We start from the raw sequence: 72089 nt of genomic DNA on the forward strand, positions 1-72089 counted from the left end.
AACAATGACAGAAGAGTCTGTTTTCTTTTATTCCCCAGAAATCTTTCTCTCAAATTCCTCCCTCCTCAATATTCTGTTAATAATCTGTAGATTATGGAACTATATGGCAAGTATGTCAAGTCTGACATTCAAAACAAAGGATAAAATTTAGGCTTTTAGTTTACAGCTTTGTATAATAAGAGGACTGTCTATCAAAAAGCCAACCTTCTAAAAATCAGCTGAAACTGTTTTTTCCACGTGCATGTGAGTTCACATTTCAGCAATTCAGCTTTACTTAACAGCTCCCCAATGAATTAAAATTAATTCCACTATACACATCTCTTACTGATGACTTTCCCTGATTTTCAGGGAAATACTAAATTTGAAATGTGAACATGGTCTTAAAAACTGAGCTCACTGCTTTAAATAAAAAAGTCAAAGTTTTTTTTTAAAAAAATGTTATTTGTTTCACATTTTCTCTGTTCCAAACATTAGTAATTTTTTATGTAACTATTAATATAGAGGATACTTTTGCTGAAAATCTTTAAAAAATCTCTATCAGTATTTTGTGTATTAAAAGTTTTTGGTGTTCTTTTTTCTTAAGCACTTCAGATAGTGTTTTTCTTACTCATACATGAATAAGAAATCATGTCCTTGGTAGTTCAAGGCAGATGACAATATTCTAGAAAGAAGGACGTTAACTGGTAATGTATTCATAAAATCACTGAAGATGCATTTGATTTCCTAATAATGAATCACGTAATCAAACTTCATTTTAAGGTTATAACTTAGTAGACAAAATATCCATATTTTACTTCTCTCATTTCCTGGAAGTTAAAGTAATGAGATACTCAATTTGACATTAATAAGAACCAGGTTGTAGCTATTATTATAATAGAAATTTTCTGAATGAAATTAAAAGAGCAAGATGGTTAAATTAAAATAAAAATCCGTATTACAATGTAGACTAGTGTACACTTTCTTAAGTCTTAATGAATTCATTATTTATTAAAACAACTAAGTATTGTGTAAAATAGAGTATCAAATATTGGAAAAAGATTTAGTACAGGCATTAAAACTGAAAAGAAGATACACTTTTCACATCATCAAATTCTTTACCTGGATTAATAGCAAGATACTGGCTTTTGCTCACTCTATTATACAGCCAACATTCTTCAGCTTGGTTGTAGGCACAAAGAGCAGATGTTTGATTTAAAACAAGGATGTAATGCCACGCCATAGCAAAAACAAGGTGGCTTAAGAAAATGACAGCACTAATGTTCTGCTATCTTATACTAATGAGAGCTGGCAACATAACAGTGTATGTCATTATAAGCTGTCATCATGAAAAATTGTAAGACACCAACCTGCCAGAGCTGCTACATTTGTTGAGGCCCTTACTATTTAAGTTATTATTTTACTTTCAGAAGGGAACAAAATAAAACCAGAGTTATTGTAACAGACATTTAAAAGGAAGATTTTTTTCCTGTATTTTTTCTGTTTCTTATACATTACTGCATGCTGGACACCTTATACAAACAAAACCATTAGACTTTCTGGCATACAATGGACAAGATGAGTATGTAAGTTTTCACATAAGACAATTTCATATTAAAAAATGTAAAATTTAATGGAACTTACGGTGTCCTCAACAGTATACAAGGGAGCATTATTCACAAATGCATATTAGGTCTAGATTTGTTAATTGTAGAACTGGAAGAAAACCAGAAATACCAAAACACAAATCCATCTGAGCTAACTAATCCTTTTGAAACAGGCTCCTGAGACAAAGCTATTTTCTCTGCCGCAGTGTTACGCTGTGTAGACATACCTGCTCACTTGGTGATAAAGTGGATATTTCTAGAGCAGTGTTATAAATTTGTCCCCTGTCTAAGATACTCAGAAGAAACAGAGAGAAATTCAAAGTAAGAATTCCAAAATGTGTTCTACTTCCAAATCACCATGGTCCCTCGGGAGTCCATATTGGGCCTGGTACTGTTCAGTATCTTTTCTAATAACAGAGTGGGATTGAGTGCACCCTTGGCAAGTTTGACACTAAGCTGAGTTCTACAGTTGATTCACTTAAAGGAAGCGCTGCCATATAGAGGGACCTTGATAGACTTGAGGAGTGGGCCCAGATGAGCCTCATGAAGTTCAACAAGGCCAAGAGCAAGGTCCTGCAGCTGGGTCAGGGCAATCCCCAGTATCAATACAGACTAGGGGATAAACAGATTGAAAGCAGCCCAGCAGAGAAGGACTTGGGGACAGTGGTGGAAGAAAAATTGGACACGAGCTTGGAGCCCAGAAAGCCAACTGTATCCTGGGCTTCATCAAAAATGGCATGACCATCTGGTTGAGGGAGGCAATTCTGCCCCTCTACTCCACTCTCAGGAAACCCCACCTGAAGTACTGCTTCCAGCTCTGGGGTCCCAAGTACAAGGAAGACATGGACATGTTAGAGACGATCCAGAGGAGGGCTATGGAAATGACCAGAGGGCTGAAACACGTCTCAAGGCTAAGAGTTGTGGCTGTTCAGCCTGGAGAGGAGAAGACTCTAGGGAGGCCTAATTGTGGCCTTTCAATTCTTAAAGTGGGCTTATAAGAAAGACAGAGAAAGACTTTTTAATAAAGCCTTGTAGTGACAGGCCAAGGGGCAATAATTTTAAACTGAAAGAGGGTAGACTTAGATTCGATATAAGGAATAAAATTTTTACTATGTGGGTGGTGAGACACTGGAACATGTCCAGAGAAGCTGTGGATGCCCTTTCATTGTAATTGTTCAAGATCAGTTTAGATGGGACTTTGAACAATGTGATCTAGTAGATGTCCTTGTCCATGGCAGGGGGCTTGGAACCAATTGGAATTTAAAGGTTCATCCCAACCCAAACCATTCTATCATTCTATGAACACTGTAGCTTTATCTAAAGTACTGTGATAGTGATGCTGTGTAACTGTATTTCTACAAGAGGAAATTCTGATGTAGCAGCAAAACATGGCTTTAGGCTCCATGTTTTATAGTATCAAGTCTTGTACTGTTCCATACTTATTTCTTGTGTCAACTACTGAACTAAAGTACACAGAAAAGAAGAATGATTCTATGTCGTGATATGTCCCATTAAGTCTTCATATTTTTAAGTCTGCAACACATGTCAGAAGAAAAAGGACTCTGAGGTCTTAATGCTGTATTTATTTTAGTGCTGTACACTTCTTAATGTGTACTTCCCCAGCTGGAAAAATAAAGCTTGGTTATTACTGTAAGGAAAAAAAAAAAAACAACGCAAAAAAAAAAAAAATTACACAGTGCTGGAGAAATGAAGGTCATTTCTCTCAGATTTAAAAAATGTTCCAGGTGAAACATATTTGGAATGATAGCCAGGGTTTAGTGCAGTTTATGAATACCTGTGCCTCAGTGACAGGCATTTCAAAGGATATCTTTTCCATGCTTATTATGAACTGTAAAGAGATAACCAAGGCTTACTACAGCATGCATAATACAATCCTTACATATGACTGTGGAAAATAACTACCAGAAATGTTAAAAAAAAAAAAAAAGTGCCTAAACTAAAAATATGACAAGATATAATGTGATGTGAAGGACTTACCTGTAAAGTAGTATTCAGTGTACTGCCACTTACAAAATTACACAGCCACCTTCCCCTTGATATTTTATATAGCAACTAGAAAAAGGTCAAAACTCTGCAACAAACAGTACTCATAAAAATAGTATATTTAATTGACCACTTCTTAACTTTATTAATCTCAGACCCATGTTGCTGATTATTTTCAGAAGATTATTATGCAAAGGTGATAGTAATTAATCATTTTCATCTCTGTCTGGTTTATGGATGAGCCTACACAACATTTTAGTCTTTAAAAAAGAAATAAATTAGAAACTACAATTGTCGATTCTATTAACATCTAAGCTTGATGCTGTACATTTTCCGTGTCTTATAAAAATTTGAGGTGGAATTAGTTTTGCCTAACTTTAGATGATCACTGCATAGATGTGTCTATGTCTGAGACAGAAAACTACTCTTTTCAGTCAGAGGAGAAAAATAAGAGATTTGTCTGAGCTCCTTTAAATGTTAGCTAGAAATTACTTTTGTACTCTGCAAGTGACTGATTCATTCTTTTGATTATAAGGTGAGTGAAGACTCCCAGCTCATAATGGAGAATGAGTAAAGAAAACACTTGAAGAGAAGTATAAAAATTGGTCTTGATTACTGAATAGAGTGTTTAAGTATTTACTTATTACATGTATTTACTTTTTGTAAGATGTCTGGTGCGGAAAACATTCTCCAAAAGCACAGGAGTTAAAAAGGAAGGTATGTCCAATGCTCTAAACCCTTACAAGTGTGCTTATCATTACAAACCGGAGTCCCACTGAAACCTTAAACATCTTAGATAGCTGTGTGCAAAAATATTGATAAAACAAAGTTGTTGTGTCCCCCCATCCCATGAAACCCAGCAATTTTACAGCATTCAAATCCCCTATCATGCTAGTGAAGAAAACGGAATACTGTCTTTCTGTAAAAAAAAACATAGTGTATCATTAAATTAAGCTATTATAAGTAAGGATTTGGAGAAGACCAGCATTATATCTTTCTAATAAACTTCCTAATAAGTTTGAATAAATGAGTGAGAAACAGAAGAAGAATGTTCTTTTTCATATAGGTAACACTGAAAATGAATTATATAATATGCTTATCTATTAATACATTTTTTAATGTTATCTCAATGAAGAAACTGTGTGTGTGTGTGTGCACATGCATATACATATATTTAAGTCACATAAATCAATGAATGTCCTGCCTGTAAGTAAAGGAATACATTGAGAAATATTTATGTTGATGGGTTTTTTTGGTAAAATTCATGTTTAATTGAAGAAAATAGTGTTCTATGTCAATGGCATAATATAAACAAAAACTTATTTTCTAAATGAAACAGAACAAACTGTTTGATGCTTCAACTAACAGTAATGAAAAGTGGTAGATTTGTTTAAGAGTACAGAGACTTTGTAGTCTGAAATATTGACATATGAGAAAGAGAAAACAAAAAGCAGCAAAGTTAGAGATAGGCTCATATTAAAATAACTTTCTTTTTTTTTCACATAAATGAGATAAACAGTCCTTGTGAAATTTATCTTAGTTTTAATGTATCATATAAAGGTCATTGGGGTTTTTTTTTCTTTTTTTTTTTCTTTCTCCATTTGATTGCCCCTTTAACTTCCGTCTCAACAGAAAGATACACCACTCGATCATACTAACAGGATCAGCTAGCTGAGTTTCCTCCAGTGAAAAAGAAATGTAACATCTGGACACCAAACAGCTGACTAAAACCGCCAAGCACTTCTGAGTCTTCAACATGACTCAGAAGCATATCAAGACAGGACAGATGGAAAGGAGTAATGGCTACAGGCACTGCTCTTCTGCTAGTGCCCTATAGACTGAGCAAAACATATTTTGGCCTTCTGTAGCCCAAGACATAAGCCATAACTTATCTCTTTGTGACAAAAGACAGTTTCATAAAAAGCAGAGCTCAGATAACCAAAGGGGATTATTGAATACACTTACCTAAAAAAAAGGAAACAAGCAACACTGTTGCCCTCTGAGACTAAATAGTATAGTTCTCAAACCAAAACAAAACACCATGCAAAATGTTAGATTAGTTAAGTGCAGGGAAAAAAATCCCCTTTTGCTGGGCTTGGAAGAGCTGAGCTCCACATGATTCCTGACCTACTGCATAATCATAGCTCATGAACAACCATCAGTCTGGAAAATATGAAATAGGAGCTGGAAGTAAGTTAACTGGTAGCCTCTGGACTTTCAAAACTCTTACCGGAAGATGGGAAAGCACTTAGTGAGAGTAGGACTGTTTCAGTTAGCTTCTGCAAATTTTCTGTTTACACCAGCATCTCAAAATTTGGAGGACTTTGATTAGACACACATTTCCCTGTGTTATTTATTATAAAAAAAGTTTCTATCGACACTTCATTTAATATTTTTAATTGACTTTTTTTCTACAGTGATTAGTGATGGTGATCACTTTCTTACCGAGACCATTACATCTAAAATTCTCAGAGACACATTGCTTTTCTAGGCTATGTATTAGAGGCAGAAGAGTCTTCTTGGTCATGAACTCTCAGCTTTGTTCTGAGTGTGTTGAGAAACTCCTGAGAACCTAGAAAATATTTTCAAACTTTTCCTTACTTGTGTTGGATCCATGAACCTTCAGGTGTAGAATCTTTTGCTGTGGTGCTATTACAAATAGTTTCATTATGCATGTTGATATCTATTCTAAATATAGTTTATAGATGCCTACAATGAGGATAAACTTATTCTAAGCAATGTATTTTACCAATTCACTCTCCTTCATTTACTGTTATTATTACAATGCTACTATAAAAGCTCCTGACAAAGATGTGCTTGTGCACCTGTGTAAAATGGTAAAAAAAAAAATCATTAAATAAGATTCCTATTTTTATTCAGAATTTCTGATGTGATGATGTTCACTACTCCCATGGGAATTTCTGTGGAGCTTCCTCCTTTTCCACAGTTTTTACTTTCTTTTTCATGGTTCTTGCCCTATTCCTAGACTGGAAATGGGTCCTTGTCTTATGCTGTGCTATATATCAGAAATATTATACCTACACTAACAGACAAAACAGGCCAGAGACCATTTGATAGCCCTTCAGGTCAGTAGAACGGTCAATGACTCATGTCTGAACTGCTACATTGTATGGCAGCATCCAAGTTGTCTACCACAAATTAAATCATTTGCTAATTTGTCATGGACCATAATGATACTGATGTCCATGTTAATAGTTTAACAAGAAAAACAACCATGTGCCAGTGCGTCAACTGTATTCTGGACTTTTTGATTCACAGATGTATCAACGTACTACCATATGTGCTTGTTTTGTGAAACCAGTGTATCTTGCTGTCTTAATACTTTTGATGCTTTAGAGCGTTATAGTGGCTAATGCACAATTTTCATGGCAGTCAAGCTAACCTTCATCCAGAAAGATTTTCTCAAGGACTAATTTTCGAAGTGGCTATTATTTAGTTCCAAGTATATTTAAGATCCCTTCAATTTTGACTTGTTTTTTTTTTTTCCTAAGCCTTAACACTTTTTGATTTATTCTTTTTTTCGCAGATTAATATCCTCTCTTGTTTTGTATTCCTCATGTATTATGGATTCATAGTTAAAGTCCTCTGCCAGAATTAGCTGAAACTATTAAAAACATTATTTTCTTTTGCCATGAATGGATGCTTGTCAGAAATTGCTACCTTCCAGCTGTCTTCTTTCCTACTGGTACCCACTCTTTACTTAGTGAAGTGCTTTTTCATATCTTTTGGATTATCCTTGATTATCTAAAAGTTTGAAATTTGTTAAGTTTTTTAACTACTCCCTCAAACTCCTTTGAGTCTCATGTTTATCTGTTGGGGATTTTGCTTGCTTGTTTGTTTGTGTCTTGATTTTTTTTTTTTTTTCTGGTTCATTTTAGTTCTGGTGTTTGATATTTTTCAGTTACCACTAAGATTTCTGAAAGCTGCCAAGTCTGCCTTCATTCAGTGTCTGAGATCCAACTAACAGCAAGGACTGGTACAGGGTTCAAATAAAGACTGAAAGTGAAAGAAGGTTTAAAACATGTGTGAGAAGATACTTGAATGCCACGTGAAAGAAAACAATACTATTTTATACATAAAAATGTAAAGAGGAAATTGAGTCAGGACGAAAAAACCCCACTGCATACAAAATAGTTGCTGGCTCAAGATGAAGACATTTGCAAGAAATGAGAACAAGAGTCATAGTGCCTTGATGGTTAATGTCACGATGAAATTTGCTGTGAAACAGAAGGTGCCAGTCTTATGTTATTTCTCTCTGGGAAGTAGAGAAGGAAGAGGAATTATTGGTTTTATTTTGAGATGATAATATGTCTCTTATTGTCTATGAAGTGATATCCCAGAAACTGGACTGATGTACACCACCTACATACAGATGGCACCCCTGATTCTTATACATGTGTTGTGGTATACCAGTATATCTCATATACACTTCTGGCAGCTGTAACTGCCCATTAGCTTAGCTGGATAGGATTTTTCTTATAGTCAAATCCCTCAACAAGGTCACAAGTTTTGTTTGTAGAACAGTGACCATATTGTCAAGGGAACTTTCATTCTGTGCCAAAAAGCAATCCCTAAACTGTAGTCTTCCCATGAACCTGTTGCAAACTTAGAATAAGCAAATTTAATATCTAGTTTTTGTTATAGCTATCCTTCCCTTATTTGCTGGTTTGTTTGTTTTCTTAAGGTAGAAGTTTTATACCTTTTGGTTCTGTAGAGCCATAATGAAGCACTTTGTTGTACTAGGAAGATTGTCCCCTTGAGACTTGAACTCACTTTTAGCCTGCAGAGCTATGAGATACTGGACTGTAAAACTGTGAAATTTGTATGAATAGAAATAATATTTTAGGTCATTTAAAGACATCTCTCTGGGCACTATACAGTCAAACTAAGATTCAAAAATAGATCTAATTAAATTTTTTAAAAATGAAACATTTGCAATTTCATTGCTTATATTAAGGTTATCCAATGTCAGCCTGTGAATACATGTGTGAAATGGGCATCTCAGCTGAACCAAATAAAAGAGAAATAAAGAAAATAATTTAAAAAAAAGTTATTTACTCCAAAATCTATCCCAAATGTCAGGTTACAAATAGTTCTTAAATGCTTTTCTATTAGAGTAAATATATATAAATGTTTTCTTCTTCCTTTACAGTACAGATATAAGACCCCCCCAATCTGTTTCCCAAGGTAAAAAAATCTGATTGAGAACAGACGCAGAAAGATACTCCAAAGGAGGCTATTCTTTAAATACCAGTGTGGTGGGTTGACCCTGCCTGGATTCCAGATGCCCACCAAAGCTGCTCTATCACTCCCCCTCCTCAGCTGGACAGGGAACAAAAAATATAATGAAAGGCTCGTGGGTCAAGATAAGGACAGGGAGAGATCACTCAGCAATTATAATCATGGGCAAAACAGGATCAACTTGGGGAAAAATTAATTTAATTTGTTACTAATCAAATCAGAGTAGGGTAATGAGAAATAAAACCAAATCTTAAAAAACACCTGCCCCAAACCTTTTTCTTCCTGGGCTGAACTTTACTCTACCTCCTCCCCCACAGCAGTACAGGGGGATGGGGCATGCGAGTTGCAGTCAGTTCATCAAACGCTGTCTTTGCCGCTCCTTCCTTCTCAGGAAGGACTCTTCATGCTCTTCCCATGCTTCAGCATAGGGTCCCTCCCATGGCAGACAGTCCTCCACCAACTTCTCCAAAGTGAGTCCTTCCCATGGGCTACAATTCTTCATGAACTGCTCCAGCATGTGTCCCTTCCATGGGGTGCACTTGTTCAGGAACAGACTGCTCCAGTGTGGGTCCCCCAATGGGTCACAAGTCATGCCAACAAACCTGCTCCAGTGTGGGCTCCTCTCTCTATGGGCCCATAGGTCTTGCCAGGAGCCTGCTCCAATGAGGGCTTCCCACAGGGTCACAGCTTCCTTCGGGCGCATCCACCTGCTGTGGCATGGAGTCCTCCACAAGCTGCAGGCAGATATCTGCTACCCCATTAACCTCCATGGGCTGCAGGGGGACAGCCTGCCTCACCATGGTCTTCATAATGGGCTGCAGGGGAATCTCTGCTCTGGTGCCTGGAGCACCTCCTCCCCCTCCTTCTTCACTGACCTTGGTGTCTGCAGAGTTGCTTCTCTCACATATTCTTACTCCTCCCTCCAGCTGCAATTGCTCTTGTGCAGTAGTGTTTTCCCTTCTAAAATACATTATACCGGAGGTGCTACCACTGTCACTGGTTGGCTCGGCCTTGGCCAGTGGTGGGTCTGTTTTGGAGCCAACTGGCATCGGTTTTATTGGACATGGGGGAAATTTTTAGCAGCTTCTTACAGAAGCGACCACTGTAGCCCCCCCTGTCACCAAAACCTTGCCGCGCAAAATCAATAGGAGCCCAACTATTATCCAGTGAGGATTAGTTGCAAAAGACTATTTAAGCATCATAAAGAAAAACTTTAGAGTACATTCACATCTGTACTACAAAACAAATAAACAAGCAAGAACCTAATTCTGTAAAACTCATTGTTTTTCCCTACTGTTTGGTCTAAACGTGAGTAATGTAGCTATAACATCCACCTAGTTCTGTGCTAAGAATAGTATCAGCTAATTCAGTTACGTGCTTTGATAATGCAATGGTCCACATATGCAAGGTCCAAAATCCAGTTGCTTTCATCTGTGCAAAACTAATGAAAGAGAGCAAGCTCTTTATATATAAAATATGATAGGAGTGAATACCTTCTCCATTTTCCTACAGAAGGCTGGCAGTTGTAGCTTTTGCTGAGAAAGTGGAAAATGAAATTTCATGACTTCAAAGATTTAAAAAGAAATAATATTTGTTTCCCATATAGTGCACTCACATATGAGAGGAGAGAGACATAATCACTAGGTTTTGAGCATTTCCAGTTAGGAACTACTTTTCAAGACTTCTGTTGAATCTCATCCTTGGAACCACAGATGAAATCAAAGAGGAGTGTACTGAAATGGCTGGAGCATTCAGCCATTCAGAAGCCAGGGCTCCAGTCCCTCTTTTCAGTGCCTTTTATGTATTTCTTCTGCAATAAAAATGATTGGATAAAATATATCTCTAAATAAGCCAAATCCACCCCTCTCTCCCCCAAAACAAGCAGGATACAGGTAATCCTGAAGCTGGCACTTGAAACTTCCTATATTAATGCCCCAGACACTAAAACATAGATTCTTCCAAAATTTTGGTTTTGGTTTACAAATCTTGCCATTTCTGCTGTACCGTGCATCATATTACTTTTCTGGATTAAAGGCTGCCCTGACTATCCAAAAGATCCTTGTACATGGGTAATGGAAATTGTAGATCTGAAATTGTTCATCTGGAAGAGGATCTAGAATCAAGGTATCTGTTTCCTATGTATATACTCCTGCCCACTGGATTATTTGTAAGATGAATGGTAGTTCTACCACAATCTTTAAAAAATGGATCCACATGTGACTTCCAAATTCATGTATCAGTCCTTTGAGGAAGATTCCAGTTCATGTTTCATGAGTGGATTAAAAGGTCAATGCGACATTCCTATGCAATCCTTAGCATTTTCTTTGCATCTTTGCATCATTAAATCACTTTCATTTTTTCTCTTCTCTTCTCTTCTCTTCTCTTCTCTTCTCTTCTCTTCTCTTCTCTTCTCTTCTCTTCTCTTCTCTTCTCTTCTCTTCTCTTCTCTTCTCTTCTCTTCTCTTCTCTTCTCTTCTCTTCTCGTGGAGAGGGAAATGGCCTAGAGGAAGTATATGACCTGCACATAATGGCTACATGCTTAACTCTTGCTTCTATTTAATTTTATGAAAGGAATCTAGTACCAACCAGTTTCTGTACCAACTTTGAGTGTTTCCACCTTACACTTGTTCCTCATATCTTTGTATTCCTGCTTTATATTGCAGCTCCAGTCAGCTTGCCTGTGATCCCGTTTTCTGTTAAAGTAATAAATTTAATTTGCTTTTGCTCAAACTTTTTTTAGTCTAGTTTCTAACAGCTGGGTTTTAATAGTCCTTATCTGGAGTTATTAGCAAGAATTCATTATTGTATCTATGGGTAAAAAAATTTCAAAGCAAAGCCAATGAAATAATCTTGAAAAACTGTCACTCACATTTACTAGTACAGGTACAAAGGCTCCACTCGCCCTGGCTTTTAATGATGGACACGATTATGACAGCATATGTTGACTGGTAACCTAAAATATATGTGATAATTTTTTACTCATGATGAACTGCCAATGTTATCTGTATTAAATGTATGCAATTATAAAACTACATATCATGTAAGAGGTTGTGAGATTTGAGCTGATAACCCTAACAACTATGCTAGAATTGGTTTTGCAGCTATAACAGTGCCACACAGCTGAAACTGGATCACAGAATCGCAGAATGGCAGGGGTTGGAAGGGACCTCTGGAGATCTTCTAGTCCAACCCCCCTGCTCTAAAGCAGGTTCGCCTACAGCAGGTCGCATAGGACTGTATCCAGGCGTGTTTCGAATATCTCCAGGGAAGGAGACTCAACAGCAGCCTGTTCCAGTGCTCTGACACGCTCAATGTAAAGAAGTTTTTCCTCATGTTCAAGCAGAGTTTCCTGTGCCACCATTTATGCCCGTTGCCTCTTGTCTTGTCACTGGGCATCACTGAAAAAAGCTCAGCACCATCCTCTTGACTGCCACACTTTGGGTATTTCTAAGTATTGATAAGATCCCCTCTCAGTCTTCTCCAGGCTAAACAGACCCAGGTCTTTCAGCCTTTCCTCGTAGGAGAGATGCTCCAATCCCCTAATCATCTTCATAGCCCTCTGCTGGACTCTCTGTAGGAGTTCCCTGTCTCCCTTGAACTGGGATAGCCTCCCTCGACCTGCTGGCCACACCCTTCTTAGTGCACCCCAGGATACCATTGGTCTTCATGGCCACAAGGGCACATTGGTGGCTCGTGGTCAACTTGCTGTTCACCACAACTCCCAGGTCCTTCTCTGCAGAGCTGCTTTCAAGCAGGTTGACCCCCAGCCTGTACTGGTGCATGGGGTTATTCCTCCCCAGGTGCAGGACCCCACACTTGCCATTATTGAACCTCATTATGGTCCTCTCCGCCCAGCTCTCTAGACTGTCCAGATCTCACTGCACAGCAGCACAGCCTTCTGGTGTGTCATCCACCCCTCCCAGTTTTGTATCATCAGAAAACTTACTGAGGGTGCACTCCATCCTTTCATCTAGGTCATCGATGAATATATTGAATAAGACTAGACCCAGTACTAACCCCTGGGGAACACTGCTAGTTACAGGCCTCCAACTAGACTCAGCACCACTGATCACAATGCTCTGAGCTCTGTCCTTCAGCCAGTTCTCAATCCACCTCACTTTCCACTCACCTATCCCACACATCCTAAGCTTACCTATGAGGATATGATGGGAGACAGCATCAAAAGCCTTGCTGAAGTCAAGGTAGACAGCATCCACTGCTTTCCCCACATCCACCCAGCCAGGCATGCAATCACAGAAGGCTATCAGATGGGTCAAGTTTGATTTCCACTTAGTGAATCCATGCTACTGCTCCTGATAATCTTCTTTTCCTCCACATGTTTAGAGATAACAGCCAGAATGAGCTGTTCCATCACCTTTCCAGTGATGAAGGTGAGGCTGACTGGCCTGTAGTTTCCCAGGTCCTCCTTCTTGGCCTTTTTTGAAGATCAGAGTGACACTGGCTTTGTTCTAGTCCTCAGGCACCTCTCCTGTCCTCTATAACCTTTCAAAGATGATGGATAGTAGTTTAGCAATAACATCTGCCAGCTCCCTGAGCACTCAAGGGCGCATTCCATCAGGGCCCATGGATTTGTGAGTGTCCAGTTTGCCTAAAAGAACCCTAACCCAGTCCTCCTGGACCAAGGGGCAGTCTTCCTTTCTCCAGACTTCCTCTCATACCTCCCAAGTCTGGGATTGTTGAAGACCAGCCTTAGAAGTACAGACTGAGGCAAAGAAGGCATTCAGTAACTCTGCTTTCTCTGTATCCTCTGTCACCAGGGCACCCGAAGAAACAAATGAAGAAAGAAAAATCTTTTGATTATCATTTGCTATAGAATGCACTAGATGCAAACCAATGATATAAATTCTTCTTTTTTTTTTTTTAAACATATCTCTTAGTGCTTCTAACAGGTATTCAGTAATAGATAGTACACATGTAAAAATCCCATTACAGTGCATTGTATTTCAAATAATTGTTCTATTTTGTTATCCTTGTACGGTCCATAAAAGGGTTATTTTGCAATTCTGTTTCCCTCAGAGGAAGAGCAATGAAAACCAATAAATAAAAAAATCTTAAAATTGTTAGCTACTTTTAGAAAATAAACTAGTAAGTTACTATATCCATTTTTAGATGCATAAAATCTAAACCTGAATTTCTTTCACTTCGTGCGGAATTATGTTCTTTCCCTCTAGGCTTCAAAACCCATCGAGATCAATGGGAAACTCGATAAGGTTTAGCTCAGGTCCTTTTTATGAACGTTATGGCAATAAGATTTTATGCTGTTTGTGCAAAAGCTAATAAAAATATGTTTTGAATTTATTTTCCCAAATGATCCACAAACCCGTCATCTGATCAACGAGAAAGTAATGGTTAAATCAGCAGACAAGAATCTTACAGTCTGCTTTTTAGCCCAGGCCACATCTGTGTACACAATGAGCCAGACATGTGGGTTTTGCAAATAATTGTAGATCAAACAAATTCAGGGTAGCTAAGTCAATTATGCTAGTTGAGGATCTGGCTCAATAACTTGCACTAGTATTTAAGTGCAAGAGGGGCTGTACATTTATTCACTTAAAATAATTTTATGATTCTGCCTGAGATGTTGTTACTCTATATAGTTGATGTAAACTCATTTTTAGTGATTTTGTTGATTAGTAAAGAAAGATGTTGTTGTTTACAATAAATGTGGGTCTGAAGAGGGCATTTGGCTTGATAATTTGCTTACTATTTGATACACTAGCTTACTAGTACCTGACATCATTGGGAACTGCTGTGTCTCAGGTGATATATTTTTTCCACATTCATTTCAAACCCTGGCAGCTGGAAGCACTCTTAAATGCTTGTAATGTTTACAGTTGTTCATATTTTCTTTTTTTTCACATTAAAGGCCATAACACCGTCAGGAGCAGGACTATGGGTTCACTGATATTGCTACTTACTTCCCAGGAAAAGTGTTCATCTTGTGTGACACCTCCATCAGAGTAATTCTGTTCTTTAAGCTTATTCCCTTGTGAGATAAGAATTGGTCTTGCAAGTACCAGCAAGCTGCACTCTCATGTGACATGCATTCTGACATTTCCCTCCTCGGGCAGTCTTTATACTTTCCAGAGTCTTTCACTTTAATTCAGGCTGCCTTTTCAAGAGCCATAAGTGCTGGCTGACATTTCTGTTTACATCTTTCTCTATTTTTGGATCTTATCCATGCTATGTGATTTTAAAATATGTATTTAATCTAGGCTGTATCAAGGATTGTAGCATGTTCACTTACTAATGCAAAATTGTCTTAAGGTCAGTGTATAAGAGACCTGGATTCACTGTGCAGAAAGAACAGAATGTAAGAGATTTCCTGGAAGAAGTGGATGAACAAGAGCCTCCACAGTGAGATCTCAGGGGCTCCTTGCAAACTACTTCTGAGGGGCATGCACAGTCTAGACAAGGAGTAATTGGACATTTGCACACAGTGTACACATTAAAACTGTGCAACAAAAACATGTCCAGCGACTGTAAGGCAATCTGTACTCAACCTCAAGCTCTCCTTGTTACAGTGACAGAAATGATCCTCCAAATACAGAAGGCAACCATTAATTAACACTGTAATATGAAAATATGTGAAATAGGTTCTCCTCCTGCACAAAGGAAGGCCAGACTCTTTGCAATTAAAACTGATAAAGTAGTACTAATAATTCCAACATTTTAAAATTATTTAGTACTGTTATGCACAAGCTAGTCCTAAATCTTGTGATGTCATTTGTCATTGGCATTCAAACCTTATGAGAACAATTGTTCTGGGTTGCTCATAAACTGTTCATAAATTGATTACTTGGACTCTATACAGCATTATTTGAACTGCATGATATATCACTGAAATTTCTTCTTTATAACATAAATCAAGTAATGAACAGCAAACAGCTTATGGAAAATCAAAACATGAAACTAGAACAAGTTAGTAAGTTAAATATTTACAAGTTGAAATCATCTGAATATTCATAACTACTCTGATCCAGCAAGCACTTATTTGCATGCATATTAACAGACATGTTTGCTCATATTATTTGGTAATCTTTAACTTTCATGGGTGGGTTCCAATCTTTCTTTGTCTCTCCTATCATCTGATCTCACAAATGGTGTTTTAGTTACATATACGCTACCTTTTACAGACATACACAAACCTATATGTATCAACAAATTTCTTCTCTTCTGTTCTGTTCCCCTTCAAACCTTCCTTCCCCCAAGGAGATGTCATGTTTTTCTTTCTCTGCAGTTTAAAGCAGACAGATGTTTTTGTTTCAGTGTTTGGCTTTTTAAGGACTGAGATTCACAATTTCTTTGTTTGGATGAATGTAGAAGGAAACTGCTTTTGGCCCATCCAGCAATTTTCTCTTCAGAAAGATAACTGTCTTGCTGTTGGCCTTCATTTCTTTGTTTTAGCAAGCCACCAAGAGTAAATATAACTGTCCTTTCTTCTGAAATAATCAGCTGTTGGTTAAATAAAGAAGAAATATCAGGAAATATTGAGTAGGGAAACCTTCAAAATATATGAACACATATTCATTACTCATTAACTTGAACAAGTGACAGCAAAAAGATTAAGCAACTCCATCCCTACAGGAGTCTAAGACATGAACTTACAAGCTAATTACTTCCAGACAGGACAATAAACTTTATCCTATTGCAAAAGTAATGAATGGTTTAAACTAAAGGAAAGGACATCACTGTGACTTTCTAGTCACACCTCCCTCTAGGTTAAGGGAGGTGATTCTCCTCCTCTACTCCACTCTCATGAGACCCCACCTGGAGTATTGTGTTCAGCTCTGGGGTCCTAATCATAAGACAGACATGGACCTGTTGGAGCGAGTCCAGAGGAGGGCCACAAAGGTTATCAGGAGGCTGGAGCACCTCCCCTAGAGGACAGGCTGAGAGAGCCAGGGTTATTCACCCTGGAGAAGAGAAGGCTCTGGAGACACCTCCATACAATGGCCTTCCAGTACTTCAAGGGGGCTTGCAGGAAAGATGGGGAGGGACTCTTTACTGGGGAGTGTAGTGATAGGACAAGGGGTAATGGTTTCAGATTGAAAAAAGCAGATTTAGATCAGATATTAGGAAGAAATTGTTTACTGTGAGGGTGGTGAGGCACTGGAAGAGGTTGCCCAGAGAAGCTGTGGATGCCCCATCATTGGAATTGTTCAAGGCCAGGTTGGATGGGGCTTTGAGCAACCAGGTCTAGTGGAAGGTGTCCCTGCTAACGGTGGAGGGGTTGGAACTAAATGATCTTTAAAGTCCCTTCCAACCCAAATCATTCTATGATTCTATGATTCTATATACAGGGAATCAAAAACAACCTGTGAAGGAATCTGACAAAACCAGCAAATAATAACAAAAATATAGCTAACCAACATATCCAGGTCTCCTTACATCTAACAACATCCAAACAAAACAGATAGGACTGGTTGTTCCTGTGGCTATCTAATATCTAGGTTCAGAAGAAAACAAAAATAAGGGGTAAACCCAAGTCTTTTCTGTTTTTCCTTCTCTTTGGGAAGGCCTAGCTTGCATTCCAACAAAAGGAAAAAAATAGGCCTCTTAATTCCTGGTGGTAAATCAATTGGCCAATTGTTTTGAAGTTTTTTATCTGCTTCAAACTGGTATAAGGCAAGATATCAACAACACTGAAGGATTGCTGAAACAGGATCAGTCCCATTTCCTGATTGATAATGTATGAGTACAGAAGTACTAACTCCTCCTTCTTTCTAGGACTTCTCTTGAATTCTTTTTTTTTTTTTTTTTTTTTTTTTTTTTTTTTTTTTTACTTCTCTGTCTTTCATCCATTCATTATTGGCTTAAGAAAACTTTATTTTACATCCCTGGGAAAATCTGACAAGTTTCTGCCGATGTTCCCACCCCATAGACTGCTCTTCAATGTGGGAACATCAACTATCAGCTATTTCCTATCTTTCATTTTCCAGTTGATTGGCTTTCTAGGTGCTCATCATTTACTGTCCACTGTGTTATCCGAGATACTGTCTAACCAGTGGTGCTGGGATAACAACTCTGAGGTTATAAACCCAAGATAGGGAAGCTCCCCAGACTCCAATTTCGGACCCGCCTCTGGGCAAGGCCAGACCAATGGCACCTCTGCGAATAACTATTTAAGACGAGAAAAGCTGTTGGGTAAGTTTGTGAGTCTTTGTTTGGGAGCAGAGGAGAGGAGAGGTAATGTGGGAGAAACAACTCTGCAGACACTCAGGTCAGTGAGGAAGGAGAAGGGGAGCTGTGCCGGAGCAGAGGTTCCCCTGCGGCCCACGGTGGGGTGGCGGCTGAGCCCCTGCAGCCCCTGGAGCCCAGCGGTGGCCCAGAGGTTGGCCTGCAGCCCGCGGAGGGCCCCGGGCCGGAGGAGCAGGGACCGGGCCTGAAGCAGCCGTGACTCCGAGGCAGCCCGCGCTGGAGCCGCCCGTCGGTGGGAGGGCGGCAGCCCCGGGAGGGACCCGCGCTGGGGCGGTTCTGGGGAGCTGCGGCCCCGCGGGAAGGACTCCCGTTGGGGCAGTGGGTGGAGGGCTGTCTGCTGTGAGAGGGACCCCATGGTGGGGCAGGGGAGAGCTGCGAGGGCCCCTCTCCCTGAGGAGGAAGGAGCAGCAGAGACATCTTGTGCTGGACGGACTGTAACCCCCATTCCCTGCCCCCTGCACTGCTGGCAGCAGGGGAAGAGGTGGTCAGTCTGATCCCAAGAAGAAGGGAGGAGGGCGGGGAAGGTGACACCTGGTAAGACCTGGTTGTATTTCTCATTATCCTTGATGGTGGCAGCTGTTGGTTAAATTAAATTGTTATTTTCCCCAAGTTGAGTCTGTCTTTTGCCCGTGACCATAATTGGTGAGTGATCCCTCCCTGTCCTTAGTCTCGACCCTGGAGCCTTTTGGTTATATTTTCTCCTTCCCATCCTATCGAGGAGGCAGGGGTGAGCAAATGGCTGCATGGTGCTTTGTTGCCGATTGTGTGGGCTCAAACCACGGCAAAGTGTGAGTGTGACACAGCAGTGGATTTTACTAGCAAGGACTGGCATTCTTGCTTGCATTTCCTTTTCAATTACATCTAGGCAGCAAGTTAGGTGGGAGGATATTATTTTATTCAGATGCAAAAGTTAGTTTATGAACCGGAACCAGATCCTGGAAATAGAGGGTAAGAAAATTCTGAGTCGCACTGACATGATGGAAGAGGTTTGAAGGACAATGTCAGCAGTAAGGTTTATTATCAGACTTGGTGGTACTTCCTAATTCCATGGGTTAGTTACTGAGAAAAGAAAGAAAACCTCTAGCAATAAAATTTTGTATTCCTTGCATACATTGATGAGGACCCCAGTTTCTCACTATCTGAAATATGAAGATGCCAGAGTAGTTGTCCAGGAAATGAGAGGATCACTTTGCAGCCCACCAAGCAAAATATTTGGTCCTGGTAACCTGTGGGAGGCACAGAGCTTCAGCAACATGAACACAAAAAGGGGATCAAAGTGATGGTGCCTTTTTCCGTGTTGGAATATCAATATGGTCTTATGTGATTACAGATCCCATTTAGCATGCTGGCCCAGTCAATAAAGAGGACAAAATTTAAGACATATCATTTTGCATTAACTTCTTCCTCTGTCATCTTGAATGACTCAAACTGAGTAGAAAGCGCCACTTCACAAAGTATGACCTTTTGATGACAGTGCAGTTTTAAAAAAGCTGGGCTTGAATAGTAAGTGATACATCAGTAACGTTTGTAACAACAATCTAGTCTCAAGATTCAATTGTCGTTTCACCGAATTAGTTAAATTTTGGATTACTCGTTTGGTTTCAGAGTTCCAGGTCGTTCACAAATCTCGGTGAAGAGAAAACAAACAAACAAAAACCCTGTAGTAAATTTCTCTGGAGAAGAAGGAAGAGAAAAAAATAAATTAAACAAATAAATAAATCACATGTGCAATGTGGAATATATCTTCATATGAAGAGACGGTCTAATCACATTAAATGATACTCAGTGATCCCAAGATCAAGATTCACTCAAAAGAACTGTCAAGAGGTTGCTTCAAGGGACTCTTGTGGGAATTCCTAAGAGGGTGAGGAAGGTGGTGAGGAGAGAAAAACTGATTTTGTATTCAGTCCTGACTCAGAGGAATAGAGTCAGACTTGCACAGAATGAGCAATATGCTGATTAACATAAGGAATGGCTTCTCTATAAAGACCATTCAGTTTTAAATAAGTGTTAGGACCTACCTCTTCCTTCAGAGGGCAAACCTTCAGTGTCCTCTTTGCTAAATTTAGGGTACTTACGCTTGATGGTAAAAGAATTTTTTCAGGCCCCCTCAGCTACAAAGGGCTTTTTAATCCACTGCATTTTGAATACACTCACACATAGATTAAGTGATTACTGAAGAAGTTATTATTTCTTCCCCAGCTCTTTCCTAAATGAAGCATAAACCCTGCAGTTAATCCTGCAGAGGTCACCGAAGGAACTCTTAAGAGGAACTTACTAGAGCACTGTAACCTTCTGTTGGTTTCACTTTTCCCAATCAGAGAAGCCACCAAAGGTGAAATGTCTTTGTTTTTTTCTTCCCAGCCAGTTTATTAGAAGAAATATCTGTCCAAAAATCCCCCCAGCCTTCTTCTCAAGGCTGAATAGTCCTTCACATTTTTTATGATATATTAGTTTGGTTTACTGTTTTAGTATCTATTCCTCACTCAATTGCAGTTTAAAGTCTTGTTTTGATCTTCAAGTAGAGTTTCTCTCTCCTGTCTTCCATCCTCTTTCATCCACAGAACTCACATCTTTTTATTATCCTCTAGGCTTCCAAGCAGAATGGGTCTCCCTAAACATCCAAAAATTCAGACCACAAATATTTGTCACTTTCTGAAGAAAGTATTTCTCTATAGAAAGTAATGCATAAAGTCTACTATATTGTGGTTTGTCTGATTTAATGAAAACTTAGTGGTTTAATCCTGCTAGGCAGCTAAGCACCACACAGCCACTCACTTACTCTCCCACTGGTGGGATGGGGGAGAAAATTGGAATGGTCAGTGAGGAAACTTGTGTGTTGAGATAAAGGTAGTTTAATAGGTAAAGCAAAAGCAGATTGGAAGTCAGCCAATATAACACCCACATACAAGAAGGAATGGAGGGATGATCCGGGAAATTACAGGCCTGTCAGTTTGACTTCAGTGCTAGGGAAGCTGATGGAGCAGATCATCCTGAGTCACATTATGCAGCACGTGCAGGACAACCAGGTGATCAGGCCCAGTCAGCATGGGTTTATGAAGGGCAGGACCTGTTTAACAAACTTTATCTCCTTCTATGACAGGGTGACCCACTTGTTGCATGAGGGAAAGGCTGGGAATGTCATCTACCTCGACTTTAGTAAAGGCATTTGACACTGTTTCCCACAGCATTCTCCTAGAGAAATTGACTGCTCTTGGCTTGGATGGGCATACGCTTTGCTGGGTGAAAAATTGGTTGGATGGCCGAGTCCAGAGAGTTGTGGTCAATGGAGTTAAATCCAGCTGGCAGCCGGTCACGAGTGGTGTCCCCCAGTACTGAGGCCACTCCTGTTTAACATCTTTATCAATGATTTGGACAAGGGGATAGAGTGCACCCTTAGTAAGTTTGCAGATGACACCAAGCTGGGTGGAAGTGTTGATCTGCTTGAGGGTAGAGAAGCTCTACAGAGGGATCTCGATAGGCTGGATGGCTGGGCCAAGGCCAATTCCATGAGTTTCAATGAGGCCAAGTGCCAGGTCCTGCACTTCGGCCACAACAACCGCAAGCAGTGCTACAGGCTTGGGGAAGAGTGGCTGGAGAGCTGCCAGGCAGAGAGGGACCTGGGAGTGTTGATTGACAGCCAGCTGAACATGAGCCAGCAGTGTGCTCAGGTGGCCAAGAAGGCCAATGTCTTCCTGGCCTGTATCAGGAATAGTGTTTTCAGCAGGAGTAGGGAAGTGATCATTCCCCTGTACTTGGCTTTGGTGAGGCCGCACCTCGAGTACTGTGTCCAGTTTTGGGCCTCTCTTTACAAGAAGGACATTGAGGTGCTGGAGAGGGTACAGAGGTGGCTACTAAGCTAGTAAAGGATTTGGAGCATGTCTCATATGAGGAATGGCTGAGGGATTTGGCGCTGTTTAGCCTGGAGAAGAGAAGGCTGAGGGGAGACCTCACTGCTCTTTACAACTACCTGAAAGGAAGCTGTAGCAAGGCAGGGGTCAGTCTGTTCTCCCTAGTAACAAGCGATAGAACAAGGGGAAATGGCCTTAAGCTGCACCAGGTGAGGTTCAGGCTGGATATTAGGAAGAATTTCTTTACTGAAAAGATTGTCAGGCACTGGAACAACCTGCCCAGGGAGAGGGTGGAGTCACCATCTCTGGAGGTGTTCAAGAGACGGGTAGATGTTGTACTTAGGGACATGGTTTAGTGGTGTTGCTAGAGCTAAGACAAAGATTGGACTTGGTGATCTTGAAGGTCTCTTCCAACCAAAACTGTTCTATGGTTCTATATGGTATGGGATAACCCTTTTGTCAGTTGGGGTAAGCTGTCCCAGCTGTGTCCTCTCCCAACATTTTGTGCCCTCCCAGCCACTGGTGGGATGGTGTTAGAAGCAGAAAAGGCCTTGACTCTGTGTAAGCGCTGCTCAGCTATAGCTACAACAATCCTCTATTATCAACTTCATTCTGATCACAAATCCAAAACATAGCACCATGCAAGCTACTACGAAGAAAATTAACTCTATCACAGCCAAAACCATTAAAAAACTCTATCCTTTCAATTGATAATTAAACGTTGGGAAGACAGAAAAGGACCAGCCTTTTCTGGCACTGGAATTTGCTGGAATATATGGCTTAGGTTTAAAAATAAGGAAATATTGAGACCTAAGTTCAGTATGTGTTAAATGGGTAAGTATCCATTAGCATATATTTTGCTAGTTGGCACTCACAGAATATTTGGATAAATGGGGGAATTTAAATAAATTAAAAGCATGGTGATAAATTGTAATAATGTGAGGTACAGAGTACATGAGTGTGTGTGGGGAATATTTCATGTATTTCACAGTTATTTGTCTCCCTGTACAACAGCAAATTTCTCACCTTTCTTTAGTTTTCTGTGGTAGTAATACAAATCTAAAATTGATACATTTACAAAAGTTTACAATTTTCCTTGTCAGGATGGGAGGTATGCTGAGAGTTGTGAGGAGCTCAGCTAGTCAATTTTTAGATACAGATTTGAAGCTATTATATATGATAAATGTGTTCTGTGTAGGCTGGCACATACCCATTTGTTGGTGTAATCTCAGGGTCAAAGCAACTTAAAATACTTGATGAACCACAGAAGATGAGAATGAATTAGAAAGCTGGACACTAACGGTTTCCAGAGGTGCGTAACCCAGTAGCAAATTTTTATTCAGATAGTAATCACCTTGCCCTTTCCTATAAGTTTTGTCTTCAACTTTACTCAGGTATGACCTGCATTTGTGATACATGAAGCCATATGACAGCGCCTTTAGAGAGCCAAGGTCACAGGACACACTCTGTAGTAATTTAAGAGTGAAGAGGGTAGAGTTTTCTAGGACTGGGTTGTAAGTAATGATAATTTGCATGAGACTGTAACACCACAGTAGGGAATCACTGAAAGCAAAATCGATCCCAGACCTGGAGGATGTTAGCCCTGAAATCCCTTCTTCCCAAAGATATTTGTCATCTTGTCATCTGTCCGTGGGACCTCTGTCTGAGGGTTATGTCATCAGCCCTCATGGTAACACAGATCTACATCCACTTGCACTAAATAACACCAGCATGATAACTACACATGGATTGGACTGGGACTATCATGTATTTTATTACATTCTTCCTCCAAGAGCATGAAACAGTGCTGAGAAAACATATGCAGCATTCTGACCTCATCTGGATATCCATAAATGAGGATGAAGTCAAGACATTTATAGTAATATGAATGAGTCAGTCACACAGCATTAGTTTAATCTGAAATATTACCCAGTTCATACTGTAGCCTCTCTTAGGCTGAGATCTAATCTAAACTAGATATTGAAGTTAAAGCAAATTGTTGGAACTTTATTTCTAATCAAGAGAGAAATAGTTACCTACAAAGGATTATTCATCAAACCTGTTCCAGACTAGATTAATCATCTTCTGGAGGTGTTTGTTTTCTCTTGACTATCAAGGAGTCTCTTCCTAGTCTAAATTTTACCTGCACAAATTAGTGTAAATAAATCCTGATATTTTCTCAGCTACTACATCTGTCCCACATATTACAAAGATTAATCAAGATTACTCTTGTCTAATGGTTTTCAACTTCTTCCTTCTTCCCACCTACTCCGTAAAACTGTGGAAATAGTATTTAATAATTTAAATACATTCTTTTAAGTAGAGAAAAAGGAAAGAAAAAGATTGACTGGTATGTTAAAATCTTTGTTGTCTTAATTTCTGAATGCTTCCTTTAACAACCTAAACTTTTTTGCATTTTTCTGTTATAAAAAAAATTATAAGAATGGCTTTACCACAATTGGTATGTATATAGCTAAGTTTTCAATTTTTTGCTAGTATAGGATTTTTGCTATGTGTATAGCTAGGTATTTTGTAGTCTGTGTAATTTAGTGGTCGTTATATCAATCATGAAAACTTTTTCTGATAATAAGCTACTGTGCAATTCACACATTGATATTCTAGAACTAATTAGCATAATTTGAGTATTATTTACATGAAATTGTCTAGAAGTGCTAAAGAAGTCTGAAGTGGAATAGCATAATTAAAAGTCAAACGCTATAAAAAGCCTTCTTTTATACTAAAAAAGGCAAACAAATCTTTCTTTTTTTTAAATGAAACAATAATAGAGATAATAAAGAGTAGGTGGGATGAACATTTGAACTTTGTTCTATTAGCAAAAGAGCATTGTATTAACATACTTTTTCAGTCCGTCATAAGATTGACTTAAAGGGCAGATACAATTCTGACAAAAAGACCTAGTTAATACGGAAATAGCAGTAACAAGCCTTTGCACTTCAAATGGAAACAATTTGGACTTCTTCATAGAAATAGAAAAACTATCTTGAACAAAATAGTACAAAAAGGATGAGCTAAATTAGGTCCTCCTACATAAAATCAAATAAATAAGAAAAATAGTAAAGGAAACAATATTTTCCATCTAAGAATTATTCAGAGAATCAGAACAGAAAGGAGCAAGAGAACTGGGGAGGTGCAATGACATGATTAATACTATATAAATGGTGTCAGATGTTTTTTATTTTATGACAACATCAGGTGATTAGATCTACATGAGGGGCTTGCAGTAAGTGTGTGCTGCATAAATGCGTACTCAGGGTTCCTGGATTTATAAACTGAACAGAAAAAGGGTTAGAGTTAGAGTTAAAAGAGATGAAAAAAAACCTGTGTAATTTTGGTCAGCTTAGTCCACAAGCAATGAATTCATAGCAGAGCCAGTACAAAGAAGGGCTACCAAATTTACCTGGGAAGGTCAGCTCCTGTAAAAGTACTCTAGGACAGCTTGACTTACTTAGCTTAGCAGAATGAAGGTTAAGCAGACCTGTGTTTTCTTTCCATATTAGGGTGTAAAATCAGGAAATGTGACAAACTTTTTCATCTGAAGGGCAATGTTCTGTAAGAGCACAGTCAGTGAGAAAACTGGAATAAGGCTCCCCAAAGAGATGTGCGAGTTCCTGGAGCAGCTATCTACCAGGTATAAGAGACGCAGAAGGCTTATTACTTATATAAAACTCATATCTGATGTATAAGGACTCTTTTTGTCTTTCGGCATTTATGTGTTTTATATTAAAAAATTATGGGATAGAACAGAAATAGCTGGTGAAGAAGGGGCCTAAACCCACAATTCCTTCTATGTGTCCTAGCCGCTGCGAAACAACTTTTTCCTTCATAGCCCTGAAATACCTCTAAAACTTCACCTTTTACCGTGAAGTGCTACATCATCAAAAAGATGAGCTGTCCTGCATTCATACCCAGCTTATTTTGGGCCTGATGTTTAGGATCCCAGCTAGAAAGGTAGAAAGGAAAATTTGACCTACTAAAACCAAAATTAATGTTCGGCAGACCTGTGTCTTGTGAGAACAATGATCCATTAAGACCTACTTACATCCACTGTGGGTCTGTGAGCACCAATAACATTAAATGTTTCAGATTACTTCAGCAGAGGGATACCTCTTTAAGATTCAGTCATCTTCAGTACACAGTTTCTAATCTAATTTCCAAAGGACACGGAAAACAACCGGTAGAATTAATCTCAACTAATTTTACCCATCTTAAATTAGGCATTTAGTCTAATACAACTGCCTGTAAAATATATGCAAATTAAATGTAAACAAACAAATACATAAGCACGTATGATACATTCTAGGCATCAGCAGAGACCAACCCTTCACCTCATGACTAATGCCTGCCAGGCCAGCAAAGACCCTTTGCTTATCTTATCAGGGTGGTTTCCACATTAGTGCTTAGCCTCATAGCTCCTAGAAACCTAGTTTATCAATTGTGAGTCAGCTAATAATAATTTTTAACTTTTAAGTTACGCGTACTATGCCTGCAGAGTAATTGCATGCAGCAAAAGGTACTGAAACAAAGTGACTCAATGTGGAAGGTCTACATCTAGAAAATCCTTTCATAAGCAAAGAAGAAAAATAATCATCTCCAGAGGGTGATTGCGTCCTGTCTTGCTTTCTGGAAGTATGTGTTTTTCTTGCCTAACTATAGATGTAGTCACTCATAGCTTTTTTTTGCTAAAATCAGGTGAAATTAATTCTATCTTCTAGATCCCTGTTCAGTGCAAGTGTGAACTAGGTACTGAATGGTGATCTTTGTTGAATCAGTTGCACCGTAGTGGTGAAGTGACAACTCTAAATTCATCAGCAACTCTCAGGTTAAAAAATGAAACGTGGAAACTCCATGCAAAAAAGACTTTATATGTCTTTGTGCTTAGGCATTGTCCAAAAAAATACTCACATTGTTGGAGTTAAATGCTTTGTTTCATTTCAGATATTAAATTACTCTTTGGATATGGTGCTTGTGTCCTGACTCTCAGTAACCATCTCAACTCTGAAACAACTTTTTTCACTCTTAACATCTCATATTTACTTTTATAGTTAGTTCCACTTAATTTCAGTAAGTTTTAGGATATTAATGAAAAATGATCACTTTTTCACTTGCAGAACCCCTTGTCCCACTGGTTTTCCGAGCCAAAATGGTGTTTGGCTGTCTACATCTTGCATTATTTTAATAGTTCCATGTTGCTGGGAGTGATGGAAGAGAAAGAGAGCTTCACACCTCTCTAAGAAATGATAATTAAGAAAGAATTCAAGAAATATCAGAACATCTAAACATTGCTTACAGTGTCTTTCAGGAATAATATATTTAATGAGAGGTGTACCAGGGGAGATTAATAAAAATAGTGGCTGTGCAAAAGGAATAATAGAGGTTTTTCATGTGCACACTGGAAAACCAGTAGAAAGCAAGGAGGAAAGAACATTGTTCCAACTTTGTTAATATATGGATTTTAAAGGAAACATCAATACATTCTTAACATCAGCTATGTCAATGGTGCCACTGTAATACAGTAAACACTAGATAATGCTGCTGATGGTAAAGTAATTATAAGCTGCACTTCTGCTGACAACTAATCTTCATTATGTTATACTTATCTATTGTGGTTCACTGAATTGAGTGCACCCCGATCACATACCATGAGAGTGGTCAGTTATGTAATGTTCAATAAGTACTGTTGCAAAAGATTTTACAGTGCTTTCCATGAACTACAATTTCCTAAAAATAAAAATAACTTCTGTATTTTCATTTGAGCTATGAATTGTCTACATGAAAATTCCATCTGAAATTGGCATTTGTGAATGTAAATTAAGCATACAGCAATACCTATATAATTAAAAAAACATTCCTTAGTATAATTTATTATCAAAAATAATTAATTGATCATTGTTTATTACACATATTTCAATATGAATGTCCAGGCTAAAACCCAAAAGATAACAAACAAACAAATAACGAACACAGGCTCAAAGACACAGAAAAAACCTCAATCAACCATACACATAGAAGCACACAAACACAGAATCATAGAATCATAAGATTGGAATAGACCGCTGAGAACATAAACATGTTCATGACTGGGCAGCTGCCCCAAAAAACATCTATACCTAATGAGTTTTCACCATTGACAATTTCAAAGCTTATGACCCAAATTTGTAGCCTTAACAGCACCAAGAAGCATGACTATGTTCCTATGTACAAAGACATAGTAATAAGAAATCACTTCTACATAATGCTTGCTAAATATTGAACAGCTATAGAATGTAAACTGATTAACATACAAGAAGTATCTCCTTAACAATAGGACCTGTTGATGATAATTTTTAGGATTGTGAAGCTGAAAAGTAGGTTTTATATTAGATTAAATCAAATTAAATTTTAAATTCCTGATTCTGTGTACAACTCTGCATGAAAGTTAGCTCCTCAGCCCACTGTGTTCTGTCTGTACATCAGCATTAATTGCAGGGAAGGACATCTGAGCAGATACATATTTTGGAAATAGTTAAAATGTAGGATTGAAAGACACCTCCTCAGTGGTGGCACCCAGTATCCCACTCTGACAGGTAAACATGTTCTATCATACCAACTTTTTTGATATTCATCTTCAAAGCAGAATTAGACGTTGTCCAAGGAAAAATACTCTTATGAGGATTAGATTTGTTTGTTTGTGTGTGTGATTTCCTCCTCTAAATGTATTTACTATCAATTTATACCTGTCTGTTCTTTGAAAGAAATTGCTCTTTGCTTACATGACTTATTCCCTTCCTTTATAACTATTAATGCAATTTTGTTAGACTTCATTTTGCCAGACCAAGCAAACTGAATTCTTTTAACCTCTTCTGATTTCCATTCTGTTATTCCTCATAGACCTTCTCAGCATATGTTTTGGTTATTTTCCCGATCAAGGAAATTACCAGAATTAAATGATTTTTCAGATGAGGTTTTACAAGTTTTTGTGATCACACTAGCACATTAGTGACAATTCTGTTCCTGATACATTCTGGGAAATGTTTGTTTTCTTCTAACTGCTCTACATTATTTTCTCAGAATCAGATTGTGATAACCTGTTCTTTTTCCATCTTGTCATTTATAAACCAAAATCCCCACTTCCTATATTGTTTCATAGTTCATGATTTCATATATTCTGAATAAAATTAATTCTCCTTCTGTTATTCTAGTCCTCAGTCATCTAAATCCATCCACTTAATAATCCAGTTTCTCTCCATATTTATGACTCTTCTCAAACTCAATCATTAGCAAACAAATGTTCATCATAGAAAACAAAAGGTGATGTATTTGCTTCCCAAGATACAATTTAAAGACAGAAGGCTTAATTCAGTTGTCCAGACACAGGCATTTAGTGCCGTTTTGGCTGCCCCAAATGTTTTACAGTTCAGTTAGAGAATTATTATTATTCCAAATATAGCTAACACAGAAATGAAAAGAAAATAAAGAAAAAGAAAAATAAAGACATGAAAGTACATTATCATGGAAAAAGTTTCAATAACAATAATTTGGTTAAAAATTCTACACACACTTCTTAGTTACTGTTACTTTTCCTCTGGTGTTATGCTCACCCTTATGGTACACCTTCTGGGTACCAAGAGTTTACGGTACTGATCATCGTCATACAGGAAGAGTGAAATTCTAGAAAGTCATAAGTGTCCTCTGCTGGAAGGAGTGAGATGTGTGTAATAGAGTTTCTTCTTCCTCTTCCCTCTAGGATTCACTTTGGACTGTTTGTCTAACACACTTTTACACCTTGATCTTTCATTGCTGGTCTGCATCTCTGCATTGCATTCAAATTTAGTATATCAGATGTATTTTACATATATTGAATGCTTGTTCTTTGTTCTCTTGTTATTCCTATAACTGTTTTTGTCCAGCTCCTATTTCTTTCACTGATGATTGGTGAGTTATTCATAGCCTTGCAATATCCAGTTACAAGCTGTGCCTCCCATCTTATCATCCCATGCCCTTTCTCACTTACACTGCACGCTGTGATGTCTTTCAAGGCTCTTGCTGTCAAGCCAAGCATTTGTTTCTCTGTTCTACAACAATATATGTTAGAACCATAAATACTTTTTTTGTTTTACACAGAATAACTACTTGCTTTCACTATTTTCATAAAAATTATGTTTATAACAAATTAAGCTTGACCATCTGCTAATTAGAAAAATGGTTGTTTCAGCTAAATCAAGTAACAATATGTCTTGGTTTAGCTGGGATAGAATCATAGACCAGCCATGCTAGGCAAGCTGTTAGCAGTTTTGAGTCAGCCAGGACAGCTGACCTGCGTTAGCTACAGGTGTAGCTCATACCACAATGTCATGCTCATTATAAAGGGGGAAGGTTTGCTGTGGAATTGCTGCTGGGGTTACTCCTGCTTCTCCTCTGTCTTCTCTTTGCCTCTGAGCACTGGGGTTTTCTGTTAGTTGTGACTGCTGCATATTCATTTGGCTGAATGTAACTTTGTATACCATTGTCAATATTGGTGCTATTTCATTAATTTTTTTTTTACTTCATGGGTCTTCTGTCCTTTTTCCTGATTCCCCCTTCCTGGCTGATGAGGAGTTGTTGGGTGATAGAGTGACTGTTATAGTTTAGCCCTGGATATGGGCTAAATGTAGACACAACGAAACTTCAGACAGTTCAGGAAAAGCTCAGACAAAACCTGACAAGTTTAAGGCCCAAGGCCTTGCAAGCTTAATCCTAAGCCTGTGGCTGGCAATTAGTAATGGCAATGTTATGTTTACTGGCTTTCTGGGCTGGAGAAATCAATGAGGTCATGAACAACTGGAGATCAGAAAGGGAAATTAAGCCACTGAATGATACCAATATTAATATTCTGCACATGTGTAGCCCTTTACTGTTCAGCTGCCACAGTCCTCTCTCCACTCAATATTCCTTTCACTTTTTTTGCATCAGCTGTTCCTTTATCATGTTATTGTTTTGATATTTTGGTACACCGAAAGAGTTCGTAATGCATGAAAAAAGCACTCATGCAAGTGTAAATCAGGAAGAAACAAAACGCATCCAAGTTAGGGCAAAACTGGGACTTCAGTGCACAGAGGTTAGATATCAATAGATTGTTATGGAATTGCCTAAACACTGAAGTGTTATGCCAGACCTCAGCTAAAAAGGTCTTTTAGAAGCATCTTCCACATATCCCTTCTATGGCTTTTTTTTTTTTTTCCCAAATATGATGCAGAAATATCTTAAGATATATACAGGAACTTGTGCTCTTATGTTACTTAGACATTCTTGAAAGTCTTTACACTTCCCAAAATCCAATTAAAATCAAAAAAACCCATGAAGCAAACACAACTAATAGGAAGTTCTTATTGCTGATGTCAACACAGAGCTGTATTTATCTGTCCATGTTTCTACAGAAAATGAAGTTGTAAATTTCATACTCTGTCCTATATTTGAAATAAGAAAAAATAAAATAAAAATAGCAAAAGCTGGTAAGATAGCTTGAAAAGGAATTAACAATGTCCTCTCTCAAAAGACACACTTAGAAAGGCTTTAGAAAAGTAAGTGAATTAGCACTGTTTCAAAAGTTTTAAATGCATAGTCTCAGTTCATTCATATAGAGTTTTGATGCCCTTAATATCAGGCAGCAACATTCAATTTACATTCAAATTTTTTTTAAAACTCCCAAAATAGCCTATAATACAAAAGGGGGTTGATGCACACACTGCAAATTACACTGCAACACATATGGTGCTACACAATTCTGATATAACAGAATTCTGCAATTGGTTCCTCTCAGTGAGCCCACCAAAAGGAACTCATTTATGGATACCTGTATACTTTTGTCTTTCCCTTCACTTTCAAGTTTTTGTGATTCTGACCTATTGCCTTACATTTGAAGCTACTAGATTTTTCAAAAGGGTCCTTGTTTTTAAAAAAACTTAACCTTTCTCAATAAAGGCTTGGTTCCACAAATCCTCAAGGATCTCCTTTATTCTGTGTTCAATCTGTGGCAACTGGGAATGTCCAAGACGATATGTTAAGGAAACACATACATTTCTGTAGCATCAGAATTCTGTTTTTTCAGGGTAATCTATGACTATGTTGTCTTTACAGAGTACATAGTGAAGGTACTGAAACAATAATAATAGGCACACAAAAAGAGGATGTAATATAGCATGCTATTTCAGAAGAGATTTCAGACTGATACATACTATCATATTTAGAAACTTATGAATAAATTAGAGAGATCTATTAAGATAATATGGAAAAAAAAATGGCCTAAGATATGACATAAGAGTAACAGAATGTCTATACCAAATGGTAGACAGTAGTATATAAATGTCTGATTTATGCAAAAGAGTCCTCTTGAAGACATTGTACTAACTCTGAAAAGTGGTTTGTCTTCTCAGTCTGGCTCTGTGCTTGTGGATCGGAGCTTCCTTTTTTGAGTACCTTAGTATCCTCATACAATGGTGTGTCTTTGTGGTACTATCTTTTCAGTGCTTCTGTCAGGACCAGAGCCAATGGCCACAAAAAGAAACACAAAATGTTCTGCTTGAACATCAAGAAACACTTTTTTACTATAAGGGTGACTGAGCCCTGGCATAGGTTGCCCAGAGAGGTTGTACAGTCTCCCTCCTTAGAGATATTCAAAATCCATCTGGACATCATCCTGGACAGTCTGCTCTAGGTGGCCCTGCTTGAGCAGGATGGTTGGAGCAGATGGCCTCTGGAGGTCCCTTCCAACCTCAACCATTCCGTAGTTCTGTGATCTTCTGGTTCCGGAGAAATTTCAGTCACTCGCAACTTCAGTGCTTTCTGCATCATCATCCACTGCAGAATATAGTCATGGCCCAAAAGACACTTGTGTTGTTAAAACTGGAAAAACAAAGGTGGAAAGAAAACATGAATGTTGTCTATAAATATATTCACAGAATGAACATCAGAGAAGAACAATGTAAGCAAATGAACAGAATGGAAAGGTATATAATGCCAAGAATAAATTTGCATTCCAAATTTGAAGTAGATTCCAAACAAAAATGTTAAGTGGTAGTAACCTAGAAATAGGTAGTAGTACTGTTTGCTAGAAGTGCAGGGAAATTGTCTCTAGCTGCTTTTAAAGTGGAGCTCACACATTTAAGAAATGAGAGACTGAGAGTCTCTAGGCTTAGTCTCAGAGTCTCAGTCTCTTTTCAGGAGACTGAGAGTAGGTTAGACCGAGTACGTCTACACTATTAATAAAGGCCTATGAAAACATGAGCTCAGAAGTTGCAGCTCTGTTTGTAACATACACTCAAAAGGTTCTGCTGCAATAATTTGAAGGTTACACAAGGAAAACAGGATGTTTCCTGATTCATAAGACTGTTTCATGCAAAGATACTTTGGCCATGGTATAGAGTTTTATAAAAATAGCAGAGGATTCAAAGGTCTGACTAATTATTGAGAATTGATACATTTCATTTCCTAGTGTCTTGTGAGTAAGAAATTGGGTAATTTGAAACTGTCGTCTTTGCTTAAAAATATTATAGAGATAGCATGAGGTTGTATTTTGTTTGTGTGGCAAGGTTTTGTTAGCGGTGGCGTTACAGGGGTGGCTTCTGTAAGAAGCTGCTAGAAGTTTCCACCATGTCCGATAGATCTAATGACAGTTGGCTCCAAGACAGACCTGCCGCTGGCCAAGGCCGAGCCAACCAGTGACAGTGGTAGCACCTCCGGGATAATGTGTTTTAGAAGGGAAAACACTACTGCACAAGAGCAATTGCAGCTGGAGGGAGGAGTGAGAATATGTGAGAGAAGCAACTCTGCAGACACCAAGGTCAGTGAAGAAGGAGGGGGAGGAGGTGCTCCAGGCACCGGAGCAGAGATTTCCCTGCAGCCTGTTATGAAGACCATGATGAGGCTGGTTGTCCCCCTGTAGCCCATGGAGGTTAATGGTGGAGCAGATATCTGCCTGCAGCTTATGGAGGACCCCACGCCACAGCAGGTGGATGCACCCGAGGGAGGCTGTGACCCTGTGGGAAGCCCGCACTGGAGCAGGCTCCTGGCAGGACCTATGGGCCCATGGAGAGAGGAGCCCACACTGGAGCAGGTTTGCTGGCAGGACTTGTGACCCATTGGGGGACCCACGCTGGAGCAGTCTGTTCCCGAACAACTGCACTCCATGGAAGGGACTTGTGCTGGAGCAGTTGGTAATGAACTGCATCCCATGACAAGGACTCACATTGAAGTTCATGGAGGACTACCTACCATGGGAGGGATCCCATGTAGGAGCAGGAGAAGAGCATGGAGAGTCCTCTCCCTAAGAAGGAAGGAACAGCAGAAACAACCTGTGATGAACTGACTGTAACCCCCATTCCCCACCCCCTGTGCTGCTCAGGGGGAGGAGGTAGAGAAATCAGGAGTAAAGTTAAACCTAGGAAGAAGCGTGGGCTAGGGAGAAGGTGTTTTAACATTTGGTTTTATTTCTTATTATCCTACTCTGATTTGGCTGGTAATAAATTAAATTAATTTCTCCACATTGAATTTTTTGCCTGTGATGGTAATTGATGAGTGATCTCCCCGTCCTTATCTTGACCCATGAGCCTTTCATTATATTTTCTCTCCCTTGTCCAGCTGAGGAGGGGGAGTGATAGAGCAGCTTTGGTGGGCACTGGCATCCAGCCAGGGTCAAGCCACCAGGAAGCATGAGAAGTTGAAATATCTTACACATACTGAGATATTTTCTGAAAACAAAGATTTTAGGTCTTCAGTATATTATAAGATGAGACAATTATCAAACAAGGGAGTTTGCTAAGGCTTAACTATCATCACTCTTAGATTGGCATAAACCTCACAACAATTTAAAACTGACCACACGTCCATGTTTTTCATTCCTAGAAACTGCTTAAACAGCGCAGGATTGCAACAGCAGGGATATTAAAAGTCCCATTTGTTTTAATCAGGTTTCAGCATCTTATCAGTGCTTATATGTTTCTACCATGTTTCTGGAAATAATTAAAAATAGCTAAAGCCAGGATTAGTAGAAGAAGAAAAAAAAAACTCAATGAAACAACCCCACAAAACCCCCTAATTGTGCTGGACAAGGAGGATTTGCATAGAAGAGTGTCATCTGAGTGTTGGAGAAAAGGAAAGAAATATCGGTGAGATGCCTGAAAGTTTAGGTTCCTGCAGTAAGAGCTTAGAAGTTATGTAAGATATCTAATTTAAATATCAGAGACCAAGCCTGTGATCCTGAAAAATTTATAGCTGTTAATGTAGGAGATTAAGCTCCTCAGAAGTCTCAAGTTTTGATTGTGAAATGCCTCAGGCATCAAATTTTCTATTTTCATACATGCTCAGAGGTGTTTCACCTCGACAGGCAGAAGAATTCAATACTTCTATATTGACTAGATAGAGTTCATGTCCAGAAACTGGGCATTCATCCACAAAGCAGCTCATAGATTTCAACCTACTGGGCATACCCCATGCATGAATAACCAACTGAGTTACACACAGTATGAAGTGGAAATGGGCACTTTCTTAAAAAAACAGGCTAGAGAGTGTTTCTTGTTTTGACACAGAATTTTGATGTGTATTACAGTTACACAGCTTCTAAGCAGCATAGATTTGGTTACCTGATTCTGTTTTAGAGGATTCCCTACGAATACTTCAGCATCAAAATACGGACCATCCATAGAATGAAGCACTCCAAGAATACTCTCAAAAATAGTTCAATTCACATAAAAGACTGAAAGAGAACACAAATGAGAGTAAGCTTACAGACCGTTATTTAATATACTTGCCTAGAAAGGAAAGTCTTAAAACTGTTTAAATATGTAGCATGGAATATTATATGAACATAAATACATAAACACTGGCAACCCCTGTCCTCACAGCTCTTAAGATAATGGCCCACAAGACAGGGACCAGGGAGGCAAAGTCCTCCCACTGTAAGTGAAGACAAGGTTCATGACCATCTGAGGAACCTGAACATACACAAGTCCATAGGACCTGATGAGATACATCCCCAGAGTCCTGGGGGAATTGGCTGATGCAGTTGCCAAGCCACTCTTAGTGATATTTCAAAAGTCATGGCAGTCAGGTGAAGTCCCTGGTGACTGGAAAAAGGGAAATATTTCACCCCTTTTTAAAAAGGGTAGAGAGGAGGACCCTCAGAACTACTGACATGTCAGCCTCCCCTCTGTGCCCGGGAAGATCATGGAACAGATCCTCCTAGAAGATAACCTAAGGCACATGGAGGACAGTGAGGTGATTCAAGACAGTCAGCACGGCTTTACTAGGGGCAAGTCCTGCCTGACCAACCTAGTGGCTTTTTACAATGGAGTGACTGCATCAGTGGGCAAGGGAAGAGCTATGGATGCCATCTATCTGGACGCCTGCAAGGCCTTTGACATGGTGCCCCACAGCACCCTTCTCTCCAAGTTGGAGATATATGGGTTTGATGGGTGGACCGTTCAGTGGATAAGGAATTGGCTGGATGATCGCATCCAAAGAGTAGTGGTCAATGGCTCAATGCCCAGATGGAAAACGGTGACAAGTGGTGTCCCTCAGGGGTCCGTACTCCATACTGGGACCAGTGTTGTTTAATATTTTGATTAATGATTATAACAGTGGCACTGAGTGTACCCTCAGCAAGTTTGCTGATGACACCAAGCGGAGTGGTGCAGTCGATATGACAGAGGGATGGGATGCCATCCAGAGGGACCTGGACAAGCTGGAGAGGATGGCCCAGGTGAACCTCATGAGGTTCAGCAAGGCAAAGTGCCGGGTCCTGCACCTGGGCCAGAACAACTGCTGGTATCAATACAGGCTGGGAGAAGACATGCTAGAGAGCAGCCCTGTAGAAAAAGACTTGGGGCTAGCGGTGGCTGAAAAGCTGGACATGAACCACCAATGTACAGTTGCAGCCCAGAAGGCCAATCACATCCTGGGCTGCATCAAAAAAAGTGTGGCCAGCAGATCGAGAGAGGTGAATCTGCCCCTCTACTCTGCCCTGGTGAGACCTCACCTGGAGTGCTGCGTCCAGCTCTGGAGCCCCCAACACAATAAGGACGTGGACCTGCTCAAGCTGGTCCAGAGGAGGGCCACGAAAATTATCATAGGCTGGAGCACCTCTCCTACGAAGACAGGCTGAGAAAGTTGGGGTTGTTCAGCCTGGAGAAGAGAAGGCTCAGGGGGGACCTTACAGTGACCCTCCAGTACCTGAAAGGGGCCTCTAAGAAGGCAGGGGAAGAACTGTTCACAAGGGTTTGTAGCGATAGGACAAGGGGTAATGGTTTTAAGCTAGAAAAGGTTAGATTTAGGTTGGACATTAGGAAAAAGTTCTTTAATATAAGGGTGGTGGATCACTGGAACAGGTTGCCCAGAGAGGTAGTGGAAGTCTCATCCCTGGAGACGTTCAAGGTCAGGCTTGATAAGGCTCTGAGCAACCTGACCTAGTTAGAGATGTCCCTGCTCATTGTAGGGGCATTGGATTAGATGATCTTTAGAGGTCCCTTCCAACTTAATACATTCTATGAATCTACGGTTCTGTGATTTGTTAGTCAAGATGAACATCAATCCATTCATCAAAGGAAGAGATCTTAAGTTCCATAAAGGAAGAGTATTTAGGATATACCAGTTCATACTGTTTCCTCAGTATGTTACCCGAATCAGCTTTCCAGTCAGCGTTCTAGCTACTATGAATAACAATTTAGTGAAATACTGAATTTTCTTACACACAATATAGGAGACCTTTATCAACACAGGACATCAGGTGGTTAAAAAAATATATTTCAGCACCCAACAACATTGTCCATCTTATTTGTTACTGGCTCAACTTAGGTGACTCTTGAAGCACAGTTCTAACTGACTTACCACCTTTTTGCACTGTGGTCCCAGAAGAGATGTGTTACAACTTTTAGTGCAACACATGAAGATGATGTGCATAAATCTTTTTATTGCACTTGAAAATAGCCAGACACATGGAGGTACAAGCTACCACTCAAGCTTACTGGTCTATCAGAACAAATCCTAATATTGGCAACTATCCCTCACTTTACTGAGAGAAAAGGAAGAGGGATTTTTTTTAGAATGAAACAAATAGGAACTTCTGAATATCACCTGTTTTTAATCTGGAATAGATTTAAATATAATGTTCGTAAAACGCTAATCACTCTTATGTCTAAATGCAAAAGATGCTGTATATCTTTCTCTAAACTAATGGCAAAGAATGCCCTGGTAGGCATGTAACACCATATTTATAACAGTTTACATATAATGATCTCATATATCCTACTGTATCTTTCTGATTGCATACTATAGATGCTGCAGCAGCAGGTGGTCCTATAGTTCAGCTCAAACTCCTCAAGCTCTCTACTTTCTCACCACACGTAACAGAGTGAACAAAATACATGCTGTGAAACTACTAGTAGCTGTTCTTGTGCACCAGTTTCCCATTTTAAAGCACGCAAAATATGTAGATATCTGTAATTTTTTGGTTTGGCACATAGTCTGCAAACAACTGCTGAAACACAATTTACCACTTGGAAGAGTGTGAGATCGCAGCTTATTGAGGCTTGGATATTAATATGCTTGAGCAGCCCTTGGAACAGTGGTAAGCACAGTTAAGCAGAAAAGTGTTATCATTTGTCTTCAGTGAAGACTCTGAATAGATGCTTTGCATAGCCTTTTAGTATCACACTAAAGAGATTCCTGGAAATAATGGACCTCCAAACTAACTAAATATAGTCAAGCATAGCTATGTTAATGGTGTCTTCCAAGGTAACTAATATCATTAGTTAATTAACTTCCAAATAAATTAATTCAGGTATATCTGAAAATTAGAATCAACTCAATCTTGTAGGCATTTAACTCTTTATAATGAAGGTGTCTAGATTAAGCTAGTGGCACAGATTTTCTCTATGTTCAATAATACAAGCTTTCTAACTAAAAAATAGTTCCTGTAAGACAGGTGGATAAGACTGCATCTATATTTGCAGACATAGGACTACTTAATCATTCCTGGATCCAAGTGTGCATATTGGGGTCCAACTGATTGTATACAAAAGCCGTAATGGGATATACATCAGCAATTCTTTCTCCATTCCATTCTCTGCTTATATTTATATATACATTATATAAATAGAAACTAACATTTACCTAAAAGCTGACCTTTAAAAGGCTCCAAATGTAGAAATTTTTGTCCTCAACTTGTTGCATTTTAATGTAAAAGACATACTAGACTTGAATTTGTGTGATAATTCTGAGAGGAAAAGTAGCAAAAATTATGATTTTTTCCTGTACAACATCCTGATTGACTAAATATTCTGTTAGATTTGGTCAGCATAGAGGTACTCTTGGTTTATATCCTACTCTGTGTTAGACTTCCAAAAAGAATTAATTTATGATGTTAATACATTAATTGAATATGCTTTATAAATAGTGAAACATTTAATATTAATATACATTTAGCATAGGTTGCATATAGTATATATTGAATTATTAATTTATACACATAAATATTATAGGAGCGTGTTGGGAATAGAAATAAGCACAACAATAGAACATGTTGAATGCTAGTTTAAGAAGATCGTTTTAGGTAGGCTGTTCACTTGCAGAATGGTAAAAGTTGGATTCATTTTACCTTAGATGTCTAAAGCTTTATTTATATGTCTAAAGCTCTCCTAAAATTCTGGTGAGTGAAGGAAATCATGCAATAATTTTCTCATCTTTTCAGTTGCTGTCTAATGTTGACATTTAAGTATTGTGAGATGAATCCCACAATAAAATGTATGGGAACTGAGTACTAACTTACAAAGACTTTATTTAATTGTATTTAATATTATTTATACTGCTGACTGGAATTGCATTTTGAAATAGAACTCAACAAGTTCACTTTCTAGAAGTAAACTTTCATCTTTCAATGTAGAGAAATACAATTATATGTTACATGATATAAAAGAGGTGTGTGAAGCCAAATAGCTAAAAATAATTTCATAATAAGACATTAGGCAGCATACAATTTTATGGAACTAAAATATGTATATGAAGAATATCTTTATCCTCAGTCATTTGTGTGGAATGAGTCTTACGTAAGTTTAGTCATCAAAAAGATGTTACTCAGACTTCATTTATTGACTAATAGAAACTTTTAAAAGTAATTCATGGGATATATGTCTAATTTTTAGATGGCAAAACCAGTGAAATGGTTTCTCCTCAGATTCTGGAATTCTATTAACCAAATAATAAAAGTATGTTGGTGATGACATTAATTTTAATTTTTGTAAGCATTTAGAAATCCAAGATGGAATTTTATATTATTTATCATCTGTGTTGAAATTCTTGTTGATTTGATTCCTTATTTTAGAATCTCTCTATGGACAAAATAATAAGCATAAATTTAAATTTGAGCACATACTCCTTAAATACTTTGGTTTATTTTCTGGAACATGCAAAGTGCATAACGTTGTATATTAAATCTAGTATATAGCTGGTTTTATGCTGTTACTGGATGCCAAATTCCAGCATTGGAACTTCTTTGTTTGCTTGGAGGGTAGGGAGGTGGTGTTTGGTTGGTTGGTTTGCTTTGCTTTGTTTTGTTTTTTAAAGCCTCACATGAAAGTAAGAATATTCCAGAAATCAAATCTCTGACTAATATATTATTTTAGGATTGAAGTGTCTGCTGGAGCTCTCTAGTTCAAACTCATGTTCAAAGTAAGGCAAACTTCAGAGTTAGATCACGTTGGTCAGGGTTTTAACCAGTCACATTTCAAATATCCGCAATGATGGAGACCGCAATATTTTTTTCTGGGTCACTTATCCAAGTCCTTAACTACTCTCAGTGTAAAGGGCTCCTCTGTCCTTCAGAGCAGCCTCCCATGGCATCCTCTCTACCAGTTCCCAGGGCAAGCCAAAGTCCCCTCTCTTGATGTACAGGAACTTCATTCTCTTTCTGGCTTTCCCCACTTCATTCTCTATCTTAAACTCTACCATCTCACAATCACTGCAGTCAGGGCTGCTACTGATAGTCCTATCTCTGAGTAGTTTCTCATTTAAGTGAGCAGCAGACCCAGGAGAACATCTTCCCTAGCAATGCCATAAAGAACACACCTTAAAAAAATATGTGCCAAAGCACTCCAGGAATCTCCTGGATTGCTTGCACCCCACCATGCTTCCAGATGTTATTGGAATGGTTAAAGTCCCACAAGACATGTAAGACATGCAATTGGAAGACTACGCTGAGTTGTTCACAGAAGGCCTCACCCACTTCATCTCAGTCGGGTGGCTTGTAGCAGATACTGTGACCTCCCCCTTGTTGGACTCTTCTCTGATCCTGATCCATGCATGTGAGCTGATCCTTTGCATAAAGCACAATTCTCCCACCTTGTTTCGCCTTCCCATTTTTCCTAAAGGGCCTGGGTCCATTCAGTGCTTCATTCATGCAAATTACTCTACAAGGCAATACTTACAGTCTGTGACTGGACAGCTGTGTCCTTCCCTAAGATTACCTCCTGGACTAAGGCCTTTGACATGACAGAGGTGGTCACAACATCATTGCAGGGGGCTATACCTTGTAGTTACTACTACTGCCCCAGCTTTTGCAGCATTGAGCAGAACCTACAGATCCCCTGTGCATCGCCCTGCACACCAATCAAAATGGTAGATGTCTTGTATCTGTGTGTATGTCCTAGTTACTGTGCATTTGGTCACTGGTGTTCCTTAGATCTTAGTTAAATAGGAAGTTGAATGTAAGCCTCCCCAGCTCCTGCATAATTTCACGCTCAGTAGGCAACTTCTCACAGTCTCTTTTAGTTCTCAAGTGCTGTAAATGCTGAATTACCCTCCCTTCTGTGCTGTGCTCCTCTTCATCCCACACTGTGCTTATCAGACAATACATCTGTAAAGACCCTCTGGTGAAAATAAAAGGGTTCAATAGCTACCTTTAAGGCCTTCCTTTTAATAAAGGAAATCAGGAATGAATGTTTTCAAGCTTAAAGGATTCAGGCAATGTCTAGGTCTAGAGATTCAGATTAGACATTGGGACTCTTTCATCCAGCTTTGTGCTGGATGTTGCTGTCATTGCAGTCAAAGTAAAAAAAAAATCAAATTAAATAAAAATTCTCATTGAATTTAATGGGAGAAGATCAAATCCTTTGCAGACTCCCAGTCTTGCATATTTACAGCTCTGAAAGAGCATGGCCTTAGGGGCAGTCATTTTGTCATTTTTTTCCTCTTCAAACAAAATGCTTCTGTTGTAGTTTTGAAGGCTGACTAAATCACTCGATATAGTTTGAAGTCTCTTCTTGTTAGAGGACATCAGATGTGGGGAAAAAACCCAACACTAACCCACTCCAAACAGCCTGAGCTAATTTTCATAGGAACTTTAACAGTGATAATACCAAAGTGATCTCGATGAAGTTAGCTAATAATTTAGCCTCCATGGTCATAGAGTACCTAAGCTTCTGTTAAAAGTCAAGTGGTATGCTAAATAAAGCAGCACTAATTATGTTGATGTCCACTCTCTTTGTGTCTGGACCAGTCTTTACTCTGTGTTTATCAGACTGGACAATCACCAGGAGAGTCACTTATGACAACCTCCAAATTGGGATCATACACTATAGCTTATGATCACTGCTAGGAAGATTACATAATTGTAGCTCACAGTGTAAGTTATCTCGTGTTTTTTCTGCCTTGTCTTAACCATCCTTTAGTTCTAACAGACATGATCATCACTTCACTTTAACATGCATGGCAATGAAAAGCTACTTGCTAAAAAAAATAAATATGTGCAAGCATTTTCCTATCAGTAGTCTAGCATGCCTTCTAAGACTCAGGGCCTTGTATCATAAAATGATAGGACCATAAGAAAATTCAGGTTGGAGGGGACTTTACGAGGTTCTAGCTTAACCTCCTGCTCAAACAGGGCCAACTGTGAGGTCAAACCATGTTGCTCAGATTGTGCCCACTTGGATCTTGAAAAACTCCAAGTACGGAGGTGGCAAAGGCTCTCTGGGCAACCTGTTCCATTGACTGGTTATCCACATGGGGAATAATTTCTCTTTATGTCCAGTCTGAGTCTGTCTTGGTTTAATTTATACCCCTTGTCTCTCATCCTCCCATAATTCACCACTGTGAAGGGCCTGGCTCTGTCCCTTTTATGACCTCCGCATAGGCCCTGGGGGCTGCTGTTACGTTCCCCTATAGCTGTCTCTGGTTAAACAAGCCCCAGTCCCTCCACTGTTTCACAGGTCACCACATCCAAGGCTTCCATTGATGAGTATGTCACAAATCAGTTTTTCCTTGTTAATGAATAGGACATCCAGCTGTGTGTCACTCCTGCTGTCCCATCCGGTACTTGAATCAATAAGCTATGCCTGAAACTGTCCAGAAATATATGTAGCTTGCAAGCTTGCATTGTACCACATTTTCCTTTCCAGCAGCTGGCAGGTGGTTAAAGTCCCCCATATGAATGAGGATCTGTGATCCAGAGGCTTCCTCAGGTTGTAGGGAAATTTGATCTGCTTCCTTGCCCTGATCAGGTCGTCCATAACAAACTTCCACTACAGTGCCACCCATAATGGCCTCTTCTCTGATTCTTATCCACAAACTCTCAATCAGCCTGTTGCTTACTTCATACAAGATCTCTGTATATTTTAGCTGCTTCTTCACTTAAAGGTCAAACCCCATTGTTCCAATCACCCTATAGCCATTGCTTTGCCAATCTTTTCCTTACTTAACTGGACAAAGAAATGTCTCTATTCCATTGTCCTGGTTTAAATCACTCTTCACTAGGTTAGCCAGCATGTTGGCAAAGATGTTCCTGTCCCACTTGGATATTATCTCTTCTCCAGCAGTCCTCAGTCCTCAAAGAATCTGTCTAAGTTGTAAAAACCAAATCCTTGTTGACAGCACCAGCTGTGAAACCAGATACTGATCTGCAGTATCTATCTCTCACCCTCAAGCCTTTCCCCTTCACCAGTAGGACTGAGAAGACACCAGCTGAGCCACTGGGCTCTTCAGTGAGTTTAGTTACTTTTGATGCTCTCAAGGTCTCTCCTGGCAGTGTTGTTGGTGCTCATGTGCATAAATAGCAGGTGGTAGGAGTCCAAAGAGAAGACACATCTCTAGGCATGAACAGTTACTAATAGCAAATCTCCAGAAACATTAAGTCAGGTTGGCAGATGGGCATCTCTATCCCCCAGAGGAAGAAGTCTCAGCAATATCACTTTCCTTTTCTTCTTTGGGCAGACAGTTGGCTGAGGCACAGCTGACTGAGAGGGCCTCCAAAGGGAGGTCAACAATCCTCTATTGTTGATAGGACATTGTTCCTCTGTCACTGGGCACCACTGAAAAGGGCCTGTGTCCTCTTTTCATCATCCTTTCAGGTATTTATACACATTGACATGATTACCCCCCGACCTTTCTCTTCTCTAGACTATGCAATCCCACTCTCAGCCTTTTCTTGCAGGGGAAATGCCTTAGTCCCTTAATTATCTTTGTGGCTCATTGCTGGATTCTTTCCAGTATGTCCATGTCTCTCTTGTACTGAGGAGCCCAGAACTGGACAATGGTATTTGTCACAGGTTGAGGCTGGGCTGGCCACTAACAAATGACAGATGCTCTCTATTAACACCTCTCCCCTCCCAAAAAGGGAAGGGAGAGACACCAAGGGAGAGAGACTTCACAGTTTAGAAAAGAAAACTAAAACAGCTTTAATGAAACAATGATAATAAAAGAAAAGATAAGAATAAGAATAAGGAAATAATGAAATATATACAATACATACAAATATATACAAAACCAATACTGAACCAAACTGTCCCCACCCTGATGACGATCCGTCACCACCACGCTGCAGGGCTGGCACTGGGTCAGTCCCAGGCTGGACTCGGCAGCAGACATGAACAGGATGCAGGAGCCAGACTCAAGCACTGGATTCAGGGATGCACGGATCGGGATTGACGACAGAAGGACAGAGTCCTCCTCAGACATCGGCCATCGAAGAAGAGAGATTGACCCTTGTGATCTCTCAGCTTTATACTGAATATGACCTATATGGGATGGAGTACTCTGTTGGTCAGTTTTGGGTCACCTGTCTGGTTCACTTCTCCCTGCAGGTGTGACCTTTTACATGCTTGAGACCCTTTTCACTTATGGCACTCCAGCACCGAGTACAAGACTTAGCAGTGACCTTGGTCACTATAAGAACAAGTATAAGCAAGGACCTCTCTGCATCCCATTCCTTGGTTCAAACTATAAACATCAGGCTTTATCACTGCTAGAAGCAGTCAGTGTCTGGAAAAACATACTGCTCTTTCAGAAAGTGCAGTTAGTTAGAAGAGACTTAACTGAAAAGTTAAAGCACTAAAACAGAGTTAGTTCTGGTTTAGCTCAAACCAGGACAGTATTCCAGATGTGACCTTGACTGTTGCGGGTAGGTTGGGAGGATCACCTCCATCAACCTACTGACAATACTTTGCCTAATGCAGTCCAGGATATCATTAGCCTTTTTTACTGCAAGAGCACATTGACTGCTGTTGTCCAATAGAACCCTCAGGTCCTTTCTGCCAAGCTGCTTTCCAGATGGTAGGCTCCCCAGCATATACTGGTGTGCAGGGCTATTTGTCCTCAGGTGCAGGACTTTGCACTTCACGTTATTGAACTTGATGAGGTTTCTGTCAGTCCACTTCTCCATCCTGTCAAGTCTCCTTGCAAGTAGAGTCTTGCAAGTTTCTGTCGACTGCCCCTTTGGGGACTTTCTCCAGTCGTCCATCCTTTGCAAAACAAGACATGGATTCTTGGCATTGTAGATTTTCTATGAAGACCATGTCGATCCTCACAGATGGTTCAGTCTGCTTACCTCCTCCCTCAGTTCCCTCACCTGGCAACTCAGTGTTGTGACCTCCTGTGGTGGAAAACCAGTCATCCCCAGACACAAGAAAGGTGCCAGATCCTCCCTACCTATGGCCCGAGATCTAGTGAAAGCACCCTCCATGTGTGGTCTGCTTGAATCAAGCTCTCTGATGTGCTAGTCTACTGTTGCAGCTGGTGTTGGGGACCGTGCCACGTGGCGCACAACTGAAATTCCTATTTAGTCTTCAGTAAAGATTGTGGGGACCTTTAAACCAGCTGCTGCAATGATATTAGCTGTCTCTACCGCCCTTTGTCTCTACTGATCTCTGTTTGCTGCACTACATTGTTATATATCCAACAAGAAAATTACCAGAATTTACAAGCAAAAGTCTATGTTTTGTATGTCAACTGACAGGAATGAACTACTAGCTGCCTCCAAAGAGCAGAATATTAGAATACATCCTGTGTTGGTCTTCCTTGGATGCATTCCAGTCAGTTAATTTCCACTACACCTGCTATCAGAGAACATGGCTATATTAATATTTTTTCTGATTTGGTCACATGACCATTATGCATGTACACAAACACACACACATGCATGCACTATCTGTCAGAAGATAGATGCATTGCTAGTAGTCATCATTTATGCTCCTCAGTGCAGATTCATTCCTGAATTCCCCTCTTCTTCCCCTTACCACAAACAAGTCTTGATATTCTGAAGAGTCTGACATATTTTGTGACTTGGAAACATGTCATTAAACACAGGTGTCATGGTAATATGTTGTCACTGTAAGACCTGTGTAAATAAAAGGCAGGCTGCAATATACCATTTTTTTCTTAATGTATGCAATTGTTTAATACAGTAAGAGTAAGCACAGTAACAATGTTTTAAGATGGCATTGTAGACAATAGATTTTAAAAGATTACAGTACATTAACAAGTGATGAAAATGTAAAATATTTCAAATTAATATTTTATAGATGTTTTAGGAGTCCTAGACATAACCATAATTTAATAACTGATGTTATTATACAAGATAAGACTAGGCAGATGGCATTTTATAGTCAGTCCAAAACTTCCTGAGAGGTAACATTTTTTGTAGTTTAAGTTCTGTTCATGCTGTCCTTTTAAGTCCTGCAATTAAGCAGTCATTCCCAGAAGTCATGCCTTTTTAAGGCAGCACTTTTGAGAATGATTTCATAGAAGCTAGTAGATCAGCATTTTCAGCCTAAAAAATGCCATTTCCAGAATTACTGTATGCTGAAAGCATCACTTACAGGAATTGTTAAAGAAAGGTACAGCTTTGCTCCCTCATGTAGACAAACTCCCAACTAATGAAATTACCAATATACCTGTGAGTCAATACATGTCTGGATAGCCTAAGGTTAATTAATGTCTTTGGATGAATCAGAATGTAGTATGTAACACAAGCACTTGATTCCCTTTGGAAAAAAAATGAAACAAAACAAAACAAAACAAAAACCAAAACAGTTGTCTTAAAAGCAATACACAAAAAAAAGAATATCTTGAAATCTCTGCCTATCAAATTAATTATCCAAATTATCATGAGGGAGAATTCATAAATCTTTTCTAGTTAGATATTTTCTTGGGTTTCTTTCTTCGATTTTTTGTCTACAGGATGATGATGATGATTGTAAAGGTAAGGTTTTCTTCTTTATTTTAAAACGTATTTGAAAAGGTATATAACCTTTCATATATTTATATGGTTTTGTGCCTGTATCTGTGGAACTCTCAGATAGAGGTGCAACTCTGGTATCACTTAGGGAGCTGAGAGAAAGGCTGTAACTGAACTGTCAATCACATTTCCATACAGAGTATCTGGATTATGTCTTGACTACAGATTACACAAAAGCACAATTCTGCTATGTACAAAATGGACTGGGAAGGGAATGGGAAATCATCTCATAAGTTTGGAAGACCTATGCTGCATAGCCACTGGTGGCACCTGGCCAGCAGAAATACAAGTTGTGAGTTGTCACTGCAGGGAAACAAGCAGGTAGTGGAACAGGGGGAGAGAGCTGCTGGAAGAGAGACATTAAATATGGACAGAGACATTAAGTACAGGGAACTGTACTTCATTGAAAAAGTTGGCCAAGAAATATTTCTCTGCATAATATGTCTGTTAATTTCAAGCCTTTCCCACAGTTCATGTGCAAGAATACTAGATGACAGACGAAAAAAATACTGTGGAGACAGACTAAGCAAGCTGAGGGGAAAATGGTTTTAAATGTAACCTATCTTTGAAGCGCTTATCTTTGAACTGATCTCTCTGGACTTATTTTTCTCATTAGGCAGGAGTAAGATGGCTAAGTAGCAGCACTCATTAAAGAAGCATGAGATTCCCCAGGGCTATTGAATCACGCCTGAAGTAAAAAATGTCTTAATCACCTCTTTAAATCTCTGTATTTCACTCTGTTGTCTTTACTTGCTCTCCTTTCACCTGTCACAGCTACATAATTACCAGGTGAAAAGTTTCTAAATCTTGGATTCAGAAACTTAACATGATAAACATTTTAAACAGTGAAAGCCCCACATTTTTACAATCTTTTTGATACTTTAGGTAGAAGACAGAAACACCAAAAAAGGTACAAATTATCTATTTAAATGCCAAATCTGTTTTGTGCTGGTTATGTCTATACTGTAAGGTAAGGGATGTGACCTCCTATTCCCTAGATGCTTAACTACATCCTGACCTCATAGTGGGCAAAGGTTTGGGTTCTTACTCGTGTCCCTCTGAAAAAATAATCATGATGGCTCGTTAGGAAGGGACAACAGCTGCAATAGCTGTTCTGGTTTGGATACTTAAGGTGGGGGACATCACTGTGGGACTCACAGAGTACAACCAGTACACAATTAGGACATAACAAAGGTTCACACATTCTTAAAGAAGAAGAGAAATCTATGTGAAACAGCACACTTGTCTTTTAGAATCCCTGCTTAAGAGAGCTGATGGATCGAAACACTCTCTTTTCACTGTTTCACAACTAGGAGACAAAAGGGGAGAGAAGCTGTAATTGGTTCACAGATCTCCTCTCTCCTGCATATTTAGTAAAAATGTTCTTTCCAAGTTCTCCAGTGTGTCAGCTAGCATGACTTTACAAGGATAAATCAAGCACTAAAGTCCTGTGGGATATCAACACAGCAGAGATTGGTTACTGTTTCCCTAGAGATGGGACTGAGTTCCAAATTAATTCACCTAAATTTAGTTTCTAGCATGTGTGGTGGGTGTCTGAAATTCCACAACTGTCAATAGATATAATCACTGACTAAGGCTTCATCCACTTGCCCAAACATAGGAATTTAGCGTCATTTCAGAGCCTGTGGGGTATTACTCCCACCCTCCAGATTCCTGAATGACACATATCTCCTGTAAGTAACACATCATTTTCACTTATCCTAGACAGATATATTAGGTGACCTAGGGCATCACAGGATTGTATGGTTTTGTGTAAATAATTCCATCTCTGGATTTCTACTGCATCAATACAAGTTTAGACAACTTTTTCGTAACACCTAAATACGTAACTTGAGATGTATGACCTGAATCCTACCTCAGAAGGTAAATTTAGAAGGATTTAGATTTTTAAATATATTTTTCATGTGTCACTTGAGATACCTCATACTGAGGTAGCCATGTGAGCCAGCAGATACAACACAGGTCTGTCACACAGCTAGAAGATTTTTTTGGAGCAGCTACTGGAGGAAAGACCTATAGCACCTAAAATGACTCTAGATATCTAAGCATGGACTGTTGAGTGCTGCTAGTTATTACTTTAAGGTCACCTCAAAGTCATTGCTCTGTTCTAGTTGTGGGCAAAGTGAGGATAAATCCTGTAAGGGAACATTCTTTCATTTCTCCAAAAGTCCAAAATATAAACATCTTTTATTTGTCCAGAAAGTGAAGACTCAATCTTTACTTTAAGGGATATGTCTTATTTCATTCATTTGTCAGATGGTTGCACTTGATTAATCCTCTAAAAAAAAAGTTATGATTTCCATTTTTATTTATTGTATATATGCGTGTATATTTACATATATATACATTTCAAGTAAATAAGATAGATAAATAGAATACAAGAAATAAAACTTTTGGATGCATCTACACTGATAAAGATGCCAGTGAATGAGCTTTGGTCCTTTGAACTTGCCACTTGCTTAGCTGTTAGCTCATTCCTTGGCTATTTGGACAAGCATTTTGTTCCAAGACAGTATAAGGCATAGTTCTGGGCAAGTTAATTCCAGGGAACACTACCAGAAAACAGTGTGAATGAGACTGCACCAGGTTTAGCTCCAAGAACCTGACAGTCTGTCACCATGACTCACCTCTACCCATATGTTTCACATCTTTAAACAGAATTACTTTATCACTGATAAAATGCAAAATATAAATTAAAAATTTATTTCTGTATACTAATTGTATATGCCTAATGATTGTGTACCTAAACTTTTTTAAATGTGTCTTTTATTTACTTCATATGATATTTTCAGTATCATAAATTCCATACATTGAATGAGGCACAGTGTTTTCAGTCTGCTGGTAGATAAAGTGATGATGATCCAAGCGTATATTTTTAAGTTTTTATGTCTTTGTTAGCCTTGCTCCATACATGGATCATGAGTATGACAATGACATAAGGTAACAATATCAAATAAGCTTTGATACATGGTTTTAAAAGAGGAAGCATCAAACAATTTTTTCCTGAATTAAAAAAGAGAGCTGCAGTTACCGTTAATCTTATTCAAGAGGGAACCGTCAGATGTAGGACACTATGTAAATAGAGTACATATAAAAAAAATTCTACAGTGCTTCTAGAAGTTTTGCAATTGGACATAAATGGGAAAAATGCAAAAAAAAAAAAAAACCTCAAACAACTGAGATGGCTGCAGTTACAAAACTTGACTGTAGTAGTAACTTTAGTAGATGATTTGATCGATAGCAGATTTTTTTGCTTCTCATGATTCGTCTACTGTCTTGCTTGTGCATATCTGTATGACAAGATCTTTATGCATTACCACTTTTCATCTCTTTTCCTTGAGAAAGCAATTAAAAAGATACAATTATTTTTCTTTTTCTTTATGATTACTTATGGATCAAGTTAAACATCAAAATATGTGTGTTAATTTACTACTATACAAATAGAAATAATAATACTTGCTCAGTTGATTATTGGGAGGACAAAATTGAAGTGTGTTAAGAATATTGAAAAGATGCAAAAAGTTTGTACTGTCAAATTTTATTAACTTCAGCATTATATAACCACCTTAACAAACAATACTACTTATAACTTTGGAAGAAATCACTTCATCTAAGATTAAAGAAAAGTGAGAATTATGACTTTACCCAGCTAATCACTCCACAGATACAACGCATAAAACAGAAATGGAGAAGTTGTACTTCCACTCCAGGGTTATAGCACTATTTGTATCCCTCTTCCTCACCTTACAAAATTAGAGTTGTCTTTTTTTTCAGTTGCAAAAAATGTAGAGGACATTGGGTCAAATCACCACACTTTGAACAAAAGAAACTCAGGATATTTTTTGGCTATTAGACATTGTGTTTTTTACAGTAGGTAATTATCCTGTAAATTATGTAGACAATTTTTAGTGATGACAACAATGAGGTTTAAGTTATAATAAAAAGATAGTTTCAATTTCTGGGTATTTAATCCACATTTTAAATAGCAGAATTCATATGTTGCTTTTAGGAAATAAGTTTTCCCTAATTTATGCAAGTCTTTTTTCTTGTGAAGAGGTTGGCAGATAGAAGCTGATTTCTCAGGAAACCATGTTGAATGACTAAAACTTGAGAAAAAGCTACATATAGACTGCATGATAAATAACCTATCTTTCTATCTCAAGAAAGATTTAATAAAATGTGTATGCATGATTTAGAAGATACTTGCAAGAACATGTTCTAGTACAATATCATGAAAACTGAGCTATCTTAATTTCTTAAAATACATAGAATTTAATATGTGCACTGCTACTCATAGTACAAAATTGGAAAGTCTGTTTGGATATGTAAAAAACTTAAATAGATTGCAGAAAACTTAAAAATATTGGTTCTGTGAAGTCTGAGTTTCAAGCTGAAGATCAAGTAGCATATGCAGTGATTAAAAATAAGAAATACAATTATATATGTAAATATATGTAAAGTGTTTTCAAGTGTAATTTTGTGATAATTATATTTCTGAAGGCGGGAGAAAAGCATATTGAAAAAAAAATATGTTGTTCTGAAAGAAGTGTTTCCTTTTTAAAAGCTTCTTAAAAAAATTCTGTTCTTAATTTTCCAGATGAACATTCCTTGTCCCTCTTAATAACCTCTCATTGAGGAAGTGTAACTCTATGCTGTAATATGTATTTAGAACTTTTGTTTCTAAAGCTACTGTTTCCATTTTTATTTTTCCATGTGAGTTTATTCTTTTTTAAAAAATTATTATTATTTAATATGTGTTTATCTTAACTCCTCATATTGTTTCTGACCTCAGAATAAATCCTCATTTAAATATTAATCAAATTTTAAAGACATCTTTATTTTTAATTGTCTTTGTTTTAAAATCGAAGACAACAATTTTACAAGGTCTTGAGATATGCACCAGAAACATCAGAAAACTGTAGGGCTGGATATTTAATTTAGAAATCATGATTCAAGGATAAATCATTACTAAAAGGGTTTGTCCATACATAAGGTCAAGAAATACACTTGCAATATGTATAAGACAGGGCAGAAAATGACTTAAGTAGTCATACAGCTTCTGGTAAAATTATTCTCTGTCCTTAAGCATATGACTCTGTGTTATAGGCAATGAATATAGTTTTAGTTCATCATTCTGTAAATTTTATTAAACTTTCAGATCATTATTCCAGAAATCCTAACATACTAAAGATGACAAAATAATTGGAAGGTCATTAATATATAACTGACAGCAGAATTTTGTTGCAAAAAAAAAAAAAAAAAAGGAATTCAGAAACTTGCTTTGTAAAATAGTACTAATTTTTGAAATTATTTTCACTTCATGTTATTATATTTTCTGATTGTCTTTGTTCTGTATTTTGTATGATTTGCATAAAGGAGATGAAAAATTTCGACCCATGCACCAGTATATGCCGGGGAACCTATCATCTGGAAAGCAGCTTGGCAGAAAGGATCTGGGGATCCTGGTGGACACCAAGTTGAACATCAGCTGTCAATGTGCTCTTGCAGCAAAAAAAGGTTAATAATATCCTGGACTGCATTAGGCAAAGTATTGTCAGCAGGTTGAGGGAGGTGATCCTCCCCATCTACTCACAACGGTCAAGGTCACACCTGGAATACCATGTCCAGTTCTGGGCTCCTCAGTACAAGAGAGACATGGGCATACTGGAAAGAATCCAGCAATGAGCCACAAAGATAATTAAGGGACTAAGGCATTTCCTCTGTGAGGAAAAGCTGAGAGTGGGTCTGCATAGTCTAGAGAAGAGAAAGTTCAGGGAAGAATCATGTCAATGTGCACAAATACCTGAAAGGATGGTGAAAAGAGGGAACAAGAGGAAGTAGAAAGTTTAAGGTGCATCAGGGAGTCTGAGAAAGAGATACATGGGTGGAACCATGTTCTGCCCTCCCTGAGACAGAAACAGGAACAGCCACCAGAATAAACCCTGGGTCAAGGGGATCCTGTATAGCTCCCCGCACCAGGCCGAAGGCATTAGGAAAGGAGTGAATGAAGGCAAATCCACACTCAGGGTAGCAGGCAAACCCCCTCCTTGCCCACCTTGCCTTCCCAGATGCCTCTGTACAACAGGTATGAGTCTCTGGATGTGGAAAGCCAGTCAATGTATGATGTGGATGATGGCCCATCTACACCAGAGGTGTTGCCGCGGTCAGAAAGGCCTACTCCCTGTATCATGTCCACCTCTACAAGGAAGAAAAGACAGGCTAGTTGGTAGTGAGTCCATTCTGAGGGGAACAGAGGGCCCAATATGCTGGACAGACTCCCCTCTTAGGGAAGTCTGCTGCCTCCCTGGTGCCCGGGTTAAGGACATTACTAGGAAACTCCCTAGCCTTGTATGGCCCTCAGTCTATTACTCATTATTGCTATTCCTTGTGTGTGGAGATGAAGCCACAAGCTGTAGTCCAAGAATGATCAAAAGAGACTTCAGGACCTTGGGATGGTTAGTAAGGGAATCTGAAGCACAGGTTATTTTTTCCTCTATCCTTCCAGTTGTAGGCATTGACATTGGAAGAACAGATGGACCCAGTCTATTAATACATGGCCCCATGGCTGGTGTCACTGCCATCATTTTGTTTTGTTTTGTTTTGTTTTGTTTTAAATGGGGTGGCCTACGTGGCACCAGGGTTACTGGTGTCAGATACACCTTTCTCAAAACCAGAAAAGAGTCTTTGCTCACACGCTAGCAGAGCTCATTGTCAGAGCTTTAAACTAGACTTGACGGGGGAGGAGGATAATATCAGGCTTGCCTGTTACAAGCTGTGGGTTGACACACCAAGGTCAGAGGGAAGAGATGCTAGCGAAGGCCCCTCAGCCTCTTACTCTGAGATGTGCTGGGTTACACTGCATCACACTTGCAGTCTTATAGATATGAGCCAGAGGCTCCTGAAGAAACACAAGCCAACAGGGAAACACCAGTGAAACTAAGTGATGTTCCTCTAAGAAGGTGACACGGCCAACAGCCCAGCAGAAGTGCCTCTACACCAATGCACACGGCATGGACAATGAACAGGAGTTGGAAGCCACCATGTTGCTAGAAAGCTATGTCCTGGTTGCCATTACTAAAAACTTGGTGGGATGAATCCAATGACTGGAGTGCAGCTCTCGATGGCTACAGGCTGTTCAGAAGAGACAGATGAGGAAGGAGGGGCAGAGGGGTTGTACTCTACATCAAGAGATGGATCGAGTGTGAATAGAGTTAGTCAATAGGACCTCCTGGGAAACTGCCCTCAGGGACAAGGGAACAGAATGGACCTGGCAGATCTTTAAGGATGTTTTTCATAGAGCACAAGAGCTCTTGATCCCCAGGTGTAAGAATCAGAGAAGCAAGGCAAGAGAGGAGCATGGCTGAGTTGAAACATGCTGGTCAAACTAAATGGCAAGAAAGAAATGCACAGGCAGTGGAAGCAGGGAAGGTATCCTGGGAAGAGTCTAGGAAAGCTGCCCGGTTGTGAAGGGATGGGGTCAGGAAGGCCAAGGCATGGCTGGAGCTGTACTTGGCAAAGGATGCAAAGAATAACAAGAAAGGCTTCTACAGGTACATTGGTCACAAAATGAAGGTTCAAGAAAGTATACCCATCCTGATGAGCCAGACTGGCAAACTGATAACAACAGACTAGGAGAATTCAATAACTTTTTTTGCTCAGTCTTTACTGGCAACCTCTCTTCCCACACCTCTTGAGTAGTTGGGCTGTGATAGAGGGGACTTACAAGAAAGATGGGGACAAGCATTTTAGCAGGGTCTGCTGCGGTAGGATGAGGGATAATGGTTTTAAACAAAAAGAGTAATTTATACTAGATACAAGGCAGAAATTTGTTACGATGGGGGTGGTGAAACACTGGAACAGGTTGCCCAGAGAGGTGGTAGGTGGCCCATCCCTGGCAATGTTCAAGGAGAGGTTGAATGGGGCTCTGAGCAACCTGATCTAGTTGAGGATACCGCTGCTAATTGCAGAGGGATTGGACTAGATGACCTCCAGAGGTCCCTTCCAACCTCAAACATTTCGTGATTCTGTGCTTCTGTGGTAGTCACTGCTTAAGGAGATTGCTAAGGTTCATCAACGTTTGGACTCAGAATGGAAAACAGAATGTCTGAATGGAAATTAAATTTATCTTTTCTCGTTTTTTCAATGAGTCTAATGAAATAAAAAATTATCCATTAATAAGAAAAATAAAAGAAAACAGAAAGAGAGTATCGTGCACTTAATTTACTGCCTAGTTTACACTTACAAGTAAGTAATTTTCAAACTTGTCAAGGAAAAAGAAGATTCAGTTCTTCAAAGTCGAGGGAATAGGTCTACATGAAGTCAGCAGAGAACAGTAGAACTCCAGTTCACTGGAGCTTCATATCTATGTAGAGATATAAGCACCTCAAAAGGGAAATTAAGCATACTCATTTTAGGCACTGTCTTTCCACTGACCGTGTAATAGACACTTGTATTAAAAGCTAAGCACCTCTAGCAAACGAGATCCAGTTTATCTACAGCAATTATCTGAAGATTATTTCTCAACAGAGAAAAAATGTGTCTTTTTTATAAAGAAGAGAGCATCCAATGAAAAGGAGCTGAGAAGGAGGCCAGGAACCTTATTGTAAAATTTTACAGTAGTATTGTACGAAAAATCAAATAAAATGAAACAAAACTATTTGCATGAATGGGATTCTTATGTCTCAACACAGCTGTCACTTTCTCCCTGCTGACTGCACAAACTGCTAGAATTAGACTCTGTCTTTTCTGCTTTCTGCTTCTTGCACCCCTGGATGACCATGGCACAGCCTCAGGAGGAGGGACACACTGACTTTGAGATGTCTCAGCTGGTGGGGACACCAGCCCTCAAGGGCTACAGCATAGGGAAAAAGTGCACCTGTTTCAGTGCGTACTTCTTGCTTGTGCGAGTAGGGAGTTGGGGCTTGGTGTTAGTATGAGTACAGTCTGCACTTTGAGAAAGAAAAATAAAATCCAGAAAGATTTTACTGAATATTTTTGAAGTTCTGATTGGTATGCACTACACCAGCGTCTAGGAAAAAGCTGGCCCTGGATGCATGGCTGAAATGAATCTCTTTCCTTTTTAACTGAATACCTTAAAACCTATTCAATAGACCACTTTCCCAAAATGCGAGAGATCAGAGTTTTATTCCCTCTAGGCTGACAGTTTTATTTCCTCAAATTTATACCAGAAATCAAATCTTCCACATCCAAAATAAATGCTTTAATCACCAAACTTCAATTCATAAGGCAAATACCATTCTGTCAGGCCTATGTTCACTTGCCCAGGCAGGGACCTGAGAATTGCTGTGGACACTGGCGAAAGTTAAGGTAAGAGAGAGGAGAGGTACCTGTCAACTATAGATGTCTGCAAATTAAATAATACTGAAAATTAAGTAGTAGGTAAATTCCTACGTGGTCATTAAACCAATATTGGGGGTAAATAAAACCTAATCTGATTTTAGGCACCTTCAAAATAGATCTGTGTCTGAGCTACTCACCCTCAGTTATCTTTACAGCCAAGAGAGATATATGGAAACTAGAAATCCTTTCAGCTGACCTGTTTTAGATATAATTTCTTGTGTTAGAATTGATTAATCTTTCCATATATAACAGCTACATCTCCACTGCTAGTAAAGGATCAGATGCAAGTGAACTTAGGTATATTGCACCTCCAGTACTAGAATATTTTCTACCACTTAAGTCTGGATATTTAATAAAGATATTAGAGGCACAAGCTTTCTGAAACAGAAGATTTAGACAACTTTAGTGAAACTTAAAAAAAAAAAAAAAAAGTCAGAATCCGTACCTAAGAAAATACACCCAAAGCTGATTGAGAAATGTAGAAGGAAAAAAAAATGAGAAATGCTAGGATTTTTAAAAAATTCTGAAGAACAGTGAAGGCAGTTGAAGTATGTGGGGTGGGGGGGGGTTATTTATTTTGATAGTGTCTCTTTTGTGAACTGTCAAGTAGTAATGATATCTTGTTTCAGTAATTGTTTGGGAAATGTGTACAGTATGTGCTTTATCTAATACAATTCTGTGAAAGGTTAAGTTATACTAAGCAGAAACATAGGTGTAGTTAAGCTAGGTACATGACATCCTTGCCTGATCTAACTCAGGTGGCCTGAGAACACATAAACCATGAACTAGAATACAAAAAAATACTACAGACAGGTGCTCAAAGAAGTAAAACCAGTTAGATTAGGATTATAACAAATACAATTTAAACACTGGGTTGGATTTTTTTGCCTTTAGAATTTAAGGAGGCTATCTCTTCAAACATCCATAAGCTTTGTAATGGTACATCCACTCTTTTTCAGAGAGAGTGACAGAAAAGCATAAGAGAGAGCATGGTTTATAAATACTCCTAGCAGGTCTATCCTGTGTTGGAGAAGTTAAAAAAGAACAAATCGTGCTAAGCTATCAAGGAAAATAGCTATATATTAAGGATACATAGGCTCACCTATGCTAGCTATTGTCTGTTGAAAGCTATAGTGAGCCTTTTTCTTATATGCTCAATGGATTCAGTCTCCTGAGATGCTCAGTGATCAGCCATATAAAGGACAATTGACATGCTTAAACTCTGTATGTGCTTAAGGCACCTTGCTATGTTGGACCCTATAAATGTAATGCATGGCTACTTTGTATGTTTATGTTCAAAGGAAATGAGGTCTTGCCTCTGGACATAGTTCCAACTCAGAGGGATAGCCAGAATGTGATCAAAGCTGTAGAAAAATAGTACCTCTTTCAAAAGACCAATCCAGCAGATCCTGACTAAAAGGCCTGCAGGATTAGTTTATTTTTCTGTTCACTTTATATATATATGCTCACATTATACACACTGGTGTTAACTTTTATCCTGAAAAAAATGGAACTAACGGAAGCTTTTTCCTATGATTGTGAGTCTGGTTAACGACTGTGATTTTTATTGTGGAGCAAGCTAAGACTAAAGTTTTGTTCCATAATTGCAATTTTGTGTGTGTGCGTATGTATGTGTACGTGTTGCCCTGCAAAGTAGAATCTAAAATCCTTTCTCTCAGTGAGAATATTCCTGACATTTATCTTCGCTACCTGGATACTTATTTTCACAAAACATACAAAGAGTTAATTTCTCTTAGATTTTTTTACTTTTCTGCAAAATTTAATAAATAACAGCCTATTAGTTCAGAAGATGCAAGAGAGAGAGAAACATACAAACCCACGCAATGAGAAGCATTTGAAGAAAAGTGTCCACACAATTAATTAAAAACCTCCATGTATTCTAATATTTACATCTATCTTCAGGATTGTTCCTTGGGCTTGATCCCACAGAATTCACAGTCAGAGCAGAATGTGCATTAGTAAGTGTAATTTAAAGCTCTGGAAGCACGCAGGAATTTATATTAATGAGAACCCTGCTGGAAGTTATTGCTCAGAGCTTGGGAAGGTAAGTCCTTTAAAACGAGCAAGAACCCAAATATTATATTAGCATGAGAAAGCTTTCTCTTTTTCTTTCTTCCTTCTTTTTTTTTTTTTTTTTATTTTTTTTTTCCTCTGTGTGTTCCGCTTGTATGTACTTTGAACAGTTGCAATAAAGGAAAGGAACACCTACTCAGCTTTAAGTGGAAAATCCAGTGCCTAGCATTTAAACTTATCTGAGACCTTACTTTTGCTCCACTCTCAGTAATGTTGAGGTCAGCAACTTTGTCTCATCTGTTGTTTGTCATGAAAGAGCATGTGGAATGAGGATTTTTGCTAGCATATTCAAAATCACCTGGTTCTGAATATATCAGAAGGCACAGCCTGCCATAGTTCCACCAGCCTCAACAGAGCTCTAACTACTGAATGCCTGGCCTGACAGCTAAATACCTGCAGGTGAGGTTGTTACACTCAAAATCTTGCTAGAAGCCAAAAATAACATACCATATACACATAGACAAGAAAGTATGGCTAGCCTAATTAATGTTTTAACAGTGTTATACCTGGACTGTTACTGAAGATCTAGACTAATACTGAACTACCTAATTAGAGCCAGAAAAGTCTAATTCGTAATGCAGTCAAAATTGTTCTACGAAGGTATACAATATCTTCTGCTTTTTGTTGGTGTTACGTTTATCAAAATGTTCCTCTTGATCCTAATGCTGCTGCTTCAAACTTACTCAAGAACACGTACAGGAAGGGGAAACTATGATGCGTTTTCATCATGTTACCAAGATTGGTCAGACTTTTATCATATATAGTATTCCCAGATGAAAAGCAGGGAACAGGTCAAGCAATAGTCACTCGACCCATAAACAAGTGTGGAAACACCAACTAGGGCCAATGTAAGCCCAAACAAGTCCTGAGACTCTGCACTTCAAGTTCATTAAAAAGCCTATGAACTTTTACTAGTAAAGGCAAAAATCTTATCTACCCGGCTAAAAGCTTTCATTACTTTTGTAACAGCAGTGTTCTACTCGGCAACAAAAACCAGTAGTCAGTGCAATCAGTAAGATGAAGTCATTAAAAGACAGTATTGTTTCAAATTATTTCCTTCACACTGAACCTCAAAATGGAGTGACTTCTTGTACTTTACAACTTCATCTGTTTTAAATACTTATTAATGTGCATGTGTCTGTACATATATTCATACAATACTATTTCAGGTTACAGAAGCATTTAATTACACCATAGTTATTCTTGTAATATATAACATATTAAAAGAAACTTTTGTATATGTAACATGTTGAAGTCCTTGCTAGAAGTGGTGCATTCTTATCCTTCTCAGAATTCACATATTGATAGAAATAACCTGATGTACAGTTACAAGAAAATCCATATGTAATAGCTGACACAGAAGTAAGAAAAGCCATAACCTATGGTCTCATCATCACAGAATTCCAGTTATAATTTCAGTCATTAGATATGGGGAATCAGACTGTTTAAATTACATTAAAGAACATTTTGGATTCACAGAAACTTAAAAAATTATACATTGTCACAGGGGAAAACTGCTCAGATTGCACAGCTTAAATCAAATCAGGATTAAAGTGGTTTATTAATTCATTATAAAAACATTAAATTAACCAATAATCAGTGAACTTTAAATTCAGGATCAATATTAACAACACAACAGATAAATTACAATGTTAGCTACTCACAAAATGCAAATACGCACCTACAGATTTCAAACACCCTTCTATGACTAATCCCAAATTCTAAACTTGTCTTCCTCCCACCCACATATTCACATAGAGATGCACTCCTAACCCAGCAAATATGGGTTACAAGCACAAAATGCATCTTCTGGAAGTGCAGGCTGCTCTGTTTGCACACAACTCCTGTGTTTACAAACAACTTTCATGTTCTCCCTCATCTCTTCCAACAATTCACTAACAAGCAAGCTGGAGAGAAAAGACCTCTGTGAAGTCAATACACACCAAGATATGACAACCTATTCGTGGTGTCCTGCAAGGAAATGTAGACTTCTCACAGTGGAGGATGCTCTGTCAAGTCTAGACAGAGGTCATGATCCTATGAGGAGAATTCTGGCAGTGCCAAACCAGATGGGGTTGTCACTCTGTTACCACTTTGCCAGTACAAAGCCTCACACCACAATCATGAACCTCCACGCTTCTTTTATATTTCTTTTCAAATTGACTCCTTGACTTCCCCAAAAGTGTCTCAGTAATCTGGTTACTCTTTAATTTGGTTGATCATCATCTCAAGCAAACTTTGTCCTTGCTAATTTCTTCATAGTTTTATCAGTTAATGGGCAATCACTGCCTCAGACCAGGAAGTTTTGGGTATTGTGCCCACACACACTGTCTGCACACCCATTTCTATTTTATCAGCTATTGTTACCCATGTCATATTACCTAGAGGGAGTTGTGTAGACTCCCCTGTAGCACACATGTAAACATCTGCCTGACAATTCATAATAAAAATATGATTTTCCTTTCAGGCTCATGGCTTATTAGATAGAGGGGTAAAGATTTGTATTCTTATGTGGAATAAATCAATACCAACTATAGTAGTTATTAAAAACAACCCTCGCTCTCCCAATTAAGATAATCTTCACATTCATTGCCAATATCCAGCCAGTCCCAACTAACCCTGAATTTTTAAAGAATTAATTACTTCATAATTATAAATTTTGAAGGGTTTTCTTCCAAAATGAGGTATTTATGTATATAAATTTTGTCTGGATCATCACTTGCAGTTGTGGGTTTTATTGTTGTTTCCTGTTGTCTGGGAATCTAATTATGTTTATTAGATATGTTAGTAATTGATAACCTCACTTTTTTAAAAGTCACAGTTGTGCAGATATAGCTTGGATACAAGAGCTTAATGAATTCTTAATATGCACAAAATTTTTTGTATATGTTCTTTCAAATGAAAGATTATTTTCTTTAGGAAACAGAAAGATTGATAATGCAGCTATATTTCATGAAGGATTTATGTTTTGAATTCTTTTAACTTATAATCACTTGCAAATTCTCAGAAAGCTTATCTTGTCCTCAAAGGAAAGACCTAGATAGATCTCTAGACACTAAGATGTCTAACTTAAGACATTGTCATATTCAGAACAGACAGTTCGTGTATCAAAATAGCCACCTCACAACAGGAATTAACATCTTCAGAACAGCTGGATTGTTCCCTGAAAGAACCTACCTTCCTCCATTATTTTGAAAACTTAGATGAAGTGGCTGTTAGTGAAGTACCTCAAGTAGGAAAGATGTATCTAGTACTAGGGTTCATGGAACAAAGTTAAACAACATATAATTTTAATCTCCTTTGTAGAGCTGTTGGTTAAAATGATCATAGAATTATAGAATTATAGAACAATTTTGGTTGGAAGAGACCTTCAAGATCACCAAGTCCAACCTTTGTCCTAGCTCTACCAACACCACTAACCCATGCCCTTAAGTACAACATCTACCTGTTTCTTAAACACCTCCAGAGATGGTGAATCCACCCTCTCCCTGGGCAGGCTGTTCTAATGCCTGACAACTCTTTCAGTAAAGAAATTCTTCCTAATATCCAGCCTGAACCTCACCTGGTGCAGCTTAAGGCCACTTCCCCTTGTTCTATTGCTTGTTACTAGGGAGAACAGACTGACCCCTGCCTTGCTACAACTTCCTTTCAGGTAGTTGTAAAGAGCAGTGAGGTCTCCCCTCAGCCTTCTCTTCTCCAAGCTAAACAGCCCCAGATCCCTCAGCCATTCCTCATATGAGACATGCTCCAAATCCTTTACTAGCTTAGTAGCCACCTCTGTACCCTCTCCAGCACTTCATTATCCTTCTTGTAGAGAGGGGCCTAAATCTGGACACAGTACTCAAGGTGCAGCCTCACCAAAGCCAAGTACAGGGGAATGATCACTTCCCTACTCCTGCTGACAACAGTATTCCTGATACAGGCCAGGAAGACATTGGCCTTCTTGGCCACCTGAGCACACTGCTGGCTCATGTTCAGCCAGCTGTCAGTCAACACTCCCAGGTCCTTCTCTGCCTGGCAGCTCTCCAGCCGCTCCTCCCCAAGCCTGTAGCGCTGCTGGGGGTTGTTGTGGCCGAAGTGCAGGACCTGGCACTTGGCCTCATTGAAACTCATGGAATTGGCCTTGGCCCAGCCATCCAGCCTATCGAGATCCCTCTGTAGAACTTCCCTGCCCTCAAGCAGATCAACACTTCCACCCAGCTTGGTGTCATCTGCAAACTTACTAAGGGTGCACTCCATCCCCTTGTCCAAATCATTGATAAAGATGTTAAACAAGAGTGGCCTCAGTACTGGGGGACACCACTCGTGACCGGCCACCAGCTGGATTTAACTCCATTGACCACAACTCTCTGGACTCGGCCATCCAACCAGTTTTTCACCCAGCAAAGCGTATGCCCATCCAAGCCAAGAGCAGTCAATTTCTCTAGGAGAACGCTGTGGGAAACAGTGTCAAACACCTTACTAAAGTTGAGGTAGATGATATCCACAGCCTCTCCCTCATGCAACAAGTGGGTCACCCTGTCATAGAAGGAGATTAGGTTTGTTAAACAGGACCTGCCCTTCATATACCCATGCTGACTGGGCCTGATCAACTGGTTGTCCTGCATGTGCTGCATAATATAATTCAAGATGATCTGCTTCATCAGCTTCCCTGGTACTGAATTCAAACTGACAGGCCTGTAATTTCCCGAATCATCCCTCCATCCCTTCTTATGTATGGGTGTTATATTGGCTGACTTCCGATATGCTGGGAGCTCCCCAGTCAGCCGGGACTGCTGATAAATGATGGACAGTGTTTGATGATATGAATTTCATTATCAAACTTGAGACAAAGTTAGGAACAGGAGCACTTATCTCATCTGAAAGGTTTAGGCATCTCTGAACTACTAAATATGGTCTTCTGTCTTCAAAAAAATTGTGGATACTTGTCAATATTGTTTTACACATATGGAGGACACACGCATATGAGTTTTCAGTTCATGATTGTCAGGGCTAGAAGCTCATTGGATTTGAGGTACAGGGAGCTATGAGGTCAAGATCAGGCCCTGTGACGGGAATCAGGGTCAGACACAGCCCTGGCATGGCCACACAGAGCCACGGGGCCGGGGTTGTGCAAGGTCAGGCCAAGAGTTTAGCTCATCAGTGGGGCCTGGCTCAGCAGTGCCAGGCAGCTCAGGGGTGCACCGCAGCTCAGGCAGAGCCAAGGAGACCCTCAGCTGAAGGCAGCACTCAAGGGCTGGGGGTAGACCCCAGTTGTTAACATCCTGCAGCACTGCCTGAGGGTCTCTCCCCACCACCACTGACTGGACGGAGTCTGCCCTTGTCTGCACTGGCTCTATCTTGTCCTTGATCCCCCAAAACCAAGCCTCTAGAGAAGGCTGGGCATAGAATGCTCTCAGGGCACTTGCACTGATAAACGTGTGCATCTGTGCACTGATACCAGTATGCATCTGTGTAGCTCTGTCTCATTTGGCATTAACTGTTTCTCTTTTTTTGAGATGGTCTCTTTCACAGTGGCCTCCAAGACTGGAACTTCTTCATGTCAGGAAAACTTGCCATTTACATGATTTGCACATCATGAAGCACAACAGGATTCCCAGAAGAGTCTGATTCAGTAGTTCTTAATAACACTGAACAATTCTGAAGTTAAGAGCAACTATATGAAAACATCAACCATAAAATGGTTCACTGTCCATCATACTTTATAAGGTAGATCCTGATTCTCTTACAGACTATGCAAATGACTTAAGAAATCGTAAATGGAGTTTCTGTATTTGACTGTAACTATTCATGAAGTGAAAAACAAATTAGAGATTTTTATTGCAACTTACTCTGCATTTCAAAATTAATCTAAATGAAATTTTCTTCCTTTGTTCCCTTGTTGACCAACAAAATTTTAAAAGTTTTTGTTTGGTATCTCCTACTATTTATGTTTGTTAATGTCTGTACTTGGAAAGTTAGAGGCAGCATAAAGAGCTTTTTGCTGTACACTCAGCTTTCAGGGTAAAAACACCTAAAGATTGAATAACTGCTATTTACTTTATTTACAATCCTGTATTCTCTGTGGTTATATTTCGCTTATATTTCTGAAGTGTTTTTCAACATTAAAATAAAATCTCTCACTAACAACAATAACAGTGTAACTGCACACTGTATTTGAATAGCAACTCTTTTATATGTAGTCAACACAGCTTTCTGGCTTCCAAGGCTCCTGTTCATTTATTAGTGAAATGACTTAGAAGTTTCTTTTGTTTCTCTCTGGTTCTTTAGCTAAATAATAAGAATACAGGGGTAATGAACTATTTTCTAAGCAGTCCTTAGGAAATCATCTCTTATTGATGAAAAGAGAAAGAATCCCAACTGCAAGTGCTATAAATTCTACAATTAATTGACATGCCTGTTTAGCACATCTGACTTAACTACACACAGAAGCTCTCTCAAAAAAGATTGTATTGGTCTAAGCCAATGTTGCCATGGTTTAACCCTTGCAGGCAGGTAAACAATACACAGCAATTCACTTAGTCCCCTTCAGTGGGATGGAGAACAGAGACTCAGAAGGCTGAAAGTGTGAAAACCCGTGGGGTTGAGATAAAGACAGTTTAAAAGTGAAAGACAAAGTTGCACGTGAAAACAAAGCAAAATACAGAATTAATCCAGTACTGCCCTCAGCAGGCAGGTGTTCAGCCATCTCCAGGAAAGCAGGGCGCCATCACATGTAATGGGTACTTGGGAAAACGAACACCATCACTCTGAATGTCATCTACTTGGGAAGATAAAGGCCATTACTGCAAACGTTACACCCTTCCTCCTTTTTCTCCCGGCTTTTATTGCTCAGTATGATGTCATATGGTATGGAATATATTTGTGGTCAATTTGGGTCAGCTGTCTCAGCTGTGTCCCCTCCCAACTTCTTGTGCACCTCCAGCCTATTCAATGGTGAGGTGGTGTGAGAAGCAGAAAAGGCCTTGACATTACTTAAGCACTGCTTAGCAATAGCTAAAACATTGGCGTACCATCAACACTGTTTTTATCACAAATCCAAGACATAGCACCATACAAGCTACTATGTAAAAACCTAACTCTATCCCAGCCAAGACCAGGACAGCCAGTTACAATACTTACATACATTAGTGGTATTAAAAGATGAATCTCATTATGCGTCATGCCATCCTGCTTACACTGGCAGGGAAAGAATGACTGCTTCTCAGATACAAACAGAAGTGTATTTATTAAATGCTGCAATCATCCAAAGACAAACAGATGGCTGCTATTCAAGCAAGGCAAAGCAGTGATTATCCACATCTGTACAATACCAATAAACTCTAATACATCCGGAAGCAATTAACTGCTCTTTTAGAATAAACCAAAGAGTTACTCAGAACAGATTTCATTTCATTATTTGGTCAATTTTACATAGAAGTTGTAACTATGCATAAATGGTTTTCATAATAGGAACACAGTAGTCTTCAATGATTGCATACTGTGTGTTGAAAAATGTATCTGCAGCTCACACAGAAGAATATCATACTTTCTGTTACAACCCATCCACTTTTTCTGATTTGCTGTTAACAGGAATTTGAATCAAGATCACTTTGCACAATTACTGCCTAGTTCTTTCTTAGACCTTCACTGGACTGACCTGCTAAAAAGGTTAGCCCAAAATCACACATCATATATCAAGCTGGAAATATACATAGGAGATTAAAACTGAAAGCTTTTGCCTCAAGACTGATGCTGTCTTGTGAGTTTTCATGTAGTGGCATCTATGTCTACTCCTGAACTTGAGTTTCACAGTTTGTAGTACAGAAACAAAAGTTTAGCCATCTGGACAGCTATGTTGGTGGTTTATGTTATCCTACTATATTCCTGCACAGCTTTTCCAATCAGACTTTAAACAACTAAATCTTATCTCTAGAACAACTATGGCAATGAATTATTGTTAAAGTAAATTATTATATGTTGCCTAATTAACCTTATTTTCATTAACATCCAACTTCCTTTTATTATCCAATCCAACAAGATACTATCTACTCCCAGATTTTGACTTACATCCAAAAGGCACACCTAAACAGTGGACTCCAACTGCCTAGTGTCTTAAATGATTGTTTTGTCTCTTGGCTCCATTTTGGAACATCCGAATTCTTATCTCCAGAGAAAATATGTTATACACAGGACTAGCTGTAGGCAACAGGAGGTAAACTAGTTAGTCTTAATTGGCCTCAATGCTTGAAACAGCTTATTTATTGGTTCTTTATCTTCTCTTTTTAGTGATATTGCCATGGACATCCATGTCAACAGAGAATATCATCTTATTCAATTTGACTTTATGAATATAATATATATTCAATACTAAGCCCAGTTTTACTAGGTATCTTTACTTGTATTTGTATAAACAGACTAGATCTCTTTTGCTTGGACACAAACCAGCTTCGGTTTAGAAGCCACATGATTGTGTTAAAGTAGCCATCTGGGAATATGCTGATTATGAGGAATTTCCCTGCTCTCTAAGGCATGGACAAAGCTTCAAGAGCAGCTATGACTTTTATCCCATTAGATATAAGGTAAGTTGAAAGAGTGTGTGACTGTCTGTAATCTTTCAGGGGTAGGAAATAGCCCCGATCCCCTAGTAGTCACCTTATACTTTTCTGACCTAAGTCAGAAACTAAACCAAATTATTTGGTTTGTTCTGAACCATTAATCTGACAGATCTTGTTTTAATTGGTTAGTTTCCTTATTTTTAATAATTCTACAACCTTTGAATCACTTTTTAAATTTACTCAGCAAAGATTTTCCAAAACCAAACCAGACATAACTAAACCCAACAGATGATTTCTCAGGGACTCCGCGAGAGCAGGATATCTTCTCATTATATCTAGGTTGCGTATTTGTTAGCAAGAAAGTTTTTGTCTCATCTAATACACATACTGTTAATGCCACATAGTTTACATTTTTAACGTTATATAATAGTAAGTTACCTTAAATGGGCTTTTAGGATATCTTGACAACTCAACAAATGGCATGGTGACCTCTAAATTTCATGTGGGTTTTAATTTCCTTCTCCGTATCTTCTGTATTTCATGATACCTCTTCAAATTGTCCAGAGAAAGAAAACCTGATCAAGAATTTCCTGTCTTTATTTCGAAGGGCCTTTCCAAAATCGTCCAGGATGAAGATTCTCTTTCTGTTTCATAACCTTTTTCTTTCCTTTTTCCTTTTTTCAGCTCAGTGCCATGTACATCAGTTTTATCTTCACCTAAATTCTCTCACTGAAAACAAAAGACATGAGTAAGACTTCCTGTGCTGAAGATCATTCTCTGCTATCTGTCATTCAAGAACAGAAAAAAGTAAGCCACATATAACAATAAAGACACAATAATGGGGAGATTACAAGACATCAATCTGCCATTTCTTTATAGGCTATAGAAAGCCTTAAATGTACTCCATCCATTCTAATCTATCTACCTGTCAGGTGCTAGGGTTTCTACAGGTAAGGTAGGTCCTAGGACATTCTCTTTGTTCCATCATTTAGTTTATTCCAGAAAGAGGAGTAGCCATAAATGTATTTAAATCATATTATTGTATATAAAGATATTGACAACAAATAGAGCAGTGTTCACAAGATCAAGGCCTTCTAAAGATGAATTTAAAGAGAAAGTTGGCTTTAGAAACAAAGTCAGAATTCCAAAGCAGGAAATTAAAACTGTCAATTAATTACAGACTCACTTTTTGGTATGAGTTTTGATATGAGATATCAGAAAAGAGATGGATGGGACTGTTCCTGTTTAGTGAATTGTTAAGGAAAGAAAAATGATTGGTCTCTGAAAAACAAAGGTGCCCAAGTCAGATGAGTCAACAAACCACTAAAAACTTTCAGTGGGCAGTACACATAGCACCTGGTGAGATGCATACATGTGCTGAGAGAACTGGCCAATGTCAGTGTGTGAACAATCTCAACTGCCTTCAAAAAGTTCTGGTGATCAGAAGAGGTTCCTGAGAACTGGAAGAAAGAAAAAGTCACTACTGTCCTCAAGAATGGCAAAACGGAAAATTCAGGGAACACAGCCTCTACTGGATCCCTGGGATAACAATGGATCAAACCCTCCTGGAAACCATTTCCAACTGCATGAGAGACATGAAGGTGATAGGGAGTACTCACCATGGGTTTACAAAGTGGAAATCATGCACAATCAACCTGATAGATTTTTATTATTAAACTATTAAGTTGATGGATGTGGGGAAAGAAATGGATGTTTATTTTGAATGTAGCAAGTCTTTCAAAACTATTTCTCATAACATCCTCAGAGACAAAATATTTGGGTGTTAACATTCTTTAATTCATAGTTATTGATTGTTCTCAGAACAGGTCAACCTGAGAAGGCTGGTATCTACTGAAGAGATTAGGTTGGCACAACAATAGCCTAGTTCTATGGGAGAGGAGCAGCTAGTTCCAGAAATACAGAAATGTGAAATTATCAAGGCACCATTGAAACATTTGGAGGCTGATAAATTCAAACATTGTCAGACATTAGTGAGATGTCCAGACTCAGCACAAGCACAACGTAAGTATTGAGAAGAAACAAAAGGGGTTCCAATACACACTCACAAGCATGAAACTGTTAGAAAAATTTCCTTGCAGCGATGGTTCTGTTGCTATGTCACACAGGAATCATGTGCTATGGGAGTGGGACAAGAACAGATGAAAGTACATCAACAACTGAAGAAAACTCATGTTGAAATCTGAATATCCCAAAGTCATTCTTACAGTTATATGTTCTTTTCCTGCAGTACGTGTTTTTTTCCCCTCACTTAGCAATGGCAAACGTATAAATAAGAACTAATGGTAATGCTAACTGATGGTGAAGCACCTGATGAATAGCAGATAAAAAATTATATTTCTTCTACCAAGAAAAGGCAGAAGTAAATAAAGAGCTATCCACCCAGTCTGCAACTTTAAAAAAAAAAAATAATTGTGGATAAGGTTTGGAAAGCCCCTTTTTTGTAGGAGATTACGTCATGTACCAACATTTTACTGAAACCCATATGGACTTTCCAGGAAATGGTAATGCTCAGATATGGAAAAAGCCAGTTCTATATTCTATCAATCAGGCAGATATACCTAAACAAAGAGGAAAATCAAGCTTAGAAAAAGTAATACTACCTACTATGAGTTGTAGTTACAGGTTTGGAAAAGTGCTCCAGAAACATAGTAACCACACAATTAAATAAGAAATTTAATGTTTCCTGTACATAACATTTGAGTTTACAGAACTGCAGGTGAAGCAAAACAAATAGTACAACATTACAGGTGAGGTAGAACAGAAGTAATACTGAAGGAAAATTAAATAGATCAGTATTAGAAAATACCTGTGCCTGTCTAGAAGCCAAAAATTAATCACTATATGATCATTTCAAAAGGTAACCATCTAACGTATGATTTCCACTAATGTGTTAAACTCAAGATTTCCTTTAACAGTTAAAAGAGTTTTAAAACTAGAAGCAATACTTAACAAGAAAGAATCTGGTGTTCACAGGAGAGGAAGTAGATAATTATGCACATAAAATTGGCATTTAGTTATTTTTTAATTAATATTTTGTCCTAGCACTGTAGTATTAATAATCATATGTTATACTATATTGGTATATATGGAGCCTGTCATGGTTTGAGCCTATCCAGATGGCTCCAAAAGCACCACACAGCCGCTCACTCACCCCTATCCTGTCCCCTGAGGGATGGGCAGGAGAAAATACAACCAAAAGGCTTGGGGAATCAAGACAAAGGATAGGGATGGCTCACTCACCAGTTATGGTCATGAGCAAAAGACAGACTCAACTTGGGGATAACAACATACATTTAATACAAAACAACCACCACCATCAAGGATAACGAGAGATACAACCATCTCTTAAATACAACACACCTTCCCCCACCCTCAATGTCTTCCCAGGCTCAGCTCTGCTACCTCTTCCCCCCCAGCAGCTCAGGGGGCAAGGGAATGGGTTTCACCATCAGTCTGGCATGAGATGTCTCCGCTGCTCCTCCATCCTCAGAGAGAGAGGTCCTTGGAGTCCTCCCCTGCCCCACCATGGGATCCCTCTCACAGCAGACAGTCCTCCACCAACTAACTCCATTCTAGTAATTAATTTCCTTAACTATTCTGATACTTTAGTGATCAGTTTTGGACCATATAAGCCTAAGGATTGGGTTGTGCATAAAAAGAAGGTTGTGGTGAGGAAAGAGGAACTGTCCGTTTTGTGTAAGACGTGTAAAGAAGCTTACAAAGGAAGCAAGGACAGGTAGCCTGGGAGGAATATAGAGAAAGTGCCAGGGCAACCAAGGATCTAGTTAGGAAAGCCAAAGCCCTGATAGAATTACATCTGGCCAGGGACATCAAGGGCAACAAGAAAAATTTCTATAAGTACATCAGTGATAAAAGGAAGACTGAGGAAAATGTGGACCCTCTCTGGAAAGAATGGGGAGACCTGGGTACATAGGATATGGAGAAGGTTGAGGTACTCAACAAGTTTTTTGCCTTAGTCATCACCAGCAAGTGCTCCAGCCCAAGTCACAGAAGTCAAAGGCAGGGACTGGAACAATGGAGAACTACCCACTGTAGGAGAAGATCAGGTTCAAGAGCATCTAAGAAACCTGATGGTGCACAAGTTCATGGGACCTGATGAGATGCATCTGTGGGTCCTGAGGGAACTGCCAGATGATATGGCTAAGCCACTGTCCATCATATTTGAGAAGTCATGGCAGTCCTTCCAAGTGGAAAAGAGGAAACATAACCCCCATTTTCAAAAAGAGAAAAAGGAAGACCTGGAGAACTATAGGCCAGTCAGTCTTACCTCTGTGCCTGGCAAAATCATGGAATGGATCCTCCTGGAAGCTAGGCTAGGGCACATGGAAAATAAGGAGGTGATTGGTGACAGTTAGCATGCCTTCACTAAGGGCAAATTGTGCCTAAAAATTTAGTGTCCTTCTATGACAGGGTTACAGCATTGGTGGATAATGGAAGAGCAACTGACATCATTTGCCCGGAACTGGGCAAAGCATTTGACATTGTCCTGCACGACACACTTGTCTCTAAATTGGGGAGACATGGATCTGATGGATGGATCACTTGATGTATAAGGAATTGTCTGGATGGTCGCACTCAAGGAGTC

The sequence above is a fragment of the Leptosomus discolor genome, chromosome 1 (assembly GCF_034619465.1).
Source record: "Leptosomus discolor isolate bLepDis1 chromosome 1, bLepDis1.hap2, whole genome shotgun sequence".
Lineage (NCBI taxonomy): Eukaryota > Metazoa > Chordata > Aves > Leptosomiformes > Leptosomidae > Leptosomus > Leptosomus discolor.